This window comes from Somniosus microcephalus, unplaced genomic scaffold (assembly GCF_052327205.1).
Source record: "Somniosus microcephalus isolate GS21.2 unplaced genomic scaffold, FLI_Smic_1.0 unresolved_chr4, whole genome shotgun sequence".
In the NCBI taxonomy this organism is placed as follows: domain Eukaryota; kingdom Metazoa; phylum Chordata; class Chondrichthyes; order Squaliformes; family Somniosidae; genus Somniosus; species Somniosus microcephalus.
Window position 1 is genome coordinate 6,710,309 of NW_028225182.1, and position 58,147 is coordinate 6,768,455.

A 58,147-nucleotide genomic window follows, 5' to 3' on the forward strand; every position below is an offset into this window, starting at 1 on the left:
CCCATCGAGCCTGTTCCTTCATTCAATGAGATCGTGGCTGATCTGTGTCCTAACTCCATCCACCCGACTTAGCTCCAGATCCCTTAATACCCTTAGCGATGATAAATCTATCGAACTCAGATATGAAATTATTATTTGCGCTGACTTCTACTGCTTTTTGTGGGAGAGGGTTCCACACTTCTACCACCCTTTGTGTGAAGAAGTGTTTCCTAAATTCTCTCCTGAATGGCCTGGCTCTGATTTTAAGGTTATTACCCATTGTTCGAGACTCCTCCACCAGTGGAAATAGTTTTTCTCTATCTATCCTATCAATTCCTTTCAAAATCCTGGAAACCTCAATCAACTCACCCCTTAACCTTCTATATTCCAGGAACAGAAGCCAGGTTTATGTAATCTCGCCTCATACTTTAACCCTTGGTCCCAGTTAACATGCTCCAAGTCCAGGATATCCTTTACCAGGTGCGGTGCCCAGAACTGTACACAGTGCTCCAGATGAGATCTAACCAGGGCTTTGTAAAGCTCTAGCAATCCCCCTTGTATTCTGGCCCTCTCGATATAAATTGGGTGAGTAGCGCCACCTGTTAGCACCTAAAGAGGCAGGCAGTGGCTGTAGCGCCACTGGCTGCACCTCCCGCGATATTCAGGAGGGGCGCTAGTGGTGGCGTTAGCCTGTTGCGCTGCGCCGCCACCGATGACATCATCGATGTGCGCAGTGCCCCGTTCGCGATATTTGGTAGCGAACGGCGCAGTTGCGCCGTTGGCTACCCGCACCCGGTTCACGGGGCCTTACTGTGCCGGCAGTGGCGCAAGTTAAGGTGGAGGTGCGGGGCGGCCGCCTGTCAGCACCTCCGTCCCCGGCCTCCTAACCCCACCCCCCGCGGCATTGCCAGCTGTTTCCCGAGAGCCCGGCACTTCTCCTTGGTGCCGGGCTCATTTCCCAGCACTCGCGATTGGTGTTCGCGCTGTTGCAGGCACCTCCCCCTTAACAGTGGGAGGAAGGCCTGCAGTACCGCAGCGTGCCGTGCCGCAGTGTGTGTCGCTTCGGCACGTTGCACTGCGATAATCAGTTTCAGCGCCCTAAGAGGGACGCGGAGTGCCTCGAGTCTCGCCCCGTGTCCCTCAAGGGGCACTGAAACTGAATTTCTGGCGATCGGTATTACTACGATCGCTGCGCTAAATCCTGCGCTCAGGCGACTTTTGCGCCACTTTGGCGCCACAACCCAATTTCTAGGCAAAGGCTCACATTCCATTGGCTTTGTTGATTATTTTTTGTACCTGATCACTATATTTTAGTGATCTCTTTACACAAACCCCTAAATGTCTTTGGACCTTCACTGCTCCCAGCTTTCCACCATTTAAACAATACTCACATCTGTCTTTCTTTGGTCCAGAATGGATGAGCTCACATTTAACTGTGTTGAAATCCAGCTGCCACAGTTTTGCCCACTCAGTTAATCTATCAATGTCTCTTTGTAATTTTATGCTCCCCTCTACACTACTTACTGTGCCACCTATCTTTGTGTCATCGGCAAACCTGGATATATGGCTCTCTATTATGTTATCCCTGTCATTAATAAATATAGTGAATAGTTGACCACCCAGCACAGATTCTTGTGGACACCACAAGTCACTTCCTTCCAATTCGAGTACATTTCCACTGTCCCTACTCTCTGTCTCCCACCGCCTAACCAATCTCCTAACGAGCCCAATAATTTGCCTTCAATTCCATGACCTTTAATTTTAGCTAACAGTCTCTTATACGGAACCTCATTGAATCCATTCTGGAAGTCCATATACAACATATCCACAGACATTCCTCTGTCTACTACTTCAGCTAATTCCTCAAAGTTCAATGAGGTTCGTTAGACATGACCTGCCCTCTACACATCCATATTGCCTCTCTCTAATCAACTCGCATTTCTCTCTGTGCTCAGTCACTTTGTCCTTGGCTGTAGGAGATTGTCATATATTCCTATCTCCCGTGTGGATGTATTACAGGATATTGTCAAACATCCTTTATCTCCAATACAAGTTCGAGGTGAAGGGAAACAGTGAAAAAACCTTTGACTTCGTTCAATAAAGTTATAATCAATCAGATACTGACATATAACCCCTTCCATGCAGTGTATATGTGATATCGGTACCAATGAAACTCACACACCCCAGAGATACCGGCTTTGCTCCTCAAAGAGTCGATTTGAAGAGTTCCCCTTTTTTTATTACTCTGAGCTTCCGATTGCTGTATTCTTATATTTTTCATATTGGGACACGTGTGTGAATCATAAACCATCACTCCCTCCCTGTGTGTATCCTGATGATACAGTGGTTCTCATTTGTTCGGGACGCCTTGGATGTTTGATCGCTTCCAACCTTTATTGCAAAGACAACGTTTGTCTCTTCTCCACACGAGCAGTCGAAATTCCTGCTTCACACTCCCCCCTGCTGTGATAAAAGTCTGTCTCTTTCAGTGTGTGTCTTTCTCTCGTGTGTTTTAAACTTGCTCAATCCAGAGGGACCACCCGGCATCGAACTCGGCACCAGCTAAGAACACGGCAACGGAACACCCAGCCCCGTCGACCCTGCAAAGTCCTCCTCACCAACATCTGGGCAATTGTGCCAGAATTGGGAGCGCTGTGACACAGACTAGTCAAGCAACAGCCTGACATAGTCATAGTCACAGAATCTTACCTTTCAGCCAATGCCCCAAACTCCTCCATCACTATCCCTGGGTATGTCCTGTCCCACCGGCAGGACAGACCCACCAGGGGTGGCGGCACTGTGGTATACAGTCGGGAGGGAGTGGCCCTGGGAGTCCTCAACATTGACTCCGGACCCCATAAAAGTCTCGTTGCTTCAGGTCAAGCATGGGCAAGGAAACCTCCTGCTGATTACCACCTCCCTCCCACCCTCAGCTGATGAATCAGTGCTCCTCCATGTTGAACACCACTTGGAAGAAGCACTGAGAGTAACAAGGGCACAGAATGTACTCTGGGTGGGGGACTTCAATGTCCATCACCATGAGTGGTTCGGTAGCACCACTACTGACCGAGCTGGCTGAGTCCGGAAAGACATATCTGCCAGTCTGGGCCTCCGGCAGGTGGTGAGAGAACCAAAATGAGGGAAAAACCTACTTGACCTCGTCCTCACCAATCTACCTGTCGCAGATGGATCTTTCCATGAAAGCATTGGCAGCAGCGACCACCGCACAGTCACTGAGGAGACGAAGGCCCATCTTCACACCAAGAACACCCTCCATCATGTTGTGTGGCACTACCACCGTGCTAAATGGGACAGATTCAGAACAGATCTAGCAGCTCAAAACTGAGCATCCATGCGGCGCTGTGGGCCATCAGCAACAGCAGAATAGTATTCAACCACAATCTGTACCACCAAGGCCTGGCCTGGTTCAATAAGGAGTGCAGAAAACCATGCCAGGAGTAGCAGCAGGCATACCAAAAATGAAGTGCTAAAAAGCGGAAGCAGCATGCTATAGACAGGGTGAAGTGATCCCACAATCAATGGATCAGACCAAAGCTCTGCAGTCCTGCCACATTCAGTCGTGAATGGTGGTGGACAATTAAACAACTAACGGGAGGAGGAGGCACCATGAATATCCCCATCCTCAATGATGGCGGAGCCCAGCACGTGAGTGCAAAAACACGGCTGAAGCGTTTACCACCACGTTTATCACCATCTCACCCCCTCTCACTCTCTCTTCGCCCTCTCTCTCTCCCTCCCCTCTCTCTCCCTCCCCCTCTCTCTCCCGCCCCCTCTCTCTCCCGCCCCCTCTCTCTCCCTACCTCCGTTCTCTCGCTCATCCTCTCTCTCTCTCCCTCCCCGCACTCTCTCCCTCCCCCTCTCTCTCCCTCCCCACTCCCTCTCTTTCTCTCCCTCCCCCCGCCCTCTCTTTCTCTCTCTCCCTCGCTCCCCCCCTCTCCCACCCTACGATTCACACTGTTGTCTCCCTATTAATGTGTCCAGTTTTAGATGTGGCCGTGTAATAATACTGTGTAATGTCGATGTAATGAGTACAGACTCTGAACACAAAGCTTCCTGTGGGTAATTGGGGAGAGGAACACCAGCAGACTCTGCAGGAATTCCCACTGGGAGCACAAATTCATAACATCAACTAGTTTATGTCGATTAGATTTGATTGGCTTTCAGGGAAATATTTTTGCATCAATTTAAACATCAACCCACAGCTGTACGATGGGGTTAATTATGAGGTCATTGTGATGAAATATTCCATTCATCACTGCCTGTGACTGTGGTTGGTTTCAGGTTCCCCCTTACCATTGTATTGCCTGTGACTGTGGTTGGTTTCAGGTTTCTCCTCACCATTGTATTGTGTATTGGAATGTATTGAATGTGTTGTGTGTAGGGCTCCGCCCATACCTGGCCTCTATGTAAGCCAGCTCAGTCTGGCCTCACAGCCAGTACTGCAGACCTCCAGGGAAGATACCTCTCTCCACTGCGTGTTATCTTCTAAGTTAATAAAAGCCTTGTTTTGTTTCGCTAACATCGAGTCTCGGGATTATTGAGGCACATCAATTTTATTAACTTATTTTTCAACACAATGGATCAACTCCTGAAACCCGAACGTTTGGATTTGGATCAGCATGCTCCGGACGCATCAGCACGCTTCGGACACTGGTTTATGTGTATGGAATTCTTCCTGGACAATTCCGCAGCCGTCAAAGACGCTACGGACGCTGCGAGTATGAAACTCGGAATTCTGCGGAATTGGGTAAGCCACCGGGTTTACCCCCTCATCCAAGACGCCGACACGTACCTGGCCGCCTGCGACATCTTAAAGGCGCATTACCAGCAGCCTACGAATGAGGTGTATGCTGGGCATCTGCTCGCCACTCGCGCACAGCGACCTGGGGAATCGGTGGAGGAGTTCCTCGGTACCCTGAAAATGCTTGGCAAAGACTGCAAGTGCCGAGATGTAAAAGCCGCAGTGTACACTGACGAGCTTGTTCGCGATGCCTTTATCACAGGCCTCCGCTCCACTTACATCCGGCAAAGACTGCTGGAAAAAACGGGATTGGACCTGAAACAGGCTGCGGACACCGCGCGATCACTGGATGTGGCCCAGAGAAACTCGGACGCCTACTCTTCAGCCCGTGCCGTCCACGCCGCCACGTGTGCACCAAGGGCGCCGCCATCTTGGAAGGCATCTTCCCCGCCCGGCAGCCCGACACCGTCAGGGCCCCGCTCTCCCCCGCAGAAGCCCTACGACAGCCGCGACGCGTCGGGGACCCAACTGCTACTTCTGCGGGCAGCCAAAGCACACCAGAAACCTGTGCCCGGCGAAAGGCACCACCTGCTTTTAGTGCGGTAAGAAGGGGCACTTTGGGAAGGTGTGCAGAGGGAACCCCGCTGGAAAACCAAAACCCGCCACCGCCGCGTGTGCGCCGTGGGAGCGGCCATCTTGGACGCCATCTTGCCCGACCTCGTGGGGTCGCCATCTTGTGAGCAGACAGCGCGGACGCCATCTTGTCTCGATCAGGGCCCTACAGTGGCATCGGTCACAGTGGACCAGACCAGGCCTCACCCGCTATCCAAATCAATGGTGGACATCGAGGTAAACAGGTGCGGGGTTAAATGTTTAATTGACAGTGGAAGCACGGAGAGTTTTATCCACCCGGAACTGGCACGACAACTCTCCCTAAAGGTGGTCCCTACTCGGGGTACCATCTCTATGGCTGATAAAACCCAGACATCGACCATTCTGGGTTACTGCACAGTACAATTGTCCGTTAACGGGACTGTATACGATAATTTTAAAGTATTAATCATGAAGAATCTATGCGCGAGCGTGATCTTGGGCCTGGATTTCCAGTGCAACCACCAAAGCATCACGCTCAAGTACGGTGGGTCCCAGCCGCCCCTCACAGTGTGCGGCCTGGCTACCCTGAAGGTAAAGCCGCCTTCGCTATTCGCGAACCTCACCCCTAACTGCCGGCCAATAGCGACCAAAAGCAGGAGGTACAGCTGGGAGGACAGGCGGTTTATCGCAACCGAGCTAGACAGGCTCCTGAAAGAGCGCATTATTGAATGCAGCAATAGCCCGTGGCGCGCCCAAATGGTGGTGGTAAGGGGTAGCGAGAAGAAATGGATGGTGATCGACTATAGCCAAACGATCAACAGGTACACCCAACTAGACGCCTACCCGCTACCCCGCATATCAGAAATGGTGAACCAAATCGCCCAATACCGGGTGTTCTCCACCATCGACCTCAAGTCAGCGTACCAGCAGCTCCCTATCAGACCAGATGACCGCCCGTACACCGCCTTCGAGGCGAACGGACGCCTCTACCAATTCCTCAGAGTCCCCTTTGGGGTGACGAATGGGGTCTCGGTCTACCAGAGGGAGATGGATCGCATGGTCGATGACCACCACTTGCAGGCAACCTTCCCCTACCTCGACAACGTCACCATCTGCGGTCACAACCAGCAGGATCACGACTCGAACCTCGAGAGGTTCCTGAAAACCGCACAAAAACTCAACTTCACCTACAACGAGGACAAGTGCGTTTTCAACACCACGCGCCTCTGCATACTAGGCAGCGTGGTGGAGAATGGGGAAATCGGACCAGACCCCGACCGATTGCGCCCCCTACGGGAGCTGCCCCTGCCCAACACTCCCAAAGCCCTGAAAAGGTGGCTGGGGTTATTTTCTTATTATTCCCAATGGGTCCCCAACTACTCCGACAAAGCCCGCCCCCTCTTGAAAGCATCCTCTTTTCCGCTCTCTGCTGAGGCCCACGCCGCCTTCAAAAGCATTAAGCAGGATATTGAGCGGGCCACGCTACAGGCAGTGGACGAGAACACTACATTTCAAGTGGAAAGTGATGCGTCTGACTTTGCCTTGGCGGCCACCCTCAACCAGGCGGGGCGGCCCGTAGCTTTCTTCTCGAGGACCCTCCAAGGGCCCGAGATCAGACACTCCTCCGTGGAAAAGGAGGCCCAAGCCATCGTGGAGGCAGTGCGCCACTGGCGCCACTACCTAGCCGGCAAACGCTTCACCCTACTTACCGACCAGCGGTCGGTAGCGTTTATGTTCAATAACAAACAGAGGGGGCAGATCAAAAATGATAAGATTCTTAGGTGGAGGATCGAGCTCTCCACCTTCGAGTATGACATCATTAACCGGCCAGGGGCCCTTAACGAATCCCCAGATGCCCTCTCACGAGGGATTGTGCCAGCGCCACCGGGGATCGGCTACAGACCCTCCACAACGACCTCTGCCACCCAGGGGTCACGCGGCTGTTCCACTTCATAAAGTCCCGCAACTTACCCTACTCGATTGAGGAAGTTCGGTCTCTGACCAGGAACTGCCGCACTTGCGCTGAGTGCAAGCCTCGGTTCTACCACCCTGATAGAGCCCACTTAATCAAAGCTACACGGCCCTTTGAGCGGCTCAGCTTAGATTTCAAGGGCCCCCTCCCGTCCGTCGACCGCAATGTTTACTTCCTGAACATTGTGGACGAATACTCCCGGTTCCCATTCGCCTTCCCCTGCCCAGACATGACCAGCGCCACGGTCATTAAATGCCTCAACAGCCTGTTCTGCCTGTTCGGTATGCCGAGCTACATCCACACGGATAGGGGGGCGTCCTTCATGAGTGAAGAGCTACGCCAGTACATGCTGTCCAGGGGTATCGCCACGAGCCGTACCACCAGCTACAACCCCCGGGGTAATGGTCAAGTGGAGCGAGAGAACGGGACAGTATGGAAAGCAGTCACTCTAGCTCTAAGGACCAAGGGCCTCCCTATCTCCCGCTGGCAGGAAGTCCTCTCAGATGTGCTCCATTCGATACGGTCGCTATTGTGTACTGCCACTAATGCCACGCCTCATGAACGAATGTTTAGCTTCCCCCGGAAATCCACCTCAGGCGTATCCATGCCGTCATGGCTCTCCACCCCGGGTCCGGCATTCGTGCGAAGGCATGTGAGGGGCCATAAGACGGACCCTCTCGTGGAGCCAGTGCACCTACTCCACACCAACCCCCAATACGCGTATGTCCGGCACGCCGACGGAAGGGAGGACACCGTGTCAATAAAAGATGTCGCCCCAGCCGGTAACGACAACAACCACGGCAATAGCAGCAACAACGACCACAGCAACTCTTACCCACCCACTACTCTTTCATCACCCCCGGAAGAACATCGACCAACGGCACCCCCACCAACTACCCCTTCAACAACCCTGGTGGCACCCCCGGCAGAGACCCAGGAGGCCACCGGGGACACCCAGCCGACACCCGCGACACCACAACAGCCACGTCGGTCGCAGAGGATTACCAAACCCCCGAACAGACTAAATCTATAGAAGGGGTGAATGTGATTAAATATTCCATTCATCACTGCCTGTGACTGTGGTTGGTTTCAGGTTCCCCCTTACCATTGTATTGCCTGTGACTGTGGTTGGTTTCAGGTTTCTCCTCACCATTGTATTGTGTATTGGAATGTATGGAATGTGTTGTGTGTAGGGCTCCGCCCATACCTGGCCTCTATGTAAGCCAGCTCAGTCTGGCCTCACAGCCAGTACTGCAGACCTCCAGGGAAGATACCTCTCTCCACTGCGTGTTATCTTCTAAGTTAATAAAAGCCTTGTTTTGTTTCGATAACATCGAGTCTCGGGATTATTCAGGCACATCAGTCATCATCAGCAGTGAGGTCATCAGCTGACAGGTCAGGTGACCGCTTGAGCCACAAGGCATCACAACCCGATCTATGACTGGATTCAGAGCCCAAACCCTGTCACAATGGCCTTTTCAAATCAACTTACTGGCTGCTGGAAAACACAGCAGGTAAACTTTGTGTTTGACCGCGAGGAGCGCAAGTGAGAGATTTACAAAACACAATCAACTCTTGTGAAGATCAGTGAGTAAAGGCTGAGAGCTCTGTGCTCGAGCAGACCGTGAGTTTATCAATAGGAGATAGGCCGAGAAATTCCTTTCCCCGAGAATGGGTGCGGGGATCGGAATGGGCTCGCAACACAGGCCCGTTCGGAGGACTGCAGGCAGTTTGCCAACTTCGTGCTGCCGACTCTGCTGAGCACTGAGCACGGGGGGGTGAATAACGCCAAGGGCGCGGGTCCGATCCCCGTACGGGCCAACAGCCTAATTTTATGGTCTTTCCGAAAATATAAAATACAAACTTCAGAAGGAAGCTAATGCAGACAGAATCTCACGGGGGATTTATTTGGATTAACATCCACTGCACCTTTGCCACCGGGGCTGAGAGACACATCTTTCTGTTTATTTGTCTTTCTGGGTTTGCTGATGAAAGTTGAACAGGAGGCCTGTTCCCGATAATGGTCACAAGCAGGTAAGAGACAGACAGAGCGGCTCTGACCCCGCGAGATGGGCAAAAGGCTTCAGTTCAGGAGAAATGCATCAATGAATTGTTCGCCCAGCACCGAGAGAGACAACATCCAGAGAAAAACACAGGAGGAAATCGATTTCAAGTGGATGCCTACCCGCACTTGGTGCCGTGCTTTCGCAAACACGTCTTTTGTGTGCTCGTCTAAAAAATGTCATTTTGTCCGAACAGTTTGCCTGTCGCGAAAGGATCTGAATTGCAAAGGAGCAGGCAGGAACAACTGCATTGCTGTGCTTGCTGGAGCTTCCCTGGTGTTCTACTGGTTAGGATTCGGCGCTCTCATCGCCGCAGCCCGGGTTCGAATCCCAGTCAGGGAACAGTGCGTTTTGGGGCTGTTTGAATTGCCCGATTTGTCGAGCCTCTCAATCGAGCTTGAGCCCACCACAGGCCGGAAGGGTCAGCGCGCTACCTGCTTCCAGCACGATTCGCTGGAACCACAGTCTCTCCCGCAATTCTCCAAACACCGATGGATTCTTTGGGCGGTTGCCCTCGGTCGGCGCCCGTTGCTCAGACTACGACCTTTCAGGACCTTCCTTTCAGGTGAGATCCCCGTGAGATGATGCCACACTGCAGGTGAGTTCGAACTTACTCGTCGCCACTGTAAAGTCTGCACCTCAATAATACACGCACTTCGGGAGAACAGTTTAACAGGTACTTTACTGAACAAGAGGCAGCTTGAAACTGAAACTACAGAAGCCTGCTAGGGCCTTTTATACAGGGGTGGTCACTGCCAGTACTGCAGTCTAAGACCAGTTATTCCCTTAAAGGTACATACACAACAGAGAACAATAAATCAACTGTCATTGATTCAGGCAGCAAACGGTCCAGCAACCGTGGTTGGTACACAGATGCCTTCACCCTGTATGTCCGAAATTTCCAGCAACTGGGACAACAAGAATTCAGGTTCCACCGAGATTTGAACTCTGATTGCTGGATTCAGAGTCCAGAGTGCTAACCATTACACCATGGAACCGTTGCTGAAGATTTCCTTAGCTCTTTTCTCAAAATCAACAACATTAACGTCTCCACCATTCAACTTTGTCTCGGCCTGGTCTCATCCTTAACTTCAGCTTGCCCACTTGCCCCTCTGCTAAGCCTCGGTTCTGAGCAAATCACACAGCCGCCTTGATGGATCTTGGTTCTCAAAACGCTGCTTCTTTCTCACACTGCTCAGAGCAGCTTGTATTACAGTCCTGCCTGATAAAATGTGTATAAACCTTGCAAGGCACTGCTGCACTAAAGAAAAGCAATTGTTAACTTTTTTCGAGAATACGAAGTGCAATGTCTACGTTTCAAGAAGCACTGCTTTCAATTACAACAAGTATGCCAGCCGAATGCAGCTTGCAAAGAAAATGTTGAGCAATCTGCTGTGGAATCAAATGAAGCACTGAAAAACACACATCTTTCTGCTCCAATCATTTGGAACTGGGAATGAGAGGTTCAGCCTATCATCTGATGTCGAGAACAATAAATCAACCGTCATTGATTAAGGCAGCAAAAGCCCAGTAACCGTGGTTGGTATGCAGATGCCAAGCATGTATGCCCTAAATTTCCAGCAGCTGGGACAACAAGAATTCAGATCCCACCGAGATTTGAACACGGATCACTGGATTTAAAGTCCAGAGTGCTCACCATTACACCATGTAACCGTTGCTGAAATGTTCATTAGATTCTTTGCTCGAAATCAACAACATTACCATCTCCACCATTATACTTTGTCTCCGCCTGGTCTCATCCTTAACTTCAGCTTGCCCACTTGCCCCTCTGCTAAGCTTCGGTTCTGAGTAAATCACACAGCTGCCTTGATGGCTATCGGTTCACAAATCTCTGTTTCTTTTTCACACTGCTCATAGCATCTTGTATTGCAGTCCTGCCAGGTAAAATGAGTATAATCTTTGCAAGGCACTGCTGCACGAAAGATGAGCAATTGTTAACTTTTTTCGAGAATATGAAGTGCAATGCCTACGTTTCAAGAAGCACTGCTTTCAATTTCAGCAAGTATGCCAGCCGAATGCAGCTTGCAAAGAAAATGTTGAGCATTCTGCTGTGCAGTCAAACGAAGCACTGGACAGCACACATCTTTCTCCCCCTCTTATTTGGAACTGGGAAGAAGAGGTTGAGCCTATCATCTGATGTCGAGAACAATAAATCAACCGTCATTGATTCAGGCAGCAAACGGTCCCGTAACCGTGGTTGGTATGCAGATGCCAAGTTTGTATGTCACAAATTTCCAGCAGCTGGGACAACAAGAATTCAGGTTCCACCGAGATTTGAACTCGGATCGCTGGATTCAGAGCCCAGAGTGCTTACCATTACACCATGGAACCTTTGCTGAGTAGTTCCCTCGATTCTTTTCTCAAAATCAACAACATTACCATCTCGATAGCAAAATACTGCAGATGTTGGAAATCCGAAATAGCAACAGAAAATGCTGGAAAAACTCAGCAGGTCAGGCAACATCCGTGGAGAGAAATTTGAGTTGACGTTTCGGGTTTGACCCTTCTTCAAAACTGGAGAGAAAAGGAACTAGATCGAAGGCAGGGCTGCGATCGGACAAAAGAATAAAAGAACCAAAAGAAGTAAAAGAGATTAGAAGCTAGACGAGATGGTAATAGGCTGGGATTAGGTGTAAAGTGTACTGGCAGGGCAAAAGATAGCTGCCAGGTGTGAGAGAGAAACAAAAGGAAAGGGGGGGGGAGGAAAGGAGTGGAAAAATATAAGTAAAAATGAAATAGGGGCCGAGGTTATGATCTGAAATTGTTGAACTCGATATTGAGACCGGAAGGCTGCAGAGTGCCTAATCGGAAGAAGAGGTGCTGTTCCTCCTTTTGGTTCTTTTGGTTCTTTTATTCTTTTGTCCGATCGCAGCCCTGCCTTCGATCTAGTTCCTTTTCTCTCCAGTTTTGAAGAAGGGTCAAACCCGAAACGTCAACTCAAATTTCTCTCCACGGATGTTGCCTGACCTGCTAAGTTTTTCCAGCATTTTCTGTTGTTATTTAACATTACCATCTCCACCATTATACTTTGTCTTGGCCTGGTCTCATCCTTAACTTCAGCTTGCCCACTTGCCCCTCTGCTAAGCTTCGGTTCTGTGTAAATCACACAGCTGCCTTGATGGCTATCGGTTCACAAATCTCTGTTTCTTTTTCATACTGCTCATAACAGCTTGTATTGCAGTCCTGCCAGGTAAAATGTGAATAATCTTTGCAAGGCACTGCTGCACGATAGATAAGCAATTGTCAACTTTTTTCGAGAATACGAAGTGCAATGTCTACGTTTCAAGAAGCACTGCTTTCAATTTCAACAAATATGCCAGCCGAATGCAGCTTGCAAAGAAAATGTTGAGCAATTTCTGTGCAGTGAAACGAAGCACTGGACAATACACATCTTTCTCCCCAGCTTATTTGGAACTGGGAATGAGAGGTTGAGCCTATCATCTGATGTCGAGAACAATAAATCAACCGTCATCGATCCAGGTAGCAAATGGTCCCGTTACCGTGGTTGGTATGCAGATGCCAAGTTTGTATGTCCCAAATTTCCAGCAGCTGGGACAACAAGAATTCAGGTTCCACCGAGATTTGAACTCGGATTGCTGGATTCAGAGCCCAGAGTGCTTACCATTACACCATGGAACCTTTGCTGAGCAATTCCCTCGATTCTTTTCTCAAAATCAACAACATTACCATCTCCACCATTATACTTTGTCTCGGCCTGGTCTCATCCTTAACTTCAGCTTGCCCACTTGCCCCTCTGCTAAGCTTCGGTTCTGAGCAAATCACACAGCTGCCTTGATGGCTATCGGTTCACAAATCTGACCTTCTTTTTCACACTGCTCATGGCAGCTTGCATTGCAGTCCTGCCAGGTAAAATGTGTATAATCTTTGCAAGGCACTGCTGCACGATAGATAAGCAATTGTTAACTTTTTTCGAGAATACGAAGTGCAATGTCTACGTTTCAAGAAGCACTGCTTTCAATTTCAACAAGTATGCCAGCCGAATGCAGCTTGCAAAGAAAATGTTGAGCAATCTGCTGTGCAGTGAAACGAAGCACTGGACAATACACATCTTTCTCCCCCGCTTATTTGGAACTGGGAATGAGAGGTTGAGCCTATCATCTGATGTCGAGAACAATAAATCAACCGTCATTGATTCAGGCAGCAAAAGGTCCCGTAACTGTGGTTGGTATGAAGATGCCAAGCTTGTATGTCCCAAATTTCCAGCAGCTGGGACAACAAGAATTCAGGTTCCACCGAGATTTAAACTCAGATCGCTGGATTCAAAGTCCAGAGTGCTCACCATTACACCATGGAACCTTTGCTGATAAATTCATTTGAATCGTTTCTTAAAATCAACAACATTACCGTCTCCACCATGATACTTTGTCTCGGCCAGGTCTCATCCTTAACTTCAGCTTGCCCACTTGCCCCTCTGCGAAGCATCGGTTCTGAGTAAATCACACAGCTGCCTTGATGGCTATCGGTTCACAAATCTCAGCATCTTTTTCACACTGCTCATAGCAGCTTGTATTGCAGTCCTGCCAGGTAAAATGAGTATAATCTTTGCAAGGCGCTGCTGCACGAAAGATGAGCAATTGTTAACTTTTTTCGAGAATATGAAGTGCAATGCCTACGTTTCAAGGAGCACTGCTTTCAATTTCAGCAAGTAGGCCAGCCGAATGCAGCTTGCAAAGGAAATGTTGAGCATTCTGCTGTGCAGTCAAACGAAGCACTGGACAACACACATCTTTCTCCCCCTCTTATTTGGAACTGGGAAGAAGAGGTTGAGCCTATCATCTGATGTCGAGAACAATAAATCAACCGTCATTGATTCAGGCAGCAAACGGTCCCGTAACCGTGGTTGGTTTGCAGATGCCAAGCTTGTATGTCCCAAATTTCCAGCAGCTGGGACAACAAGAATTCTGGTTCCACCGAGGTTTAAACTCGGATCGCTGGATTCAAAGCCCAGAGTGCTCACCATTACACCATGGAACCTTTGCTGATAAATTCATTTGAATCTTTTCTTAAAATCAACAACATTACCGTCTCCACCATTATACTTTGTCTCGGCCAGTTCTCATCCTTAACTTCAGCTTGCCCACTTGCCCCTCTGCTAAGCCTCGGTTCTGTGTAAATCACACAGCTGCCTTGATGGCTATCGGTTCACAAATCTCTGTTTCTTTTTCATACTGCTCATAACAGCTTGTATTGCAGTCCTGCCAGGTAAAATGTGAATAATCTTTGCAAGGCACTGCTGCACGATAGATAAGCAATTGTCAACTTTTTTCGAGAATACGAAGTGCAATGTCTACGTTTCAAGAAGCACTGCTTTCAATTTCAACAAGTATGCCAGCCGAATGCAGCTTGCAAAGAAAATGTTGAGCAATCTGCTGTGCAGTGAAACGAAGCACTGGACAATACACATCTTTCTCCCCCGCTTATTTGGAACTGGGAATGAGAGGTTGAGCCTATCATCTGATGTCGAGCACAATAAATCAACCGTCATCGATCCAGGCAGCAAATGGTCCCGTAACCGTGGTTGGTATGCAGATGCCAAGTTTGTATGTCCCAAATTTCCAGCAGCTGGGACAACAAGAATTCAGGTTCCACCGAGATTTCAACTCGGATCGCTGGATTCAGAGCCCAGAGTGCTTACCATTACACCATGGAACCTTTGCTGAGCAGTTCCCTCGATTCTTTTCTCAAAATCAACAACATTACCATCTCCACCATTATACTTTGTCTCGGCCTGGTCTCATCCTTAACTTCAGCTTGCCCACTTGCCCCTCTGCTAAGCTTCGGTTCTGAGCAAATCACATAGCTGCCTTGATGGCTATCGGTTCACAAATCTCAGCTTCTTTTTCACACTGCTCATAGCAGCTTGTATTACAGTCCTGCCAGGTAAAATGAGTATAATCTTTGCAAGGCACTGCTGCACGAAAGATGAGCAATTGTTAACTTTTTTCGAGAATATGAAGTGCAATGACTACGTTTCAAGAAGCACTGCTTTCAATTTCAACAAATTTGCCAGCCGAATGCAGCTTGCAAAGAAAATGTTGAGCAATCTGCTGTGCAGTGAAACGAAGCACTGGACAATACACATCTTTCTCCCCCGCTTATTTGGAACTGGGAATGAGAAGTTGAGCCTATCATCTGATGTCGAGAACAATAAATCAACCGTCATTGATTCAGGCAGCAAACGGTCCCGTAACCGTGGTTGGTTTGCAGATGCCAAGCTTGTATGTCCCAAATTTCCAGCAGCTGGGACAACAAGAATTCAGGTTCCACCGAGATTTAAACTCGGATCGCTGGATTCAAAGCCCAGAGTGCTCACCATTACACCATGGAACCTTTGCTGATAAATTCATTTGAATCTTTTCTTAAAATCAACAACATTACCATCTCCACCATTATACTTTGTCTCGGCCAGGTCTCATCCTTAACTTCAGCTTGCCCACTTGCCCCTCTGCTAAGCCTCGGTTCTGAGTAAATCACACAGCTGCCTTGATGGCTATCGGTTCACAACTCTCTGTTTCTTTTTCATACTGCTCATAACAGCTTGTATTGCAGTCCTGCCAGGTAAAATGTGAATAATCTTTGCAAGGCACTGCTGCACGATAGATAAGCAATTGTCAACTTTTATCGAGAATACGAAGTGCAATGTCTACGTTTCAAGAAGCACTGCTTTCAATTTCAACAAATATGCCAGCCGAATGCAGCTTGCAAAGAAAATGTTGAGCAATCTGCTGTGCAGTGAAACGAAGCACTGGACAATACACATCTTTATCCCCCGCTTATTTGGAACTGGGAATGAGAGGTTGAGCCTATCATCTGATGTCGAGCACAATAAATCAACCGTCATCGATCCAGGCAGCAAACGGTCCTGTAACCGTGGTTGGTATGCAGATGCCAAGTTTGTATGTCCCAAATTTCCAGCAGCTGGGACAACAAGAATTCAGGTTCCACCGAGATTTGAACTCGGATCGCTGGATTCAGAGCCCAGAGTGCTTACCATTACACCATGGAACCTTTGCTGAGCAGTTCCCTCGATTCTTTTCTCAAAATCAACAACATTACCATCTCCACCATTATACTTTGTCTCGGCCTGGTCTCATCCTTAACTTCAGCTTGCCCACTTGCCCCTCTGCTAAGCTTCGGTTCTGATCAAATCACACAGCTGCCTTGATGGCTATCGGTTCACAAATCTCAGCTTCTTTTTCACACTGCTCATAGCAGCTTGTATTGCAGTCCTGCCAGGTAAAATGAGCATAATCTTTGCAAGGCACTGCTGCACGAAAGATGAGCAAATGTTAACTTTTTTCGAGAATATGAAGTGCAATGACTACGTTTCAAGAAGCACTGCTTTCAATTTCAACAAATATGCCAGCCGAATGCAGCTTGCAAAGAAAATGTTGAGAAATCTGCTGTGCAGTGAAACGAAGCACTGGACAATACACATCTTTCTCCCCCGCTTATTTGGAACTGGGAATGAGAGGTTGAGCCAATCAGCTGATGTCGAGAACAATAAATCAACCGTCATCGATCCAGGCAGCAAACGGTCCCGTAACCGTGGTTGGTATGCAGATGCCAAGTTTGTATGTCCCAAATTTCCAGCAGCTGGGACAACAAGAATTCAGGTTCCACCGAGATTTAAACTCGGATCGGTGGATTCAAAGTCCAGAGTGCTCACCATTACACCATGGAACCTTTGCTGGTAAATTCATTTGTATCTTTTCTTAAAATCAACAACATTACCGTCTCCACCATTATACTTTGTCTTGGCCAGGTCTCATCCTTAACTTCAGCTTGCCCACTTGCCCCTCTGTTAAGCCTCGGTTCTGAGTAAATCACACAGCTGCCTTGATGGCTATCGGTTCACAAATCTCTGTTTCTTTTTCATACTGCTCATAACAGCTTGTATTGCAGTCCTGCCAGGTAAAATGTGAATAATCTTTGCAAGGCACTGCTGCACGATAGATAAGCAATTGTCAACTTTTTTCGAGAATACGAAGTGCAATGTCTACGTTTCAAGAAGCACTGCTTTCAATTTCAACAAATATGCCAGCCGAATGCAGCTTGCAAAGAAAATGTTGAGCAATCTGCTGTGCAGTGAAACGAAGCACTGGACAATACACATCTTTCTCCCCCGCTTATTTGGAACTGGGAATGAGAGGTGGAGCCTATCATCTGATGTCGAGAACAATAAATCAACCGTCATCGATCCAGGCAGCAAACGGTCCCGTAACCGTGGTTGGTATGCAGATGCCAAGTTTGTATGTCCCAAATTTCCAGCAGCTGGGACAACAAGAATTCAGGTTCCACCGAGATTTAAACTCGGATCGCTGGATTCAGAGCCCAGAGTGCTTACCATTACACCATGGAACCTTTGCTGAGCAGTTCCCTCGATTCTTTTCTCAAAATCAACAACATTACCATCTCCACCATTATACTTTGTCTCGGCCTGGTCTCATCCTTAACTTCAGCTTGCCCAATTGCCCCTCTGCTAAGCTTCGGTTCTGAGCAAATCACATAGCTGCCTTGATGGCTATCGGTTCACAAATCTCAGCTTCTATTTCACACTGCTCATAGCAGCTTGTATTACAGTCATGCCAGGTAAAATGAGTATAATCTTTGCAAGGCACTGCTGCACGAAAGATGAGCAATTGTTAACTTTTTTCGAGAATATGAAGTGCAATGACTACGTTTCAAGAAGCACTGATTTCAATTTCAACAAATATGCCAGCCGAATGCAGCTTGCAAAGAAAATGTTGAGAAATCTGCTGTGCAGTGAAACGAAGCACTGGACAATACACATCTTTCTCCCCCGCTTATTTGGAACTGGGAATGAGAGGTTGAGCCAATCATCTGATGTCGAGACAATAAATCAACCGTCATCGATCCAGGCAGCAAACGGTCCCGTAACCGTGGTTGGTATGCAGATGCCAAGTTTGTATGTCCCAAATTTCCAGCAGCTGGGACAACAAGAATTCAGGTTCCACCGAGATTTAAACTCGGATCGCTGGATTCAAAGTCCAGAGTGCTCACCATTACACCATGGAACATTTGCTGGTAAATTCATTTGGATCTTTTCTTAAAATCAACAACATTACCGTCTCCACCATTATACTTTGTCTCGGCCAGGTCTCATCCTTAACTTCAGCTTGCCCACTTGCCCCTCTGCTAAGCCTCGGTTCTGAGTAAATCACGCAGCTGCCTTGATGGCTATCGGTTCACAAATCTCTGTTTCTTTTTCATACTGCTCATAACAGCTTGTATTGCAGTCCTGCCAGGTAAAATGTGAATAATCTTTGCAAGGCACTGCTGCACGATAGATAAGCAATTGTCAACTTTTTTCGAGAATACGAAGTGCAATGTCTACGTTTCAAGAAGCACTGCTTTCAATTTCAACAAATATGCCAGCCGAATGCAGCTTGCAAAGAAAATGTTGAGCAATCTGCTGTGCAGTGAAACGAAGCACTGGACAATGCACATCTTTCTCCCCCTCTTATTTGGAACTGGAAATGAGAGGTTGAGCCTATCATCTGATGTCGAGAACAATAAATCAACCGTCATCGATCCAGGCAGCAAATGGTCCCGGAACCGTGGTTGGTATGCAGATGCCAAGTTTGTATGTCCCAAATTTCCAGCAGCTGGGACAACAAGAATTCAGGTTCCACTGAAATTTGAACTCAGATCGCTGGATTCAGAGCCCAGAATGCTTACCATTACACCGTGGAACCTTTGCTGAGCAGTTCCCTCGATTCTTTTCTCAAAATCAACAACATTACCATCTCCACCATTATACTTTGTCTCGGCCTGGTCTCATCCTTAACTTCAGCTTGCCCACTTGCCCCTCTGCTAAGCTTCGGTTCTGAGCAAATCACACAGCTGCCTTGATGGCTATCGGTTCACAAATCTCAGCTTCTTTTTCACACTGCTCATAGCAGCTTGTATTGCAGTCCTGCCAGGTAAAATGAGTATAATCTTTGCAAGGCGCTGCTGCACGAAAGATGAGCAATTGTTAACTTTTTTCGAGAATATGAAGTGCAATGCCTACGTTTCAAGGAGCACTGCTTTCAATTTCAGCAAGTAGGCCAGCCGAATGCAGCTTGCAAAGAAAATGTTGAGCATTCTGCTGTGCAGTCAAACGAAGCACTGGACAACACACATCTTTCTCCCCCTCTTATTTGGAACTGGGAAGAAGAGGTTGAGCCTATCATCTGATGTCGAAAACAATAAATCAACCGTCATTGATTCAGGCAGCAAACGGTCCCGTAACTGTGGTTGGTATGCAGATGCCAAGTTTGTATGTCCCAAATTTCCAGCAGCTGGGACAAAAAGAATTCAGGTTCCACCGAGATTTGAACTCGGCTCGCTGGATTCAGAGCCCAGAGTGCTTACCATTACATCATGGAACCTTTGCTGAGCAGTTCCCTCGATTCTTTTCTCAAAATCAACAACATTACCATCTCCACCATTATACTTTGTCTCGGCCTGGTCTCATCCTTAACTTCAGCTTGCCCACTTGCCCCTCTGCTAAGCTTCGGTTCTGAGCAAATCACATAGCTGCCTTGATGGCTATCGATTCACAAATCTCAGCTTCTTTTTCACACTGCTCATAGCAGCTTGTATTACAGTCCTGCCAGGTAAAATGAGTATAATCTTTGCAAGGCACTGCTGCACGAAAGATGAGCAATTGTTAACTTTTTTCGAGAATATGAAGTGCAATGACTACGTTTCAAGAAGCACTGCTTTCAATTTCAACAAATATGCCAGCCGAATGCAGATTGCAAAGAAAATGCTGAGAAATCTGCTGTGCAGTGAAACGAAGCACTGGACAATACACATCTTTCTCCCCCGCTTGTTTGGAACTGGGAATGAGAGGTTGAGCCAATCATCTGATGTCGAGAACAATAAATCAACCGTCATCGATCCAGGCAGGAAACGGTCCCGTAACCGTGGTTGGTATGCAGATGCCAAGTTTGTATGTCCCAAATTTCCAGCAGCTGGGACAACAAGAATTCAGGTTCCACCGAGATTTGAACTCGGCTCGCTGGATTCAGAGCCCAGAGTGCTTACCATTACATCATGGAACCTTTGCTGAGCAGTTCCCTCGATTCTTTTCTCAAAATCAACAACATTACCATCTCCACCATTATACTTTGTCTCGGCCTGGTCTCATCCTTAACTTCAGCTTGCCCACTTGCCCCTCTGCTAAGCTTCGGTTCTGAGCAAATCACATAGCTGCCTTGATGGCTATCGATTCACAAATCTCAGCTTCTTTTTCACACTGCTCATAGCAGCTTGTATTACAGTCCTGCCAGGTAAAATGAGTATAATCTTTGCAAGGCACTGCTGCACGAAAGATGAGCAATTGTTAACTTTTTTCGAGAATATGAAGTGCAATGACTACGTTTCAAGAAGCACTGCTTTCAATTTCAACAAATATGCCAGCCGAATGCAGATTGCAAAGAAAATGCTGAGAAATCTGCTGTGCAGTGAAACGAAGCACTGGGCAATACACATCTTTCTCCCCCGCTTGTTTGGAACTGGGAATGAGAGGTTGAGCCAATCATCTGATGTCGAGAACAATAAATCAACCGTCATCGATCCAGGCAGGAAACGGTCCCGTAACCGTGGTTGGTATGCAGATGCCAAGTTTGTATGTCCCAAATTTCCAGCAGCTGGGACAACAAGAATTCAGGTTCCACCGAGATTTAAACTCGGATCGGTGGATTCAAAGTCCAGAGTGCTCACCATTACACAATGGAACCTTTGCTGGTAAATTCATTTGTATCTTTTCTTAAAATCAACAACATTACCGTCTCCACCATTATAATTTGTCTCGGCCAGGTCTCATCCTTAACTTCAGCTTGCCCACTTGCCCCTCTGCTAAGCCTCGGTTCTGAGTAAATCACACAGCTGCCTTGATGGCTATCGGTTCACAAATCTCTGTTTCTTTTTCATACTGCTCATAACAGCTTGTATTGCAGTCCTGCCAGGTAAAATGTGAATAATCTTTGCAAGGCACTGCTGCACGATAGATAAGCAATTGTCAACTTTTTTCGAGAATACGAAGTGCAATGTCTACGTTTCAAGAAGCACTGCTTTCAATTTCAACAAATATGCCAGCCGAATGCAGCTTGCAAAGAAAATGTTGAGCAGTCTGCTGTGCAGTGAAACGAAGCACTGGTCAATACACATCTCTCTCCCCCGCTTATTTGGAACTGGGAATGAGAGGTTGAGCCTATCATCTGATGTCGAGAACAATAAATCAACCGTCATCGATCCAGGCAGCAAACGGTCCCGTAACCGTGGTTGGTATGCGGATGCCAAGTTTGTATGTCCCAAATTTCCAGCAGCTGGGACAACAAGAATTCAGGTTCTACCGAGATTTGAATTCGGATCGGTGGATTCAGAGCCCAGAATGCTTACCATTACACCATGGAACCTTTGCTGAGCAGTTCCCTCGATTCTTTTCTCAAAATCAACAACATTACCATCTCCACCATTATACTTTGTCTCGGCCTGGTCTCATCCTTAACTTCAGCTTGCCCACTTGCCCCTCTGCTAAGCTTCGGTTCTGATCAAATCACACAGCTGCCTTGATGGCTATCGGTTCACAAATCTCAGCTTCTTTTTCACACTGCTCATAGCAGCTTGTATTGCAGTCCTGCCAGGTAAAATGAGTATAATCTTTGCAAGGCACTGCTGCACGAAAGATGAGCAATTGTTAAATTTTTTCGAGAATATGAAGTGCAATGACTGCGTTTCAAGAAGCACTGCTTTCAATATTCAACAAATATGCCAGCCGAATGCAGATTGCAAAGAAAATGCTGAGAAATCTGCTGTGCAGTGAAACGAAGCACTGGGCAATACACATCTTTCTCCCCCGCTTGTTTGGAACTGGGAATGAGAGGTTGAGCCAATCATCTGATGTCGAGAACAATAAATCAACCGTCATCGATCCAGGCAGGAAACGGTCCCGTAACCGTGGTTGGTATGCAGATGCCAAGTTTGTATGTCCCAAATTTCCAGCAGCTGGGACAACAAGAATTCAGGTTCCACCGAGATTTAAACTCGGAACGGTGGATTCAAAGTCCAGAGTGCTCACCATTACACAATGGAACCTTTGCTGGTAAATTCATTTGTATCTTTTCTTAAAATCAACAACATTACCGTCTCCACCATTATAATTTGTCTCGGCCAGGTCTCATCCTTAACTTCAGCTTGCCCACTTGCCCCTCTGCTAAGCCTCGGTTCTGAGTAAATCACACAGCTGCCTTGATGGCTATCGGTTCACAAATCTCTGTTTCTTTTTCATACTGCTCATAACAGCTTGTATTGCAGTCCTGCCAGGTAAAATGTGAATAATCTTTGCAAGGCACTGCTGCACGATAGATAAGCAATTGTCAACTTTTTTCGAGAATACGAAGTGCAATGTCTACGTTTCAAGAAGCACTGCTTTCAATTTCAACAAATATGCCAGCCGAATGCAGCTTGCAAAGAAAATGTTGAGCAGTCTGCTGTGCAGTGAAACGAAGCACTGGTCAATACACATCTCTCTCCCCCGCTTATTTGGAACTGGGAATGAGAGGTTGAGCCTATCATCTGATGTCGAGAACAATAAATCAACCGTCATCGATCCAGGCAGCAAACGGTCCCGTAACCGTGGTTGGTATGCGGATGCCAAGTTTGTATGTCCCAAATTTCCAGCAGCTGGGACAACAAGAATTCAGGTTCTACCGAGATTTGAATTCGGATCGGTGGATTCAGAGCCCAGAATGCTTACCATTACACCATGGAACCTTTGCTGAGCAGTTCCCTCGATTCTTTTCTCAAAATCAACAACATTACCATCTCCACCATTATACTTTGTCTCGGCCTGGTCTCATCCTTAACTTCAGCTTGCCCACTTGCCCCTCTGCTAAGCTTCGGTTCTGATCAAATCACACAGCTGCCTTGATGGCTATCGGTTCACAAATCTCAGCTTCTTTTTCACACTGCTCATAGCAGCTTGTATTGCAGTCCTGCCAGGTAAAATGAGTATAATCTTTGCAAGGCACTGCTGCACGAAAGATGAGCAATTGTTAAATTTTTTCGAGAATATGAAGTGCAATGACTACGTTTCAAGAAGCACTGCTTTCAATATTCAACAAATATGCCAGCCGAATGCAGCTTGCAAAGAAAATGTTGAGCAATCTGCTGTGCAGTGAAACGAAGCACTGGAAAATACACATCTTTCTCCCCCGCTTATTTGGAACTGGGAATGAGAGGTTGAGCCTGTCATCTGATGTCGAGAACAATAAATCAACCGTCATCGATCCAGGTAGCAAACGGTCCCGTAACCGTGGTTGGTATGCAGATGCCAAGTTTGTATGTCCCAAATTTCCAGCAGCTGGGACAACAAGAATTCAGGTTCCACCGAGATTTGAACTCGGATCTCTGGATTCAAAGTCCAGAGTGCTCACCATTACACCATGGAACCTTTGCTAGTAAATTCATTTGTATCTTTTCTTAATATCAACAACATTACCGTCTCCACCATTATACTTTGTCTCGGCCAGGTCTCATCCTTAACTTCAGCTTGCCCACTTGCCCCTCTGCAAAGCCTCGGTTCTGAGTAAATCACACAGCTGCCTTGATGGCTATCGGTTCACAAATCTCTGTTTCTTTTTCATACTGCTCATAACAGCTTGTATTGCAGTCCTGCCAGGTAAAATGTGAATAATCTTTGCAAGGCACTGCTGCACGATAGATAAGCAATTGTCAACTTTTTTCGTGAATACGAAGTGCAATGTCTACGTTTCAAGAAGCACTGCTTTCAATTTCAACAAATATGCCAGCCGAATGCAGCTTGCAAAGAAAATGTTGAGCAATCTGCTGTGCAGTGAAACGAAGCACTGGACAATACACATCTTTCTCCCCCGCTTATTTGGAACTGGGAATGAGAGGTTGAGCCTATCATCTGATGTCGAGAACAATAAATCAACCGTCATCGATCCAGGCAGCAAACGGTCCCGTAACCGTGGTTGGTATGCAGATGCCAAGTTTGTATGTCCCAAATTTCCAGCAGTTGGGACAACAAGAATCCAGGTTCCACCGAGATTTGAACTCGGATCGCTGGATTCAGAGCCCAGAGTGCTTACCATTACACCATGGAACCTTTGCTGAGCAATTCCCTCGATTCTTTTCTCAAAATCAACAACATTACCATCTCCACCATTATACTTTGTCTCGGCCTGGTCTCATCCTTAACTTCAGCTTGCCCACTTGCCCCTCTGCTCAGCTTCGGTTCTGAGCAAATCACATAGCTGCCTTGATGGCTATCGGTTCACAAATCTCAGCTTCTTTTTCACACAGCTCATAGCAGCTTGTATTACAGTCCTGCCAGGTAAAATGAGTATAATCTTTGCAAGGCACTGCTGCACGAAAGATGAGCAATTGTTAACTTTTTTCGAGAATATGAAGTGCAATGACTACGTTTCAAGAAGCACTGCTTTCAATTTCAACAAATATGCCAGCCGAATGCAGCTTGCAAAGAAAATGTTGAGCAATCTGCTGTGCAGTGAAACGAAGCACTGGACAATACACATCTCTCTCCCCCGCTTATTTGGAACTGGGAATGAGAGGTTGAGCCTATCATCTGATGTCGAGAACAATAAATCAACCGTCATCGATCCAGGCAGCAAACGGTCCCGTTACCGTAGTTGGTATGCAGATGCCAAGTTTGTATGTCCCAAATTTCCAGCAGCTGGGACAACAAGAATTCAGGTTCCACCGAGATTTAAACTCGGATCGGTGGATTCAAAGTCCAGAGTGCTCACCATTACACAATGGAACCTTTGCTGGTAAATTCATTTGTATCTTTTCTTAAAATCAACAACATTACCATCTCCACCATTATAATTTGTCTCGGCCAGGTCTCATCCTTAACTTCAGCTTGCCCACTTGCCCCTCTGCTAAGCCTCGGTTCTGAGTAAATCACACAGCTGCCTTGATGGCTATCGGTTCACAAATCTCTGTTTCTTTTTCATACTGCTCATAACAGCTTGTATTGCAGTCCTGCCAGGTAAAATGTGAATAATCTTTGCAAGGCACTGCTGCACGATAGATAAGCAATTGTCAACTTTTTTCGAGAATACGAAGTGCAATGTCTACGTTTCAAGAAGCACTGCTTTCAATTTCAACAAATATGCCAGCCGAATGCAGCTTGCAAAGAAAATGTTGAGCAGTCTGCTGTGCAGTGAAACGAAGCACTGGTCAATACACATCTCTCTCCCCCGCTTATTTGGAACTGGGAATGAGAGGTTGAGCCTATCATCTGATGTCGAGAACAATAAATCAACCGTCATCGATCCAGGCAGCAAACGGTCCCGTAACCGTGGTTGGTATGCGGATGCCAAGTTTGTATGTCCCAAATTTCCAGCAGCTGGGACAACAAGAATTCAGGTTCTACCGAGATTTGAATTCGGATCGGTGGATTCAGAGCCCAGAATGCTTACCATTACACCATGGAACCTTTGCTGAGCAGTTCCCTCGATTCTTTTCTCAAAATCAACAACATTACCATCTCCACCATTATACTTTGTCTCGGCCTGGTCTCATCCTTAACTTCAGCTTGCCCACTTGCCCCTCTGCTAAGCTTCGGTTCTGATCAAATCACACAGCTGCCTTGATGGCTATCGGTTCACAAATCTCAGCTTCTTTTTCACACTGCTCATAGCAGCTTGTATTGCAGTCCTGCCAGGTAAAATGAGTATAATCTTTGCAAGGCACTGCTGCACGAAAGATGAGCAATTGTTAAATTTTTTCGAGAATATGAAGTGCAATGACTACGTTTCAAGAAGCACTGCTTTCAATATTCAACAAATATGCCAGCCGAATGCAGCTTGCAAAGAAAATGTTGAGCAATCTGCTGTGCAGTGAAACGAAGCACTGGAAAATACACATCTTTCTCCCCCTCTTATTTGGAACTGGGAAGAAGAGGTTGAGCCTATCATCTGATGTCGAGAACAATAAATCAACCGTCATTGATTCAGGCAGCAAACGGTCCCGTAACCGTGGTTGGTTTGCAGATGCCAAGCTTGTATGTCCCAAATTTCCAGCAGCTGGGACAACAAGAATTCTGGTTCCACCGAGGTTTAAACTCGGATCGCTGGATTCAAAGCCCAGAGTGCTCACCATTACACCATGGAACCTTTGCTGATAAATTCATTTGAATCTTTTCTTAAAATCAACAACATTACCGTCTCCACCATTATAATTTGTCTCGGCCAGTTCTCATCCTTAACTTCAGCTTGCCCACTTGCCCCTCTGCTAAGCCTCGGTTCTGTGTAAATCACACAGCTGCCTTGATGGCTATCGGTTCACAAATCTCTGTTTCTTTTTCATACTGCTCATAACAGCTTGTATTGCAGTCCTGCCAGGTAAAATGTGAATAATCTTTGCAAGGCACTGCTGCACGATAGATAAGCAATTGTCAACTTTTTTCGAGAATACGAAGTGCAATGTCTACGTTTCAAGAAGCACTGCTTTCAATTTCAACAAATATGCCAGCCGAATGCAGCTTGCAAAGAAAATGTTGAGCAATCTGCTGTGCAGTGAAACGAAGCACTGGACAATACACATCTTTCTCCCCTGCTTATTTGGAACTGGGAATGAGAGGTTGAGCCTATCATCTGATGTCGAGCACAATAAATCAACCGTCATCGATCCAGGCAGCAAATGGTCCCGTAACCGTGGTTGGTATGCAGATGCCAAGTTTGTATGTCCCAAATTTCCAGCAGCTGGGACAACAAGAATTCAGGTTCCACCGAGATTTGAACTCGGATCGCTGGATTCAGAGCCCAGAGTGCTTACCATTACACCATGGAACCTTTGCTGAGCAGTTCCCTCGATTCTTTTCTCAAAATCAACAACATTACCATCTCCACCATTATACTTTGTCTCGGCCTGGTCTCATCCTTAACTTCAGCTTGCCCACTTGCCCCTCTGCTAAGCTTCGGTTCTGAGCAAATCACATAGCTGCCTTGATGGCTATCGGTTCACAAATCTCAGCTTCTTTTTCACACTGCTCATAGCAGCTTGTATTACAGTCCTGCCAGGTAAAATGAGTATAATCTTTGCAAGGCACTGCTGCACGAAAGATGAGCAATTGTTAACTTTTTTCGAGAATATGAAGTGCAATGACTACGTTTCAAGAAGCACTGCTTTCAATTTCAACAAATTTGCCAGCCGAATGCAGCTTGCAAAGAAAATGTTGAGCAATCTGCTGTGCAGTGAAACGAAGCACTGGACAATACACATCTTTCTCCCCCGCTTATTTGGAACTGGGAATGAGAGGTTGAGCCTATCATCTGATGTCGAGAACAATAAATCAACCGTCATTGATTCAGGCAGGAAACGGTCCCGTAACCGTGGTTGGTTTGCAGATGCCAAGCTTGTATGTCCCAAATTTCCAGCAGCTGGGACAACAAGAATTCAGGTTCCACCGAGATTTAAACTCGGATCGCTGGATTCAAAGCCCAGAGTGCTCACCATTACACCATGGAACCTTTGCTGATAAATTCATTTGAATCTTTTCTTAAAATCAACAACATTACCATCTCCACCATTATACTTTGTCTCGGCCAGGTCTCATCCTTAACTTCAGCTTGCCCACTTGCCCCTCTGCTAAGCCTCGGTTCTGAGTAAATCACACAGCTGCCTTGATGGCTATCGGTTCACAACTCTCTGTTTCTTTTTCATACTGCTCATAACAGCTTGTATTGCAGTCCTGCCAGGTAAAATGTGAATAATCTTTGCAAGGCACTGCTGCACGATAGATAAGCAATTGTCAACTTTTATCGAGAATACGAAGTGCAATGTCTACGTTTCAAGAAGCACTGCTTTCAATTTCAACAAATATGCCAGCCGAATGCAGCTTGCAAAGAAAATGTTGAGCAATCTGCTGTGCAGTGAAACGAAGCACTGGACAATACACATCTTTATCCCCCGCTTATTTGGAACTGGGAATGAGAGGTTGAGCCTATCATCTGATGTCGAGCACAATAAATCAACCGTCATCGATCCAGGCAGCAAACGGTCCTGTAACCGTGGTTGGTATGCAGATGCCAAGTTTGTATGTCCCAAATTTCCAGCAGCTGGGACAACAAGAATTCAGGTTCCACCGAGATTTGAACTCGGATCGCTGGATTCAGAGCCCAGAGTGCTTACCATTACACCATGGAACCTTTGCTGAGCAGTTCCCTCGATTCTTTTCTCAAAATCAACAACATTACCATCTCCACCATTATACTTTGTCTCGGCCTGGTCTCATCCTTAACTTCAGCTTGCCCACTTGCCCCTCTGCTAAGCTTCGGTTCTGATCAAATCACACAGCTGCCTTGATGGCTATCGGTTCACAAATCTCAGCTTCTTTTTCACACTGCTCATAGCAGCTTGTATTGCAGTCCTGCCAGGTAAAATGAGCATAATCTTTGCAAGGCAATGCTGCACGAAAGATGAGCAAATGTTAACTTTTTTCGAGAATATGAAGTACAATGACTACGTTTCAAGAAGCACTGCTTTCAATTTCAACAAATATGCCAGCCGAATGCAGCTTGCAAAGAAAATGTTGAGAAATCTGCTGTGCAGTGAAACGAAGCACTGGACAATACACATCTTTCTCCCCCGCTTATTTGGAACTGGGAATGAGAGGTTGAGCCAATCAGCTGATGTCGAGAACAATAAATCAACCGTCATCGATCCAGGCAGCAAACGGTCCCGTAACCGTGGTTGGTATGCAGATGCCAAGTTTGTATGTCCCAAATTTCCAGCAGCTGGGACAACAAGAATTCAGGTTCCACCGAGATTTAAACTCGGATCGGTGGATTCAAAGTCCAGAGTGCTCACCATTACACCATGGAACCTTTGCTGGTAAATTCATTTGTATCTTTTCTTAAAATCAACAACATTACCGTCTCCACCATTATACTTTGTCTTGGCCAGGTCTCATCCTTAACTTCAGCTTGCCCACTTGCCCCTCTGTTAAGCCTCGGTTCTGAGTAAATCACACAGCTGCCTTGATGGCTATCGGTTCACAAATCTCTGTTTCTTTTTCATACTGCTCATAACAGCTTGTATTGCAGTCCTGCCAGGTAAAATGTGAATAATCTTTGCAAGGCACTGCTGCACGATAGATAAGCAATTGTCAACTTTTTTCGAGAATACGAAGTGCAATGTCTACGTTTCAAGAAGCACTGCTTTCAATTTCAACAAATATGCCAGCCGAATGCAGCTTGCAAAGAAAATGTTGAGCAATCTGCTGTGCAGTGAAACGAAGCACTGGACAATACACATCTTTCTCCCCCGCTTATTTGGAACTGGGAATGAGAGGTGGAGCCTATCATCTGATGTCGAGAACAATATATCAACCGTCATCGATCCAGGCAGCAAACGGTCCCGTAACCGTGGTTGGTATGCAGATGCCAAGTTTGTATGTCCCAAATTTCCAGCAGCTGGGACAACAAGAATTCAGGTTCCACCGAGATTTAAACTCGGATCGCTGGATTCAGAGCCCAGAGTGCTTACCATTACACCATGGAACCTTTGCTGAGCAGTTCCCTCGATTCTTTTCTCAAAATCAACAACATTACCATCTCCACCATTATACTTTGTCTCGGCCTGGTCTCATCCTTAACTTCAGCTTGCCCAATTGCCCCTCTGCTAAGCTTCGGTTCTGAGCAAATCACATAGCTGCCTTGATGGCTATCGGTTCACAAATCTCAGCTTCTATTTCACACAGCTCATAGCAGCTTGTATTACAGTCATGCCAGGTAAAATGAGTATAATCTTTGCAAGGCACTGCTGCACGAAAGATGAGCAATTGTTAACTTTTTTCGAGAATATGAAGTGCAATGACTACGTTTCAAGAAGCACTGATTTCAATTTCAACAAATATGCCAGCCGAATGCAGCTTGCAAAGAAAATGTTGAGAAATCTGCTGTGCAGTGAAACGAAGCACTGGACAATACATATCTTTCTCCCCCGCTTATTTGGAACTGGGAATGAGAGGTTGAGCCAATCATCTGATGTCGAGACAATAAATCAACCGTCATCGATCCAGGCAGCAAACGGTCCCGTAACCGTGGTTGGTATGCAGATGCCAAGTTTGTATGTCCCAAATTTCCAGCAGCTGGGACAACAAGAATTCAGGTTCCACCGAGATTTAAACTCGGATCGCTGGATTCAAAGTCCAGAGTGCTCACCATTACACCATGGAACATTTGCTGGTAAATTCATTTGGATCTTTTCTTAAAATCAACAACATTACCGTCTCCACCATTATACTTTGTCTCGGCCAGGTCTCATCCTTAACTTCAGCTTGCCCACTTGCCCCTCTGCTAAGCCTCGGTTCTGAGTAAATCACGCAGCTGCCTTGATGGCTATCGGTTCACAAATCTCTGTTTCTTTTTCATACTGCTCATAACAGCTTGTATTGCAGTCCTGCCAGGTAAAATGTGAATAATCTTTGCAAGGCACTGCTGCACGATAGATAAGCAATTGTCAACTTTTTTCGAGAATACGAAGTGCAATGTCTACGTTTCAAGAAGCACTGCTTTCAATTTCAACAAATATGCCAGCCGAATGCAGCTTGCAAAGAAAATGTTGAGCAATCTGCTGTGCAGTGAAACGAAGCACTGGACAATGCACATCTTTCTCCCCCTCTTATTTGGAACTGGAAATGAGAGGTTGAGCCTATCATCTGATGTCGAGAACAATAAATCAACCGTCATCGATCCAGGCAGCAAATGGTCCCGGAACCGTGGTTGGTATGCAGATGCCAAGTTTGTATGTCCCAAATTTCCAGCAGCTGGGACAACAAGAATTCAGGTTCCACTGAAATTTGAACTCAGATCGCTGGATTCAGAGCCCAGAATGCTTACCATTACACCGTGGAACCTTTGCTGAGCAGTTCCCTCGATTCTTTTCTCAAAATCAACAACATTACCATCTCCACCATTATACTTTGTCTCGGCCTGGTCTCATCCTTAACTTCAGCTTGCCCACTTGCCCCTCTGCTAAGCTTCGGTTCTGAGCAAATCACACAGCTGCCTTGATGGCTATCGGTTCACAAATCTCAGCTTCTTTTTCACACTGCTCATAGCAGCTTGTATTGCAGTCCTGCCAGGTAAAATGAGTATAATCTTTGCAAGGCGCTGCTGCACGAAAGATGAGCAATTGTTAACTTTTTTCGAGAATATGAAGTGCAATGCCTACGTTTCAAGGAGCACTGCTTTCAATTTCAGCAAGTAGGCCAGCCGAATGCAGCTTGCAAAGAAAATGTTGAGCATTCTGCTGTGCAGTCAAACGAAGCACTGGACAACACACATCTTTCTCCCCCTCTTATTTGGAACTGGGAAGAAGAGGTTGAGCCTATCATCTGATGTCGAAAACAATAAATCAACCGTCATTGATTCAGGCAGCAAACGGTCCCGTAACCGTGGTTGGTATGCAGATGCCAAGTTTGTATGTCCCAAATTTCCAGCAGCTGGGACAAAAAGAATTCAGGTTCCACCGAGATTTGAACTCGGCTCGCTGGATTCAGAGCCCAGAGTGCTTACCATTACATCATGGAACCTTTGCTGAGCAGTTCCCTCGATTCTTTTCTCAAAATCAACAACATTACCATCTCCACCATTATACTTTGTCTCGGCCTGGTCTCATCCTTAACTTCAGCTTGCCCACTTGCCCCTCTGCTAAGCTTCGGTTCTGAGCAAATCACATAGCTGCCTTGATGGCTATCGATTCACAAATCTCAGCTTCTTTTTCACACTGCTCATAGCAGCTTGTATTACAGTCCTGCCAGGTAAAATGAGTATAATCTTTGCAAGGCACTGCTGCACGAAAGATGAGCAATTGTTAACTTTTTTCGAGAATATGAAGTGCAATGACTACGTTTCAAGAAGCACTGCTTTCAATTTCAACAAATATGCCAGCCGAATGCAGATTGCAAAGAAAATGCTGAGAAATCTGCTGTGCAGTGAAACGAAGCACTGGACAATACACATCTTTCTCCCCCGCTTGTTTGGAACTGGGAATGAGAGGTTGAGCCAATCATCTGATGTCGAGAACAATAAATCAACCGTCATCGATCCAGGCAGGAAACGGTCCCGTAACCGTGGTTGGTATGCAGATGCCAAGTTTGTATGTCCCAAATTTCCAGCAGCTGGGACAACAAGAATTCAGGTTCCACCGAGATTTGAACTCGGCTCGCTGGATTCAGAGCCCAGAGTGCTTACCATTACATCATGGAACCTTTGCTGAGCAGTTCCCTCGATTCTTTTCTCAAAATCAACAACATTACCATCTCCACCATTATACTTTGTCTCGGCCTGGTCTCATCCTTAACTTCAGCTTGCCCACTTGCCCCTCTGCTAAGCTTCGGTTCTGAGCAAATCACATAGCTGCCTTGATGGCTATCGATTCACAAATCTCAGCTTCTTTTTCACACTGCTCATAGCAGCTTGTATTACACTCCTGCCAGGTAAAATGAGTATAATCTTTGCAAGGCACTGCTGCACGAAAGATGAGCAATTGTTAACTTTTTTCGAGAATATGAAGTGCAATGACTACGTTTCAAGAAGCACTGCTTTCAATTTCAACAAATATGCCAGCCGAATGCAGATTGCAAAGAAAATGCTGAGAAATCTGCTGTGCAGTGAAACGAAGCACTGGGCAATACACATCTTTCTCCCCCGCTTGTTTGGAACTGGGAATGAGAGGTTGAGCCAATCATCTGATGTCGAGAACAATAAATCAACCGTCATCGATCCAGGCAGGAAACGGTCCCGTAACCGTGGTTGGTATGCAGATGCCAAGTTTGTATGTCCCAAATTTCCAGCAGCTGGGACAACAAGAATTCAGGTTCCACCGAGATTTAAACTCGGATCGGTGGATTCAAAGTCCAGAGTGCTCACCATTACACAATGGAACCTTTGCTGGTAAATTCATTTGTATCTTTTCTTAAAATCAACAACATTACCGTCTCCACCATTATAATTTGTCTCGGCCAGGTCTCATCCTTAACTTCAGCTTGCCCACTTGCCCCTCTGCTAAGCCTCGGTTCTGAGTAAATCACACAGCTGCCTTGATGGCTATCGGTTCACAAATCTCTGTTTCTTTTTCATACTGCTCATAACAGCTTGTATTGCAGTCCTGCCAGGTAAAATGTGAATAATCTTTGCAAGGCACTGCTGCACGATAGATAAGCAATTGTCAACTTTTTTCGAGAATACGAAGTGCAATGTCTACGTTTCAAGAAGCACTGCTTTCAATTTCAACAAATATGCCAGCCGAATGCAGCTTGCAAAGAAAATGTTGAGCAGTCTGCTGTGCAGTGAAACGAAGCACTGGTCAATACACATCTCTCTCCCCCGCTTATTTGGAACTGGGAATGAGAGGTTGAGCCTATCATCTGATGTCGAGAACAATAAATCAACCGTCATCGATCCAGGCAGCAAACGGTCCCGTAACCGTGGTTGGTATGCGGATGCCAAGTTTGTATGTCCCAAATTTCCAGCAGCTGGGACAACAAGAATTCAGGTTCTACCGAGATTTGAATTCGGATCGGTGGATTCAGAGCCCAGAATGCTTACCATTACACCATGGAACCTTTGCTGAGCAGTTCCCTCGATTCTTTTCTCAAAATCAACAACATTACCATCTCCACCATTATACTTTGTCTCGGCCTGGTCTCATCCTTAACTTCAGCTTGCCCACTTGCCCCTCTGCTAAGCTTCGGTTCTGATCAAATCACACAGCTGCCTTGATGGCTATCGGTTCACAAATCTCAGCTTCTTTTTCACACTGCTCATAGCAGCTTGTATTGCAGTCCTGCCAGGTAAAATGAGTATAATCTTTGCAAGGCACTGCTGCACGAAAGATGAGCAATTGTTAAATTTTTTCGAGAATATGAAGTGCAATGACTACGTTTCAAGAAGCACTGCTTTCAATATTCAACAAATATGCCAGCCGAATGCAGCTTGCAAAGAAAATGTTGAGCAATCTGCTGTGCAGTGAAACGAAGCACTGGAAAATACACATCTTTCTCCCCCGCTTATTTGGAACTGGGAATGAGAGGTTGAGCCTGTCATCTGATGTCGAGAACAATAAATCAACCGTCATCGATCCAGGTAGCAAACGGTCCCGTAACCGTGGTTGGTATGCAGATGCCAAGTTTGTATGTCCCAAATTTCCAGCAGCTGGGACAACAAGAATTCAGGTTCCACCGAGATTTGAACTCGGATCTCTGGATTCAAAGTCCAGAGTGCTCACCATTACACCATGGAACCTTTGCTAGTAAATTCATTTGTATCTTTTCTTAATATCAACAACATTACCGTCTCCACCATTATACTTTGTCTCGGCCAGGTCTCATCCTTAACTTCAGCTTGCCCACTTGCCCCTCTGCAAAGCCTCGGTTCTGAGTAAATCACACAGCTGCCTTGATGGCTATCGGTTCACAAATCTCTGTTTCTTTTTCATACTGCTCATAACAGCTTGTATTGCAGTCCTGCCAGGTAAAATGTGAATAATCTTTGCAAGGCACTGCTGCACGATAGATAAGCAATTGTCAACTTTTTTCGTGAATACGAAGTGCAATGTCTACGTTTCAAGAAGCACTGCTTTCAATTTCAACAAATATGCCAGCCGAATGCAGCTTGCAAAGAAAATGTTGAGCAATCTGCTGTGCAGTGAAACGAAGCACTGGACAATACACATCTTTCTCCCCCGCTTATTTGGAACTGGGAATGAGAGGTTGAGCCTATCATCTGATGTCGAGAACAATAAATCAACCGTCATCGATCCAGGCAGCAAACGGTCCCGTAACCGTGGTTGGTATGCAGATGCCAAGTTTGTATGTCCCAAATTTCCAGCAGTTGGGACAACAAGAATCCAGGTTCCACCGAGATTTGAACTCGGATCGCTGGATTCAGAGCCCAGAGTGCTTACCATTACACCATGGAACCTTTGCTGAGCAATTCCCTCGATTCTTTTCTCAAAATCAACAACATTACCATCTCCACCATTATACTTTGTCTCGGCCTGGTCTCATCCTTAACTTCAGCTTGCCCACTTGCCCCTCTGCTCAGCTTCGGTTCTGAGCAAATCACATAGCTGCCTTGATGGCTATCGGTTCACAAATCTCAGCTTCTTTTTCACACAGCTCATAGCAGCTTGTATTACAGTCCTGCCAGGTAAAATGAGTATAATCTTTGCAAGGCACTGCTGCACGAAAGATGAGCAATTGTTAACTTTTTTCGAGAATATGAAGTGCAATGACTACGTTTCAAGAAGCACTGCTTTCAATTTCAACAAATATGCCAGCCGAATGCAGCTTGCAAAGAAAATGTTGAGCAATCTGCTGTGCAGTGAAACGAAGCACTGGACAATACACATCTCTCTCCCCCGCTTATTTGGAACTGGGAATGAGAGGTTGAGCCTATCATCTGATGTCGAGAACAATAAATCAACCGTCATCGATCCAGGCAGCAAACGGTCCCGTTACCGTAGTTGGTATGCAGATGCCAAGTTTGTATGTCCCAAATTTCCAGCAGCTGGGACAACAAGAATTCAGGTTCCACCGAGATTTAAACTCGGATCGGTGGATTCAAAGTCCAGAGTGCTCACCATTACACAATGGAACCTTTGCTGGTAAATTCATTTGTATCTTTTCTTAAAATCAACAACATTACCATCTCCACCATTATAATTTGTCTCGGCCAGGTCTCATCCTTAACTTCAGCTTGCCCACTTGCCCCTCTGCTAAGCCTCGGTTCTGAGTAAATCACACAGCTGCCTTGATGGCTATCGGTTCACAAATCTCTGTTTCTTTTTCATACTGCTCATAACAGCTTGTATTGCAGTCCTGCCAGGTAAAATGTGAATAATCTTTGCAAGGCACTGCTGCACGATAGATAAGCAATTGTCAACTTTTTTCGAGAATACGAAGTGCAATGTCTACGTTTCAAGAAGCACTGCTTTCAATTTCAACAAATATGCCAGCCGAATGCAGCTTGCAAAGAAAATGTTGAGCAGTCTGCTGTGCAGTGAAACGAAGCACTGGTCAATACACATCTCTCTCCCCCGCTTATTTGGAACTGGGAATGAGAGGTTGAGCCTATCATCTGATGTCGAGAACAATAAATCAACCGTCATCGATCCAGGCAGCAAACGGTCCCGTAACCGTGGTTGGTATGCGGATGCCAAGTTTGTATGTCCCAAATTTCCAGCAGCTGGGACAACAAGAATTCAGGTTCTACCGAGATTTGAATTCGGATCGGTGGATTCAGAGCCCAGAATGCTTACCATTACACCATGGAACCTTTGCTGAGCAGTTCCCTCGATTCTTTTCTCAAAATCAACAACATTACCATCTCCACCATTATACTTTGTCTCGGCCTGGTCTCATCCTTAACTTCAGCTTGCCCACTTGCCCCTCTGCTAAGCTTCGGTTCTGATCAAATCACACAGCTGCCTTGATGGCTATCGGTTCACAAATCTCAGCTTCTTTTTCACACTGCTCATAGCAGCTTGTATTGCAGTCCTGCCAGGTAAAATGAGTATAATCTTTGCAAGGCACTGCTGCACGAAAGATGAGCAATTGTTAAATTTTTTCGAGAATATGAAGTGCAATGACTACGTTTCAAGAAGCACTGCTTTCAATATTCAACAAATATGCCAGCCGAATGCAGCTTGCAAAGAAAATGTTGAGCAATCTGCTGTGCAGTGAAACGAAGCACTGGAAAATACACATCTTTCTCCCCCGCTTATTTGGAACTGGGAATGAGAGGTTGAGCCTGTCATCTGATGTCGAGAACAATAAATCAACCGTCATCGATCCAGGTAGCAAACGGTCCCGTAACCGTGGTTGGTATGCAGATGCCAAGTTTGTATGTCCCAAATTTCCAGCAGCTGGGACAACAAGAATTCAGGTTCCACCGAGATTTGAACTCGGATCGCTGGATTCAAAGTCCAGAGTGCTCACCATTACACCATGGAACCTTTGCTAGTAAATTCATTTGTATCTTTTCTTAAAATCAACAACATTACCGTCTCCACCATTATACTTTGTCTCGGCCAGGTCTCATCCTTAACTTCAGCTTGCCCACTTGCCCCTCTGCAAAGCCTCGGTTCTGAGTAAATCACACAGCTGCCTTGATGGCTATCGGTTCACAAATCTCTGTTTCTTTTTCATACTGCTCATAACAGCTTGTATTGCAGTCCTGCCAGGTAAAATGTGAATAATCTTTGCAAGGCACTGCTGCACGATAGATAAGCAATTGTCAACTTTTTTCGTGAATACGAAGTGCAATGTCTACGTTTCAAGAAGCACTGCTTTCAATTTCAACAAATATGCCAGCCGAATGCAGCTTGCAAAGAAAATGTTGAGCAATCTGCTGTGCAGTGAAACGAAGCACTGGACAATACACATCTTTCTCCCCCGCTTATTTGGAACTGGGAATGAGAGGTTGAGCCTATCATCTGATGTCGAGAACAATAAATCAACCGTCATCGATCCAGGCAGCAAACGGTCCCGTAACCGTGGTTGGTATGCAGATGCCAAGTTTGTATGTCCCAAATTTCCAGCAGTTGGGACAACAAGAATTCAGCTTCCACCGAGATTTAAACTCGGATCGCTGGATTCAAAGTCCAGAGTGCTCACCATTACACCATGGAACCTTTGCTGGTAAATTCATTTGAATCTTTTCTTAAAATCAACAACATTACCGTCTCCTCCATTATACTTTGTCTCGGCCAGGTCTCATCTTCAACTGCAGCTTGCCCACTTGCCCCTCTGCTAAGCCTCGGTTTTGAGTAAATCACACAGCTGCCTTGATGGCTATCGGTTCACAAATCTCTGTTTCTTTTTCATACTGCTCATAACAGCTTGTATTGCAGTCCTGCCAGGTAAAATGTGAATAATCTTTGCAAGGCACTGCTGCACGATAGATAAGCATTTGTCAACTTTTTTCGAGAATACGCAGTGCAATGTCTACGTTTCAAGAAGCACTGCTTTCAATTTCAACAAATATGCCAGCCGAATGCAGCTTGCAAAGAAAATGTTGAGCAATCTGCTGTGCAGTGAAATGAAGCACTGGACAATACACATCTTTCTCCCCCGCTTATTTGGAACTGGGAATGAGAGGTTGAGCCTATCATCTGATGTCGAGAACAATAAATCAACCGTCATCGATCCAGGCAGCAAACGGTCCCGTAACCGTGGTTGGTATGCATATGCCAAGCTTGTATGTCCCAAAATTCCAGCAGCTGGGACAACAAGAATTCAGATTCCACCGAGATTTGAACTCGGATCGCTGGATTCAGAGCCCAGAGTGCTTACCATTACACCATGGAACCTTTGCTGAACAGTGCCCTAGATTCTTTTCTCAAAATCAACAACATTACCATCTCCACCATTATACTTTGTCTCGGCCTGGTCTCATCCTTAACTTCAGCTTGCCCACTTGCCCCTCTGCTAAGCTTCGGTTCTGAGCAAATCACACAGCTGCCTTGATGGCTATCGGTTCACAAATCTCAGCTTCTTTTTCATACTGCTCATAGCAGCTTTTATTGCAGTCCTGCCAGGTAAAATGAGTATAATCTTTGCAAGGCACTGCTGCACGAAAGATGAGCAATTGTTAACTTTTTTCGAGAATATGAAGTGCAATGACTACGTTGCAAGAAGCACTGCTTTCAATTTCAACAAATATGCCAGCCGAATGCAGCTTGCAAAGAAAATGTTGAGCAATCTGCTGTGCAGTAAAAAGAAGCACTGGACAATACACATCTTTCTCCCGGGCTTATTTGGAACTGGGAATGAGATGTTCAGCCTATCATCTGATGTCGAGAACAATAAATCAACCGTCATCGATCCAGGCAGCAAACGGTCCCGTAACCGTGGTTGGTATGCAGATGCCAAGTTTGTATGTCCCAAATTTCCAGCAGCTGGGACAACAAGAATTCAGCTTCCACCGAGATTTGAATTCGGATCGCTGGATTCAGAGCCCAGAGTGCTTACCATTACACCATGGAACCTTTGCTGGGAAGTTCCCTCGATTCTTTTCTCAAAATCAACAACATTACCATCTCCACCATTATGCTTTGTCTCGGCCTGGTCTCATCCTTAACTTCAGCTTGCCCACTTGCCCCTCTGCTAAGCCTCGGTTCTGAGTAAATCACACAGCTGCCTTGATGGCTATCGGTTCACAAATCTCTGTTTCTTTTTCATACTGCTCATAACAGCTTGTATTGCAGTCCTGCCAGGTAAAATGTGAATAATCTTTGCAAGGCACTGCTGCACGATAGATAAGCAATTGTCAACTTTTTTCGAGAATACGAAGTGCAATGTCTACGTTCCAAGAAGCACTGCTTTCAATTTCAACAAATATGCCAGCCGAATGCAGCTTGCAAAGAAAATGTTGAGCAATCTGCTGTGCAGTGAAACGAAGCACTGGACAATACACATCTTTCTCCCCCGCTTATTTGGAACTGGGAATGAAATGTTGAGCCTATCATCTGATGTCGAGAACAATAAATCAACCGTCATCGATCCAGGCAGCAAACGGTCCCGTAACTGTGGTTGGTATGCATATGCCAAGCTTGTATGTCCCAAATTTCCAGCAGCTGGGACAACAAGAATTCAGGTTCTACCGAGATTTAAATTCGGATCGCTGGATTCAAATTCCAGAGTGCTCACCATTACACCATGGAACCTTTGCTGGTAAATTCATTTGAATCTTTTCTTAAAATCAACAACATTACCGTCTCCACCATTATACTTTGTCTCGGCCAGGTCTCATCCTTAACTTCAGCTTGCCCACTTGCACCTCTGCTCAGCCTCGGTTCTGAGTAAATCACACAGCTGCCTTGATGGCTATCGGTTCACAAATCTCTGTTTCTTTTTCATACTGCTCATAACAGCTTGTATTGCAGTCCTGCCAGGTAAAATGTGAATAATCTTTGCAAGGCACTGCTGCACGATAGATAAGCAATTGTCAACTTTTTTCGAGAATACGAAGTGCAATGTCTACGTTTCAAGAAGCACTGCTTTCAATTTCAACAATATGCCAGCCGAATGCAGCTTGCAAAGAAAATGTTGAGCAATCTGCTGTGCAGTGAAACGAAGCACTGGACAATACACATCTTTCTCCCCCGCTTATTTGGAACTGGGAATGAGAGGTTGAGCCTATCATCTGATGTCGAGAACAATAAATCAACCGTCATCGATCCAGGCAGCAAACGGTCCCGTAACCGTGGTTGGTATGCAGATGCCAAGTTTGTATGTCCCAAATTTCCAGCAGCTGGGACAACAAGAATTCAGGTTCCACCGAGATTTAAACTCGGATCGCTGGATTGAAAGTCCAGAGTGCTCACCATTACACCATGGAACCTTTGCTGGTAAATTCATTTGAATCTTTTCTTAAGATCAACAACATTACCGTCTCCACCATTATACTTTGTCTCGGCCAGGTCTCATCCTTAACTTCAGCTTGCCCACTTGCCCCTCTGCTAAGCCTCGGTTCTGAGTAAATCACACAGATGCCTTGATGGCTATCGGTTCACAAATCTCAGCTTCTTTTTCACACTGCTCATAGCAGCTTGTATTACAGTCCTTCCAGGTAAAATGAGTATAATCTTTGCAAGGCACTGCTGCACGAAAGATGAGCAATTGTTAACTTTTTTCGAGAATATGAAGTGCAATGACGACGTTTCAAGAAGCACTGCTTTCAATTTCAACAAATATGCCAGCCGAATGCAGCTTGCAAAGAAAATGTTGAGCAATCTGCTGTGCAGTGAAACGAAGCACTGGACAATACACATCTTTCTCCCCCGCTTATTTGGAACTGGGAATGAGAGGTTGAGCCAATCATCTGATGTCGAGAACAATAAATCAACTGTCATCGATCCAGGCAGCAAACGGTCCCGTTACCGTGGTTGATATGCATATGCCAAGCTTGTGTGACCCAAAGTTCCAGCAGCTGGGACAACAAGAATTCAGATTCCACCGAGATTTGAACTCGGATCGCTGGACTCAAAGTCCAGAGTGCTTACCATTACACCATGTAACCTTTGCTGGGCAGTTCCCTCGATTCATTTCTCAAAATCAACAACATTACCATCTCCACCATTATACTTTGTCTCGGCCTGGTCTCATCCTTAACTTCAGCTTGCCCACTTGCCCCTCTGCTAAGCCTCGGTTCTGAGTAAATCACACAGCTGCCTTGATGGCTATCGGTTCACAAATCTCTGTTTCTTTTTCATACTGCTCATAACAGCTTGTATTGCAGTCCTGCCAGGTAAAATGTGAATAATCTTTGCAAGGCACTGCTGCACGATAGATAAGCAATTGTCAACTTTTTTCGAGAATACGAAGTGCAATGTCTACGTTCCAAGAAGCACTGCTTTCAATTTCAACAAATATGCCAGCCGAATGCAGCTTGCAAAGAAAATGTTGAGCAATCTGCTGTGCAGTGAAACGAAGCACTGGACAATACACATCTTTCTCCCCCGCTTATTTGGCACTGGGAATGAGAGGTTGAGCCTATCATCTGATGTCGAGAACAATAAATCAACCATCATCGATCCAGGCAGCAAACGGTCCCGTAACCGTGGTTGGTATGCAAATGCCAAGTTTGTATGTCCCAAATTTCCAGCAGCTGGGACAACAAGAATTCAGGTTTCACCGAGATTTGAACGACGGAATCGCTGGATTCAGAGCCCAGAGTGCTTAACATTACACCATGGAACCTTTGCTGAGCACTTCCCTCGATTCTTTTCTCAAAATCAACAACATTACCATCTCCACCATTATACTTTGTCTCGGCCTGGTCTCATTCTTAACTTCAGCTTGCCCACTTGCCCCTCTGCTAAGCTTCGGTTCTGAGCAAATCACACAGCTGCCTTGATGGCTATCGGTTCACAAATCTCAGCTTCTTTTTCACACTGCTCATAGCAGCTTGTATTGCAGTCCTGCCAGGTAAAATGAGTATAATCTTTGCAAGGCACTGCTGCACGAAAGATGAGCAATTGTTAACTTTTTTCGAGAATATGAAGTGCAATGCCTACGTTTCAAGAAGCACTGCTTTCAATTTCAGCAAGTATGCCAGCCGAATGCAGCTTGCAAAGAAAATGTTGAGCATTCTGCTGTGCAGTCAATCGAAGCACTGGACAACACACATCTTTCTCCCCCTCTTATTTGGAACTGGGAATAAGAGGTTGAGACTATCATCTTATGTCGAGAACAATAAATCAACCGTCATTGATTCAGGCAGCAAACGGTCCTGTAACTGTGGTTGATATGCAGATGCCAAGCTTGTATGTCCCAAATTTCCAGCAGCTGGGACAACAAGAATTCAGGTTCCACCGAGATTTAAACTCGGATCGCTGGATTCAAAGTCCAGAATGCTTACCATTACACCATGGAACCTTTGCTGATAAATTCATTTGAATCTTTTCTTAAAATCAACAACATTGCCGTCTCCACCATTATACTTTGTCTCGGCCTGGTCTCATCCTTAACTTCAGCTTGCCCCCTTGCCCCTCTGCTAAGCTTCGGTTCTGAGCAAATCACACAGCTGCCTTGATGGCGATTGGTTCACAAATCTCTGTTTCTTTTTCATACTGCTCATAACAGCTTGTATTGCAGTCCTGCCAGGTAAAATGTGAATAATCTTTGCAAGGCACTGCTGCACGATAGATAAGCAATTGTCAACTTTTTTCGAGAATACGAAGTGCAATGTCTACGTTTCAAGAAGCACTGCTTTCAATTTCAACAAATATGCCAGCCGAATGCAGCTTGCAAAGAAAATGTTGAGCAAACTGCTGTGCAGTGAAACGAAGCACTGGACAATACACATCTTTCTCCCCCGCTTATTTGGAACTGGGAATGAGAGATTGAGCCTATCATCTGATGTCGAGGACAATAAATCAACCGTCATCGATCCAGGCAGTAAATGGTCCCGTAACCGTGGTTGGTATGCAGATGCCAAATTTGTCTGTCCCAAATTTCCAGCAGCTGGGACAAGAAGAATTCAGGTTACACCGAGATTTGAACTCGGATCGCTGGATTCAGAGCCCAGAGTGCTTACCATTACACCATGGAACCTTTGTTGAGCAGTTCCCTCGATTCTTTTCTCAAAATCAACAACATTACCATCTCCACCATTATACTTTGTCTCGGCCTGGTGTCATCCTTAACTTCAGCTTGCCCACTTGCCCCTCTGCTAAGCTTCGGTTCTGAGCAAATCACACAGCTGCCTTGATGGCTATCGGTTCACAAATCTCAGCTTCTTTTTCACACTGCTCATAGCAGCTTGTATTGCAGTCCTGCCAGGTAAAATGTGAATAATCTTTGCAAGGCACTGCTGCACGAAAGATAAGCAATTGTTAACTTTTTTCGAGAATACGAAGTGCAATGTCTACGTTTCAAGAGGCACTGCATTCAATTTCAACAAGTATGCCAGCCGAATGCAGCTTGCACAGAAAATGTTGAGCAATCTGCTGTGCAGTCAAACGAAGCACTGGACAACACACATCTTTCTCCCCCGCTTATTTGGAACTGGGAATGAGAGGTTGAGCCTATCATCTGATGTCGAGAAGAATAAATCAACCGTCATTGATTCAGGCAGCAAACGGTCCCATAACCGTGGTTGGTATGCAGATGCCAAGCATGTATGTCCCAAATTTCCAGCAGCTGGGACAACAAGAATTCAGGTTCCACCAACGTTTGAACTCGGATCGCTGGACTCAAAGTCCAGAGTGGTCACCATTACACCATGCAACCGTCGCTGAAGAATTCATTAGAAACTTTTCTTAAAATCAACAACATTACCGTCGCCACCATTATACTTTGTCTCGGCCTGGTCTCATCCTTAACTTCAGCTTGCCCACTTGCCCCTCTGCTAAGCCTTGGTCTGAGTAAATCACACAGCTGCCTTGATGGCTGTCGGTTCACAAATCTTAGCATCTTTTTCACACTGCTCATGGCAGATTGCATTGCAGTCCTGCCATCTTAAATGATTATAATCTTTGCAAGGCACTGCTGCACGAAAGATAAGCAATTGTTAACTTTTTTCGAGAATACGAAGTGCAATGCCTACGTTTCAAGAAGCACTGCTTTCAATTTCAGCAAGTATGCCAGCCGAATTCAGCTTGCAAAGAAAATGTTGAACATTCTGCTGTGCAGTCAAACGAAGCACTGGACAACACATATCTTTCTCCCCCTCTTATTTGGAACTGGGAATGAGAGGTTGAGCCTATCATCTGATGTCGAGAACAATAAATCAACCGTAATTGATCCAGGCAGCAAAAGGCCCCGTAACCGTGGTTGGTATGCAGATGCCAAGATTGTTTGTCCCAAATTTCCAGCAGCTGGGACAACAAGAATTCGGGATCTACCTAGATTTGAACTTGGATCGCTGGATTCAGAGTCCAGAGGGCTTACCATTACATCATGGAACCTTTGCTGAACAGTTCCCTAGATTCTTTTCTCAAAATCAACAAAATTACCATCTCCACCATTATACTTTGTCTCGGCCTGGTCTCATCCTTAACTTCAGCTTGCCCACTTGCCCCTCTGCTAAGCTTCGGTTCTGAGCAAATCACACAGCTGCCTTGATGGCTATCGGTTCACAAATCTCAGCTTCTTTTTCACACTGCTCATAGCAGCTTTTACTGCAGTCCTGCCAGGCAAAATGAGTATAATCTTTGCAAGGCACTGCTGCACGAAAGATAAGCAATTGTTAACTTTCTTCGAGAATATGAAGTGCAATGACTACGTTTCAGGAGGCACTGCTTTCAATTTCAACAAATATGCCAGCCGAATGCAGTTTGCAAAGAAAATGTTGAGCAATCTGCTGTGCAGTGAAACGAAGCACTGGACAACACACATCTTTCTGCCCCGCTTATTTGGAACTGGGAATGAGAAGTTGAGCCTATCATCTAATATCGAGAACAATAAATCAACCGTCATTGATTCAGGCAGCAAACGGTCCAGTAACCGTGGTTGGTATGCAGATGCCAAGCTTGTATGTCCCAAATTTCCAGCAGCTGGGACAAGAATTCAGGTTGCACCGAGATTTAAACTCGGATCGCTGGATTCAAAGTCCAGAGTGCTCACCATTACACCATGGAACCTTTGCTGATAAATTCATTTGAATCTTTTCTTAAAATCAACAACATTACCGTCTCCACCATTATACTTTGTCTCGGCCAGGTCTCATCCTTAACTTCAGCTTGCCCACTTGCCCCTCTGCTAAGCCTCGGTTCTGAGTAAATCACACAGCTGCCTTGATGGCTATCGGTTCACAAATCTCTGTTTTTTTTCATACTGCTCATAACAGCTTGTATTGCAGTCCTGCCAGGTAAAATGTGAATAATCTTTGCAAGGCACTGCTGCACGATAGATAAGCAATTGTCAACTTTTTTCGAGAATACGAAGTGCAATGTCTACGTTTCAAGAAGCACTGCTTTCAATTTCAACAAATATGCCAGCCGAATGCAGCTTGCAAAGAAAATGTTGAGCAATTTCTGTGCAGTGAAACGAAGCACTTGACAATACACATCTTTCTCCCCCCCCTTATTTGGAACTGGGAATGAGAGGTTGAGCCTATCATCTGATGTCGAGAACAATAAGTCAACCATCATCGATCCAGGCAGCAAACGGTCCCGTAACCGTGGTTGGTATGCAGATGCCAAGCTTGTACGTCCCAAATTTGCAGCAGCTGGGACAACAAGAATTCAGGTTCCACCAAGATTTGAACTTGGATCGCTGGACTCAAAGTCCAGAGTGGTCACCATTACACCATGCAACCTACGCTGAAGAATTCATTAGAATCTTTTCTTAAAATCAACAACATTACCATCGCCACCATTATACTTTGTCTCGGTCTGGTCTCATCCTTAACTTCAGCTTGCCCACTTGCCCCTCTGCTAAGCCTCGGTTCTGAGTAAATCACACAGCTGCCTTGATGGCTATCGGTTCACAAATCTCTGCTTCTTTTTCACACTGCTCATGGCAGATTGCATTGCAGTCCTGCCAGGTAAAATGTGAATAATCTTTGCAAGGCACTGCTGCACGAAAGATAAGCAATTGTTAACTTTTTTCGAGAATACGAAGTGCAATGTCTACGTTTCAAGAAGCACTGCTTTCAATTTCAACAAGTATGCCAGCCGAATGCAGCTTGCAAAGAAAATGTTGAGCAATCTGCTGTGCAGTCAAACGAAGCTCCTGATTCTTATGTAACTTATGTAACAGGTTACGGAGTTGGGGATAATTGGTGTAGGGCTTCCAGACATCATTGGGTCCCCATTTTAAAGTCCCCACATTGTGGTTTACAACCAAGCTTAGAGTAATATGCCAGGTAGCTACAGTGGGTTGAACCAGAGAACGGTGGACAATGAGAAGCTGGGGCAGGTAAATCTGGATGGCTGCAGTGGCACCAACTGGTGACATAGAGAGTTGCCTTCATCATTATTATTATTGACAGAGCAATTTACTTCAGAAAAGTTGGCACAGAAGTGTGACAAAATAGGGACAGGAGGTTTTGTAATAAGGAACTGGCGCAGATGAAATGTTTTTATTACATTTTATTGAACCGATACATATATGGAATGAGTGATACAGTAATTTGATACATTTGAACATATATAAAGTGCACGTGGGGATATTGAGAGTATTTGGATATAATCATTCTTGCATATTATGGACATTGTGCCCGGGTACGAGAACTAAATCAAGCAGGTTATCGTTCCTCAACATGTAAAGGAAATCAAATGTAATTAGTCCTGCCTCTCGTCAGAAGTCAATTCAAAGTGGATTTGTGTCATATATATGTGTGTATATATAAATCAATTTAATATTTACTTAATAGTTGTTTCAAGACCAGCAAAACACAGAACACTGGGCATAACGGCATGAGATCATGGGGCAACCGTAACTTACAGGATATAATAGTTAATCCATCCTAGGATCACAGCCATCTAACAACTCTGCCCAGAACTGAATACAATACTCCAACTGAGGCCTAAACAGGGCTTTGTATAGCTGCAGCATAACTTCTGCCCCGTTGTATGCTAGCTTTCTAGATATTAAGGCCAGCATTCCATTTGCCTTTTTGATTATTTTCCATACCTGTTCATGAGATTTTATTGATCTATGTACATGGAACCTCGAGTCTCTTTGGACAGCAAAGGGGTGCAAAAACACTGTAGAAAGGGAATGCAAGAATAAACCTGTGAAAAGTTTTTACTGGTATAGTATGATAAAGAGGGAGGCGAAGGAGAATGTGGGCCCCTTAAAGACAGAGTCCTTTCTACAAAACTTCCTATCACTTTTTTGTCACACTTCTGTGCCAACTTTTCTGCAATAAATTGCTCTGTCCATAAGAATAATGGCAACTCTCTATGTCACCACTTGGTGCCGCTGCAGCAGCACAGATTTACCAGCCCAGCTTCTCAGTGTGCACTCGTCTCTGGTTCAACCCACTGTAGCTGCCTTGCATATTACTCTAAGCTTTGTTGCAAACCACAATGTGGGGACTTTAAAATGGAGAACCAATGAAGTCTGGAAGCCCTACTCCAATTAACCCCAACTCCCTAACCCTGTCATGTAAGAAACATAAGAATCAGGAGCAGGATTAGGCCTTTCAGCCCCTCAAGCCTGCTCCGCCATTCAATTAGATCATGGCTGATCTTCGGCCTCAACTACACTTTCCCACCCGATCCCCATATTTCCTGATTCCCTCAGGGCCCAAAAGCACTGACAATTGCAGGGATGAGAGACTTACTCCTCACTTTTATATTCCAAACCCCTTGCAATAAAGGCCAAAATGCATCCACCTTCCTAATTTTTTGGTGTACCTTCATATTGTAGGCAGGCATTCTTTACCTGCTTTATGGCAATTTACCTTCCTTTACCTGGTTTACGGTACTTTACCTGGTCAGACAGCCTTTTTGCCACTGCACTTTGACCAGCTCCAAACAGCGGTCTCGAATCGCTATAGCCCTCCTTCGAGTTCTGACGGGAGGAACTTATAATTAATGATATATTAAAACGGACAAATGGTCTGGATGCAAGAAAGTCAAACTTTATTAAAACTAAGAAACTACACCACACGATCTTGTAATCACGCTAAAATTGCTTAAAGAGGGGAGGAAAAAAACGGACACAACGAGGGAAATCGACTAAAATACAATTCTAATGAAATCTCCACTTTACTCCAACCCCTAAGCCTATCCTAAGTTGCCTTGTGGAAGACCAGAAAAATATATGCTCACCACTGCAGTGCCAGCTGCGTGTCCCACGAGATCTTCACTGTCCTGAAGTAAAGAAACACCCCAGTGTTTTAAAAGCAAACTGCTGGTGTTACTTCTTCAGACAGACTGCCACACTGTAGAGAGCACATGGAGGCAAGCCAGAGAGAGAGAGATGCCTCTGAGAAGCTATCTCTTACACCCCGTTTTGGGGCCGAAATGTTCCCGCCCAGATCCGGAAGTTTCTGGGCTAAAGCAAAAGGGATCCAACTGTCCCCATTGTCCAGAAATGGGTGCTTCAAACCCATTCATTTTAAACTGTTCCCTTCCTCAGTTTAAGTGTTTCTTTTCAAATATCTGTGCTGAGCCTTCGAACCATCTCCATTCACCCTGATGGGTTTTGAATGGAGTTGTATTACTATGTAAACAGAAACCCATTATCTTGTGGTCACTGCAACCGCAGTCAATTGGTTTAATCCCTTGTGCAAATAGCCTTTTGCAGTTTCTGTAAACAAACATCGATTGTCTCTGCAGGGAGGGAACCTCCCCTTCTGATTGACAGAATTTGACTGCCGTTGCTTCACAAACACAGAAAGCTGCTTCCAGGCCCCTTGTCCTTGGCCACGCAGTCTGACGGCCATTTTATCCCATGACAATTTACCAAACTCAAGAGTACCTTTTTTTAATAAAAATGTGCTGTCTTAAGGTGTGCGATTTTTTTACAAAGTTCTTTGATTCCGGTGTTGTCCAAGTGCTGCCTAGCTTAACGCAGATTTCTTGCGGTTCTGGGTATGTTATAAAAAAAATCCAACCCAGAGACAATTTAAATCACGCAAACTCTTCGTCCACGATGTGGGTTAATATTTCCCGATCTTCGGGGGCTGAGGGGATTTTGCAAACCCCTACATTCGCACCTTGGATACTTCCAACTTGCTTGTCGTATCCTCTTGAAGAAGTGAGCAAAGATTTCTGACACCCGACAAACAACCATCCCCTGTATTTACCTATAGCTACCTATCACTGATTCCCCGACCTGTCTATTCCCCTCAAATCCGAGAAAACCGTGGTACGGTAGGCATCTACAGATACATCAATTACAAAATGTTACAATAAGGGTCTCATACCCCTGCACCACTTGTTACATTATAACATATTACAAAATGTTGCAATCTTGGTTATACAATGTAATCAGAATGATTTCAAGCACGTAGAGTGTCCTACGCCTCTGCAGCACTTGGAACTGTAAAACAAAATACAAAAATCTCCATTAAACATTTGAAACAAAATGCTGAAATAAACCCCGACCATCACGTGCCAATGAAGGGCCACGAATTTCGAGTGAGTATTGCTTCTCCCACCCAGGCAGTAAATGTTCCTTCCACCCCCCCTTTTAATGGTCTTAAACTTTTAAAACATACAGAATGGATTTTACAGAACAGTCTGCTCCGCCAGCCCCAAGCCATTCCCTTCTCCCTTTGTGGAGGCGGGGTACCCCTCATGTTTCACAGACCGAGACCGGGGAGTATGGGATCGCAACTCCCAGTCCCTCCCCCTCCCATCTTCCCTTGACTGGCTGCAGAAAATGATGGGTGCCTGTGTGGCGTCTCTCACTGGCCCCACACTCAAACTTGGATCCCAGATCCGGCCACTCACTCATCCTTCCCAGCCACAGTTACACTCCAACTTTGCCTGTGGGCCCCGGGTGAGTTCCTCCCTTCCCCGAATGCACCCATGCGACTCTTGAGTCTCCCCCTCCCCTTTACAATCTTTCCCGGGCCATCACCACCCAGTCCCCGGGGAACGCGTCCCTATCTGACAAGGCGCCTGTGCTTCCCCACCATGACTCCTCAATAGCGAGGTCTCCAGCAAGTGAAATTCGGTCAGGATAGTGCTGGGTTGCGGCTGTGCCCCACCTAGCTGGGGCCATCACTACCACGTAGGATGAATCACACACAGAATCTACAGTGCAGATAGAGGCCATTTCAGCCCATCGAGCCTGCACCGACACATATCCCACCCTATCCCCATAACCCCACGTATTTAATCCCCTAACACTAAGGGTCAATTTATCATAGCCAGATCAACCTAACCTGCACACCTTTGGACTGTGGGAGGAAACCGGAGCACCCAAAGGAAACCCACGCAGACACAGGGAGAATGTGCAAACTCCACACAGACAGTCGCCCGAGACCAGATTTGAACCCGGGTCCCTAGCGCTGTGAGGCAACAGTGCTAACCACTATGCCACCGTGCCCCCCTTGAGTAGGGAGGTTCCTCCGAACTCTGTCCGGTTTCTCCCGAAGGTCACTGTGGTGTCTCCTTCTGGATTTGTCCAATGGCGAGGTGATCACCAGCATTCTGTATGACCATATCTTCATTCGATGCCCAGCTCGGGCTGGGCGAACAGGTCTGCTCCTTTGTCCACTCTCCTGCAAAAGAACTTAAAAGGACATGCAGCCAAGTCTCTCACTGACCTGCTGCCTTAGGTGGAGACATGGTCGGGTCCCTTGACCTCGGACCAAAATACAAATATTTGGCACACTTACAAGCTTAAACTTTAAACTACTAGTTACATTCTAAACTTAAAATTTAAACACCTTAAAAGCAAGCTATAAACACTGGTAACTTAACACAAAGCTATAATACAAATGCTGCCCGTCTCCGGACGGCCAGGCTAATCTCTGGTGTCACGGTCGCAGATTACTGCTGCCTGCAGTGAAGCTGGACTGCGTCCTGCTTCTGGTCCCTAGCAGCTTATGGCTGCTAGTTGGGGACCTCTGTGATCTGTTTCCTCCCGGCTCGGTAGATTGCTCTTTGTGACAGGTACCCTGGTGACCATCTTATATTAGGCTTGTGGACCCGCTGAGACTTTCTGAGGGTCGTCTCTGCGGGGAAGCTTTGGCTGACAGACCCTGAGCCTGGGTCACAGCCCTAGCTGGCTAGGAACTTTCTCCCCCTGATGCAAACAGACCGCACTGTTTAATATACCTGGCAGCCTGCCAGTAATCTGGGTTTGTCTCCTTTTCCCTACCCACTCCTGTACTGGGGGCAGGCATCCCCTCACCACCCGCTGCTGGTGACTGAAAATCTTCCTCTCCAGGTCCAAAACCTGGTACCGGCTCCTTCCATATGTCCCCCACAAGAGGAATTTCAATCCTTTCCTCCCCAGAGTCCCACACCATAGGGGGAACCACTCTAGAAGCGGGCTGGGAAGTTTGTCCCTTGAAACAGGCAACTGCGCCTGCACGAACCTCCTCCCCTGAGTCCCCCGGCAGAGGCTGTGAAATCTCTGTATTCAAACAGGCGACAGCGCCTGCGTGGGAAAACTGAAGAGGAGCCGCTGGGGTCACAGGCTGGGGAACTGCACCTGTGCGAACCTGGTGTTGGGAAACCTCTCCCCGTGTACCTCCTGTTCAAAAGACTGGGGAATTCCTGCCTCCAGACCAGCGACTACACATGTGCGGGCAGTCTCTTCTGGGAATGAACTCGCAGCACCCTGCAGATGTTTACTCTCAGGCGGCTGTTTCTCTGTTTCTGAACTAGATAACTGGTTCAAATTTAAACTTTGGCCAAAACTTAGGTCCCACTGGGGCGGGGAAGTGTCCCTGTTGGTGGGCCGGACAACTTTTCCCTTGGAACAAGCCACAGTGCCTGTCTTTACAGCCTGTGAACTTGAACTTGTTACAATTTACATTGGTTGGCGTGGAACTACTTTGTGCACCGGGGTAGTTTTACTGCATTGACCATGGGGCTGTCCCTATCAACTATAATAGTATAGTCCCATGTAGAGTGGCTCCAAACTTCCCACCTGGGCATTGTATCTTACCATCACTAGGTCTCCTATCTCCCACTGGTGGCTCCTGCTAGGCTCCAGCAGCAGCCAGTTATTCCAATGCTGCTTCCTCATGCTGTCTGCTGCCTGCAGAAAAAATTCCCTTTTCCCATCTATCGCTCCTAGGGCTGCTGCGGTCTGCAGGTCTCCCATTAACTTAACAAATGCTGCCTGGCATCCCTCAACCCATGACCACTCCACTCCCTTGTGTAGGAGACGGAGCAGAGGGGCCGTTGTGGCTGCATAGTCCTCTATAAATTCCCTGCAGTACCCCGTCAATCCCAGGAACGACCTCAGCCCTCTTACTGATTTGGGAATCGGTAACTCCTGGACCGCTTCCCTCCTTGCCTTATCTATCGACCTCTCTCCTGTGCGGACAGTCAGACCCAGGAATTAAACTTCTTGCTGACCCATCTGCGCCTTCTTCGGGTTGACTTTAAACCACTTTCTCTGCAGCAGCTCAGCCAGCAGTGGGCCATGCTCCCCGACCGAGTCGGTAAATAAGAGCAGATCATCCACATACTGCAGTAATTGAGTGGTTTGACTGAACTCCTTTAAACTATCCTTCATGCATTGGTGGAAGATGCCGGGGCTGTTGTAGAAACCCTGTGGCAGACAGGTCCAGGTATACTGCTGTCCCTTAAAGGTGAAGGCAAACTTATATTGGTCCTCCCATTTTAAAGGGATGGACCAGAACCCATTCGAAATTTCCAGCACCGTGAATGTGTTCGCGGATTCTGGAATACTGCTAATAATATTAGTCACTGCTTCTACTGTGGGGGCACACGCGGGGATATTGCTGTTAAGCACCCGATAGTCCACCGTGGCTCTCCATGAATTGTCCGGTTTCCTAACCGGCCAAAGTGGAGAATTAACATGAGTGGCTATGGGCCTCAACACTCCCTGTTTAACTAAGGAGGTGATGGCTGCCTCCATGTCGGGTTCTGCCTCCTTGGGGAAATTGTACTGCTTCTGTGGTCGGGTCATGGGTTCCCCATTTATTTTAAACTCAAACCCTGTGATCCTTCCGCAGGCGTGTTTATGGGTGGCAAAGGCTGTGAGGTTTGCCTGCACGACTGCCTGCAGTGCCTCCGGGACACCATTTACCATGAGCCTGAGGTCGTAACCTTCTTTGGGCTTCACAGTACACAAGGTCCCCTTACCCTCCTTGGCCGGGATGACCACTACACCTTCTTCCCTATCTGTGCTAGCCCCCCAAAGGCAATGGTTGCGGAGATCCACGAGGATCCCGTGGCCCACCAGGAAGTCGGCTCCTTGGATCCCGTTTCCTTCCTCCTTATTCCACTTTGCCAGGATGCACGTCCACTTAGTTAGGAGCGTGCCCAGATGGACGGAGAGGGATCTGGAGTATACCCCCGCCTGCTACTGACTGGTGAATTCCGATAGTATGTTTGGAACCCCATCAAACAGAGGTGTGGTGGTGGGATTATCCGTATGGATCACGATGCATGATGCCCCCGTATCCAATAGATAAGTCCCTGTAACCTTCTCTGTCTCCATCTGTACGAGCGGTCTCTTCCATTCATCTTACCGGAGATTACACAGACGGACAGGCTGCGCATGCTCCAGTCATTGTGGGGAGGCAAAGGTGGGCAAGGGGTTTGCAGCACCACTGATGGCTGCTACCTTTCCCTGATTGGCCCTGAGGAACGGTTTTATCGACTCCATGATGGACTCGACTGTATCGGGAGGAGTTTCTGTCTCTGCCTTCTGAGTTGGGGCTGCGGGGGTGCTGGCTTTATCGTCTCTCCAGGCTTTTTACAATCCCTGCGCCAGTGGCCATCCTCCCCGCTCCTGTAACAAGTGACCTTGTTCTTGGAGGGTCGGCTCCCCTCCTGGCGACGCTATTTCTTGAATTGAGTCCCAGGTTTAACCTCGTGGACCTTACCCTTTTGCTGGGGCTCCCACTATTCCTACTGTTCCTATATGCTACTGTGAGCTGCCGGATTACAGTCTCTTCGGTTGCTAGGGGTTCTCGGTGGTCAAACCAAGTATCAGCCTTTGCTTTTATCTGGGGCAGACAATTGGACACCAGGCAACAAAGCCATTGGGTCCGCTGCTGCGCGTTCAGGCGTGCCCTATTTTGTCCCCCTGTACATGCACTGTTGTAGACTGGCTACCGCCTGTCTGCAAATGTCTGTGGGGTCTCCCCTTCCTTCTGCGGTGTTTTTCCTATGCGATCGAACGGACTGCCGTCGTTCGCACCCATGGCTTCCAGTATTTCCTCCTTTAGGTCCTCAAAACCCTTCTGCCCTCTCTTAGCCTCATCTGAAAGGGTCTGATAGCGCTTTGTATCTAAAGAGAAAAGGAACATTTTGGCTTTCTCTTCATCATCACAGCCATTAACACAGGCTGCCTGTTCTATCCCTTGCAAGTGCACTGAGGGGTCTCTCTTTTCGGAGAGCAGGGGAATATGTTTCACCAGGTCTCTGAGCTGTGGGGTATCATAGGGCACCAGATAGGTATGCTGAGCAGTCCCTGGGTCTTCATCGTTCACGGGCGGCCCGTACCTCCGTTGTGGGAGGGGGTACACTGGTCCTGATCCCCGCCTGCCTAGCGGGACCTGCTGGCGTTCTCCTACCACCCCATTGTCCACCCCTTCTTGCTGCCAGAGCTCCTCAAAACTCGGTGCCGTGGGCTGCTGTCTTGGGATCTCTAATTCCCTAGCAAGCTCTGTTCTGGGTGCTGCCTGTGGGGCGGTTTTATTTGGGCTGCTGGTACTGTCCGAAGGACTTCCCTTCGGACTTATGAGACATTCCATCCCTTCAGTCCTTAATAACTCCATACCCAAACTCTCAATCATTCTGTTTCATGGGTTATGATCTGCTCCACTAAAACTTTGGTCGCAGGCCAGCTTTTCAGCTGCCTTTACCTCCTTAACCTTTTCCTCCTGCTCTGTTACTTCTGAGGTGAGGTGGGTATTCTCTTCCCGCAGTCTCATCTCGTTCCTCCTTGCTTCTGTAATTTGGCACTTTAGGAACTCTATCTTGTGCCTCGCGTGGCTTTTGCCATCACTAGTTTCTTGGGTGAAGTGTGCGTTTTCCTCCTGTAGCTTCATCTCACTGTCCCTAGCCACTGTGGCTTCCTGCACAAGGTGCTCTATCTCAGCCTGGCATTTCATGACCTCTAGTGTAAGGCGTGCATTTTCTTCCCGCACCCTCATCCCACTATCTCTGGCCTTATTCACCTCTCTTATGAGGCATTCTACCTCCGCCTGGCATTTTTCAAACTCTGACTCCCGATTCTTGGCCTCTTTAACCTCCTCCCGCACCCTCATCTCACCCTTCTTAACACAGCCACCTATACCATAAACGGTGATCTTACACACTGCCGCTAACTTCTGCAGGGCTACCCACAGACTAAAAGCAAGAAAAGCAAGAGCTGGTGCTTTCTCCAGATCCAGACCACTTATCATATCAAAAACTGCCTCCAGTCCTGCCACGGTCGCAAATTTGAAGGGGGCATTCTTTACCTGGTTTATGGTAATTTACCTTCCTTTACCTGGTTTACGGTAATTTACCTGGTCAGGCAGCGTTTTTGCCACTGCACTTTTTGCACTGCACAGCGGTTTCAAATCACAAAACCCCTCCTTCCAGTTCTGACTGGAGGAACTTATAATTAATGATATATTAAAATGGACAAATTGTGTGGATGCAAGAAAGTCAAACTTTACTAAAACTAAGAAACTACAACACACGATCTTGTAATCACGGTAAAATTGCTTAAATAGGGAAGGAAAAAAACGGACACAACGAGGGAAATCGACTAAAATACAATTCTAACGAAATCCCCACTTTACTCCCACCCCTAAACCTATCATAAGTTGCCTTGTGGAAGGCCAGAAAAATATATGCTCACCACTGCAGTGCCAGCTCCATGTCCAACGAGATCTTCACTGTCCTGAAGTAAAGAAACACCGCAATGTTTTAAAAGTAAACTGCTGGTGTTCTTACTTCTTCAGACAGACTCCCACGCTGCAGAGGGCACACGGAGGCAAGCCAGAGAGAGAGAGATGCCTCTGAGAAGCAATCTCTTATACCCCAGTTTTGGTGCCGAAATGTGCCCGCCCAGATCCGGAAGTTTCTGGGCTAAAACAAAAGGGATCCAACTGTCCCCATTTTCCAGTAATGGGTGGTTCAAACCCATTCATTTTAAACTGTTCCCTTCCTCAGTTTAAGTGTTTCTTTTCAAATGTCTGTGCTGAGCCTTCGAACCATCTCCATTCAACCTGATGGGTTTTGAATGGAGTTGTATTACTATGTAAACAGAAACCCATTATCTTGTAGTCACTGAAACCGCAGTCAATTGGTTTAATCCCTTGTGCAAATATCCTTGTAGCAGTTTCTGTAAACAAACATCGATTGTCTCTGCAGGGAGGGGAAACTCCCCTTTTGATTGACAGAATTTGACTGCCGTTGCTTCACAGACACAGAAAGCTGCTTCCATGCCCTTTGTCCTTGGCCATGCAGTTTGACAGCCATTTTATCCCTGGGCAATTTACCAAACTCAAGAGTTCCTTTTTTTAATAAAAATGTACTGTCTTAAGGTGTGCGATTTTTTTACAAAGTTCTTTGAATCCGGTGTTGTCCAAGTGCTGCCTAGCTTAACGCAGCCTTCTTGCGGTTCTGGGTATGTTTTAAAACATTGTCCAACCCAGAGACAATTTAAATCACGCAACGTCTTCGTCCACGATGTGGGTTAATATTTCCCGATCTTTGGGGGCTGAGGGGATTTTGCGAACCCCTACAATGTTACCTCTCTGTGTTTCGTGTACAAGGCAGACAAAGCCCTCTGAGCACCAACATTTAACAGTTCCTCGCCGTTTAAAAAAATGTTCTGTTTTCTGATTTTTCCTACCAAAGTGAATAACCTTACATTTCCCCACAGTATACTCCGTCTGCCACCTTATTGCACACTCACTTAACCTGTCTATATCCCTTTGCAGGTTCTTTGTGTCCTCCTCACAGCTTACTGTCCCACCTATCTTTGTATCGTCAGCAAACTTGGGCACATTACACTCGCTCCCTTCATCTAACTTATTGATATAGAGTGTTTCGCCTTAATACCACACCTAGGGGGGAAATTCAGTTGTTTGCACCTCCCATTAGCGCCTTAAAAGGGCACTAAATGGGCGTAAAGCAACTAGTGCCCGGGCGCGGCGATGCTTGCGCCACTCGTGAAATTAACTAGACTTTTGCGGCGGCACTAAACACTACCGCCACGATCTCTTGGGCCGACAGATCGTGACGTCAGTCAAGTGCACAATGCCCCGGTAGTGCCCCGGACCAGATATTTAGTGGCGCCCCCTGCCTTACCGCATGCCGCTAGCAACAACAGTTTGAGGAGAGCGATATGCAGTCAGAAAGGGACTGGGGGAGCGCTACTTAAAGGCGACCGCTTCCTGCCTTTTTTTGTTGGTGACATTTTTGCACCACGCATTCTGAGAGAGAGAGCGAGAGAGACTTCTGGAGAGATTCAATGCTGTGTGAAGGAGTTTTGGGTACAGAGCAGCACTTTGCAGGTTTATTTTGGTTTGCCCTTCCTTGCTTCGCCAGCGCTCTGAGGTATCGCATCACTCCTCGGACTTTTTGCCTTAAGACTGG

At 46.4% G+C, this 58,147-nt stretch overlaps 19 non-coding genes across 19 annotated transcripts; all 19 read right to left on the reverse strand.

The window, feature by feature from the left end:
* Positions 1-11,650: 11,650 nt before the first annotated feature.
* Positions 11,651-11,722, reverse strand: trnaq-cug (transfer RNA glutamine (anticodon CUG)). The gene has a single exon. It is a non-coding gene; the product is annotated as a tRNA-Gln (tRNA).
* A 1,914-nt stretch (positions 11,723-13,636) lies between these two features.
* trnaq-uug (transfer RNA glutamine (anticodon UUG)) lies at positions 13,637-13,708 on the reverse strand. Its single transcript has one exon. It is a non-coding gene; the product is annotated as a tRNA-Gln (tRNA).
* Positions 13,709-14,314: 606 nt separating this feature from the next.
* Positions 14,315-14,386, reverse strand: trnaq-uug (transfer RNA glutamine (anticodon UUG)). The gene has a single exon. It is a non-coding gene; the product is annotated as a tRNA-Gln (tRNA).
* Positions 14,387-15,670: 1,284 nt separating this feature from the next.
* Positions 15,671-15,742, reverse strand: trnaq-uug (transfer RNA glutamine (anticodon UUG)). Its single transcript has one exon. It is a non-coding gene; the product is annotated as a tRNA-Gln (tRNA).
* A 606-nt stretch (positions 15,743-16,348) lies between these two features.
* On the reverse strand, positions 16,349-16,420 carry trnaq-cug (transfer RNA glutamine (anticodon CUG)). The gene has a single exon. It is a non-coding gene; the product is annotated as a tRNA-Gln (tRNA).
* Positions 16,421-18,381: 1,961 nt separating this feature from the next.
* Positions 18,382-18,453, reverse strand: trnaq-uug (transfer RNA glutamine (anticodon UUG)). The gene has a single exon. It is a non-coding gene; the product is annotated as a tRNA-Gln (tRNA).
* A 5,354-nt stretch (positions 18,454-23,807) lies between these two features.
* trnaq-uug (transfer RNA glutamine (anticodon UUG)) lies at positions 23,808-23,879 on the reverse strand. Its single transcript has one exon. It is a non-coding gene; the product is annotated as a tRNA-Gln (tRNA).
* Positions 23,880-24,485: 606 nt separating this feature from the next.
* Positions 24,486-24,557, reverse strand: trnaq-cug (transfer RNA glutamine (anticodon CUG)). The gene has a single exon. It is a non-coding gene; the product is annotated as a tRNA-Gln (tRNA).
* A 1,963-nt stretch (positions 24,558-26,520) lies between these two features.
* On the reverse strand, positions 26,521-26,592 carry trnaq-uug (transfer RNA glutamine (anticodon UUG)). Its single transcript has one exon. It is a non-coding gene; the product is annotated as a tRNA-Gln (tRNA).
* Positions 26,593-27,198: 606 nt separating this feature from the next.
* Positions 27,199-27,270, reverse strand: trnaq-cug (transfer RNA glutamine (anticodon CUG)). The gene has a single exon. It is a non-coding gene; the product is annotated as a tRNA-Gln (tRNA).
* Positions 27,271-27,876: 606 nt separating this feature from the next.
* Positions 27,877-27,948, reverse strand: trnaq-uug (transfer RNA glutamine (anticodon UUG)). Its single transcript has one exon. It is a non-coding gene; the product is annotated as a tRNA-Gln (tRNA).
* A 606-nt stretch (positions 27,949-28,554) lies between these two features.
* Positions 28,555-28,626, reverse strand: trnaq-cug (transfer RNA glutamine (anticodon CUG)). Its single transcript has one exon. It is a non-coding gene; the product is annotated as a tRNA-Gln (tRNA).
* A 1,961-nt stretch (positions 28,627-30,587) lies between these two features.
* trnaq-uug (transfer RNA glutamine (anticodon UUG)) lies at positions 30,588-30,659 on the reverse strand. The gene has a single exon. It is a non-coding gene; the product is annotated as a tRNA-Gln (tRNA).
* A 3,997-nt stretch (positions 30,660-34,656) lies between these two features.
* trnaq-uug (transfer RNA glutamine (anticodon UUG)) lies at positions 34,657-34,728 on the reverse strand. The gene has a single exon. It is a non-coding gene; the product is annotated as a tRNA-Gln (tRNA).
* A 606-nt stretch (positions 34,729-35,334) lies between these two features.
* On the reverse strand, positions 35,335-35,406 carry trnaq-cug (transfer RNA glutamine (anticodon CUG)). The gene has a single exon. It is a non-coding gene; the product is annotated as a tRNA-Gln (tRNA).
* Positions 35,407-37,369: 1,963 nt separating this feature from the next.
* On the reverse strand, positions 37,370-37,441 carry trnaq-uug (transfer RNA glutamine (anticodon UUG)). The gene has a single exon. It is a non-coding gene; the product is annotated as a tRNA-Gln (tRNA).
* A 606-nt stretch (positions 37,442-38,047) lies between these two features.
* Positions 38,048-38,119, reverse strand: trnaq-uug (transfer RNA glutamine (anticodon UUG)). Its single transcript has one exon. It is a non-coding gene; the product is annotated as a tRNA-Gln (tRNA).
* A 4,675-nt stretch (positions 38,120-42,794) lies between these two features.
* trnaq-uug (transfer RNA glutamine (anticodon UUG)) lies at positions 42,795-42,866 on the reverse strand. The gene has a single exon. It is a non-coding gene; the product is annotated as a tRNA-Gln (tRNA).
* Positions 42,867-45,502: 2,636 nt separating this feature from the next.
* trnaq-uug (transfer RNA glutamine (anticodon UUG)) lies at positions 45,503-45,574 on the reverse strand. The gene has a single exon. It is a non-coding gene; the product is annotated as a tRNA-Gln (tRNA).
* Between the last annotated feature and the right edge of the window lie 12,573 nt (positions 45,575-58,147).